Below are 71,578 nucleotides of genomic sequence, written 5' to 3'. Positions count from 1 at the left end.
TCACACAAACTAGAAAATGGCAACCTGTCACACCTTTGAGTAAATGACAGCATGGCTGAGATCAGGAAAGATGCTTTTACAGCTCTTCCTACCACTGGAGCATTACATGCACAGAAGGTTAAGGACAACATTGTTGCTTACTACATACTAGTGGGATTTGGATGCACCTCACCTTAGTTGGAATGCCTAGACACAATGAGCCAGATTCTTTGCTCCTGTAAATTAGCACAGTTCCAGTTAAGTCAACGGAGTTATGCCAGTTCACACTAGCTGAGGATCTGAACCCATGTGCCTTGCTCTGGCACATACTTGGGCAGGGCCGCCCACAGGATTCAGGGGGTCTGGGGTCTTCAGTGGTGGGGGGCCCCCACCGCCAAATTGCTGCCAAAGACCTGGCACTTCGGTGGCAGGTCCTGGAGCGGAAGGCCCTCCCGCCGCCCAATTGCCGCCAAAGACCCAGAGCGGAAAAAGCTCCGGGGGCCTGGGCGCCGTGAGAGTTTTCCAGGGCCCCTGGAGCGAGAGAAGGACCCCACTCCAGGGGCCACGAAAAACTTTTGTGGGGACCCCTGTGGGGTCTGGGGCAAATTGCCCCACTTGCCCCCTTTTTGGGTGGCCCTGTACTTGGGGAACACAGGCCAGAGCAGTCAGTGCCGCATCTTTTGGAATGGTATAATAGGAGCTCCTCCCATGTTGACATAGTTTGGGTGACCTGAGCAAAGGAAGAGTGCTAACCTCACACAGCCCTTGTTGCCATTATCCTCGGTTTGACTGGGCATGTTACATTATCAGCACAGGGCTTGTCTGCATACAAAAGTCGTACTACGTCAATTATGCAGGTGTAGTGGCAGTAAGCACTCCACACACCCAGTGTAGACAAAGCTACACCGTATAAAGGTGCTCAAACCAGTATAGCTTATTCTTGGAAAGGAAAGGGAAATATATACCATTTTAAGCATTTTTATGCCAGTAAAACTGTGCCCAGGCTAGCGGTTGTATTGATTGTAGAAAATTACACCCCTAACCCATTTACTTAAATCAGTATAAGAACTCTGGATAGTTTAGGCCTCAGATTTCCGCTAGAGGAGGGTGCACTCTTATAGCACCCAGAGATGTTAGAATGCCTGGCATGGTTTTGATAGTGGCTTGTTTTTATGTGAATTTTCCACACCCCAAAAACATGTATGTGAGAGGTCATGTTATTGTCGTGTGATTCACACTACTATATGAACATGGTTAGAAAAGAGAATATTATTCTAGATCCTGTTCCAGTGAACCTCCACCAGCTCTTCCCTGTAACTTTTGTACTGAAGATTTGTCCCAAATTGTTACTCAAGTGTGAATAGTTGGATCATGTCTCTTCAGAAATAAATTTCTGCTATCTATTCTGGTGCAAGCGGATACTATGGACTTCACTCTGAGGATTTACTTTTTTAAATTACTATAATTATGCTTTGATGGGATGTCTGAAGAGAGATGTGTGACTAATTTGTTTTCTGATTTTTATGGTAATTTTAGAGTGGAAAAAAGTGAATCCATGCCTTTAAAATTAGATAGAACTTTAATTAGATATTCATTACTAATGTTAAAACTGTAAAGTACAGAAGACTTCTTTCTACTTTATTTAGTCCATGCTATTGTACTTTTAATAAGGCTTAACTTAGGGTTTAAAGATAAATACCCTTTTAAAAAGCTTTTGAAATTTGGACTTCTGACCAGAGTGTATTATCTTGTTACACAAGAGGCAATCTTTGTTATATATTTACAATCTGTTCTCATGACCAAAGACTGTTACTAGTCAATAGAAAGGCAGACTTAGGTTTTTGGATTAAGAAATAGTCTATTATTTGTCATGTTCAGCTATAGCCAACAGAAGTTCTTTTAACTTAAAATGTTCACATATCCATTACAATGTTCACATTTCCACATATCCAAAGATGTGATTTACTCTAGTATAATTTACTGTGTTAAGAACTCATTAAAATGGAATAAATTGTTAAGAGCACTGAAATACTTTTGTACCAAACCATAATTTTCAGACAGGGTCCCTACATTCAATATGTTCCTAATTATTAAAATGGAAAATTACAGTATATTTTCCTTTCCATGTATACTCTCAACTCTCATTAAACAGCAATGAAAGTTACATGTGCACATCAAGGGGGAAAATAAACCACTTTGAGCCTTAAACTAACCATTTTTTCAAAACATACCACAAAGCCTAATGTCCGTCTCTGTGTAAAACAAATTAGGCACAAATTACGATAAAGAATTAGAATGTCTCTAAACTGCTTTAACTGGTCACATATCTCACCTGTTTTTAGACACTACAGTCCCAATTTGTTTCCCTAGATATCTATTGTAGGTATTTCTAGCATGCCCATCATCTTAGAGACCAATCCTTTAAACACTTGCATGCATTAAGTGTTTGTAGTGTCAGCACCATAATATATTCATTAGGTCCCTGGAATAGTGGACACACAGAACACCTGCCAGGGGGAATTGCAGGGACTGTCTGAAAAGGAGGGGGATGGGAGGGTGGCACACAGAGAGTTTGTGGGAGAAAAGAGAGGAATGGAAGGAGCTCCTGGTGTGTGCAGTAAGCTCAGCCTACCCAGGGACAAAGTGTGTGACCCCCTAGTTATATGTATTGTATATCACTCTTTAACAAAACAATCATTGCCAGAGTTAAAGTTAGCTATCCCTCCTAGGGGGGAAGGGATTGTTCAGTGGTTTGAGCATTGGCCTGTTAAACCTAGGGTTGTGCATTCAATCCTTGAGCAGGCCACTTAGGAATCTGGGGCAAAAATTAGTACTTGGTCCTGCTAGTGAAGGCAGGGGGCTGGACTCAATGACCTTTCAAGGTCCCTTCCAGTTCTAGGAGATTGGTATATCTCCAATTTTTTTTAAATATCTTAAACAAGAAGCTCATTAGAATATTGTAGTTAAAATGAACAAAAATTTGTTTGTAAATCAAGAAATTCAAAGTTAGTTTCCACCAACCACCATAACTCTGACTTCATTTACCTACCTGCCCTTTATCCACCTAGAGCACTGGTTATCAACTTGGTGGTCTGCAGAACACTGGAGGTCCATAGATTACATCTAAGGGGTCCGCAAAAGGTTGTTGTTACCATAGGACAGTGGTCTTCGACATGCGGTCCATGAACCTCTGGGGTTCTGCAGACTATGTCTAAGATTTCCAAAGGAGTCCACATCTCCATTCAAAATATTTTAGGGGTCCACAAATGAAAAAAAAGGTTGAAAACAACTGTTCTAGAGGGACTGTAAATGGGTTTTTTTCTGACTCAGTGCAGTACTAGCAGCCCAAAGCATTCAATAATCATGAGTCAGGCTTTACAAAATCATAAGATGGATTTAAAAACCATGAGATTGAAAAAAAATGAACACGTTGTACCTTTCCTCTCTTAATGTTGCTGTTATAGTTGTGTTTAAAAAAGGATTTGAAGAAAGATTTTATTAATTTTCATAGATCTATTTAAAAAAGATAGCAGGAGCAGCGGGGCTACACATCATTCCACAGCAAATACATAGGTAGCATTTACCTGGTCTGGGATAAGAAAAAGCTTCCCCGTGATAGCCCTGTTTGTTAAAGATTAAGGCTACATCTATACTGCACACTTCTTGCAGTGGTGTGTAGAGTGTGTGTAGCTACACACTGTAGTGAAAAGCAAGTTGTGTCCACATTGCGCTGTGTAGCTACCTCTGTCGGTGAAATGCTCTGGCAGTTGGGAACGCAGCAGGGAAAGGCTCAGCACTGGGGAGAGCCTGCCAGCATATTCCACTATCTTTCCTCGAGGCCAGCCTGTTGCATCCCACCATTGGAGCCTTTCCCCCTGACAGACTCTTTTCCTGCAGCAGGGAAAGGCTCCTGCAGCAGGGCACTAGACTGCTAAAAGTAGCAGTTTAAAAGGAGGATACACTGCTTGGGTGAGTAGAAAGTGTGTAGATACCTGGGTACGTATGCCCTTCAGGCATGTCTTTTCTCACTTCAGCCATGCCTCACTGTTTACACTGCTATTGAGGGCCGGTGCAAGGATGTTTCATGCCATAGGTGAAACTTCCACTTTGTGCCCTCCCCCGTCCCCTAGCCCCCCCTCGAGTCCCCCCCCCCCCGCAGCAGCTCCCCCTCTCCACCCTGAGGCGCCCCCTCTGCGGCAGCTCCCCACCCCCCACCATCTGCCCTGAGGCACCCCCCTCAGCCCCAGCTTACCCCTCCTCCACCTCCACCCCGAGCATGCCATGGCTGCTTCACTTCTCCCACCTACCAGGCTTGCAGCGCCAATTAGCTTAGGCCCTGCAAGCCTGGGAGGCGGGAGAAGTGAAGCAGCCATGGCGTGCTCGGGGAGTAGGTAGGGCAGGGGTGAGCTGGGGCAGGGAGTTCCCCTGCGTGCCACCCCCCCCTTACTTGCTGCAGGCAGCCCTCCCCGCGCTGCCCTGCCCAAGCTTCCTCCGCCTAAATGCCGGTGACGACCAGGGCGACTGAAGGTCTGGCTGCCACGGTCGCTGCTGAAGAAAATGCCGGCCCCCCAAATCCTTGCACTCTAGGCGACCGCCTAGGTTGCCTAAACGGTTGCACTGGCCCTGCTGCTATTTAAATCCATGCTAGGGGGACTACGCAAGTACATACTCTGATCACTGCCAGAAGAAGCATGACGTACCTCGTAACCACCTCATGTTAGTCCATCGCTTGTTGTTTCTAACTTTTCTTTGCTCCTCCCCCACCTCCCTTTTGTCTCAAGCCCTTTATTTTTTTCATCCCCCTTCTTTTTTACTCCCCCACCCCAGAACATCAGGTTGTCCAAAGGGCACCTCTAGGCTTCATTTAGGCTCCTGGTGCTGTGTTTGGGAAGGGACTGTCTGCCTGCTGCAGCTTACATTCAGTGTATGTGCACAGCAACTCACACCTGCCCTTAGGCCTTGCATGCCTGTCCCCTCCAGCCCTGTTCTGAAGAAGACCCCTGCTCACGAGCTGCCATTTGATAATTCCCCCAATATATTGATCAAAGAACTTAACAGTGCCACGGTTCACAGCAGCATTTCTAAGTTACATGAGCAGGAGCTATCTGACTTGTGGAACTTACACTGGTTATATCTGAGTGCTTGAAAATTCCTTGAACCATAGCTATTGGCGTGATTTATACTGTCCAGACTCTGCTGTACACTCTGATGTTCTCTTACTGTTAATAGCTTTGAGCATGTAAACGAATGCGAGGCGGCACACCTCAAAACACATGAAAACACCATCCCCTGCCCTCAGGAGTATACATGGTAAACACGGACAAGAGTCAACAGTAAAAACCAAAAAAGAATAAGGGCAGAGACAGTCTCTTCCTATGTGTTCAGAAGGAGAGAGACAGGAGAAAGGTTTCAATAAGATTCTGTTGTTATCCAATAGCCACATAATAAGCATATATTGATGGTTCCATGTATGTGTTTTAATTAAGAAGTCACCAAGCCACTTTCTGTTCCTAATTCAAATCCCTCCTAAAACCTCACTCTTGCCAGGCCTCCTATGAGAAGTGAATTAGGTTTTCAGTGTCTATTCCATGCACAAGGACTAACATTGAAGAAGGGATGGAGGCAGCAATGGTTGAAGGAAACTAAGACACAATCCGACAATGAACTGTGTAGACAGCCCTCTCCATCCATGTGCAGTCCCATTAAAGTCAGTGGTATCCATATAGGATTAATAAGCAGAGTTCATTAGAAGACCAGGGCCTAAGAGCACAATGAGACGGGTCTAAATGCCCGATGAGAGAGTGGTGGGTGGGAAGTCCAGGTTGGAGCAGTAGGTGGAGGCTGGGTGACATAAGATCTGGAACATGAGAATAAACTGCTTGAACTTGATACCCAACTCAATGGAGAGCCAGTGGAGATTGTTACTAGAGCCCTGCAAATCTATGGATAGCTGCATCTGCGGCTATCCACAGATCATGTTTGGGGATCGGATGCAGATACAAATTTTGTATCCGCACAGGGCTCTCATTGTTACTGCTAATGTAAGAAAATAACTCCTTCTGGCAACATTTGTTTGTGCTTATTACTGAAAGGAATAACTAAAATTAAAATCAAACATATGTTGAAGAAAGATATAATGAGGAGCAATTAACACTGTTTGGTGAAGTAATTTCCTCCTCCACCTCTTCTTTGCAAATGAGACTTCAGCACAGTTGGAACTTGGAACAGTGAAGGCAGCATTTTGCCAGAACATTTGTCCACAGAATTTATCCTTTTTAAATTTCTTCCACTCTTATTTATCATTTAAACTGCAGTAGCACCAATAGGCCCTGTCTAAAACAGGGCTCCGTTGTATTAAGTGCTGCATAAACATGATCTCTGTCCCAAACAGCTTATAGTCTAACAAAAAAAACAATATAAGGAAGGGGAAAAGGAATAGAACATATAAGGGAATGGCGAGCAAGGTGGTTTCTGGGAAAAGTCTAACTGCATGTTGTTTGTGTTATTATGGAGCAGACTATTCTTATTTCATGGGTCCTAAGGGGTGGTGGTGACAGTGCGGGGTAGACACAGCACAAGCCGCTGCTAATGGACACTCTTGAAGGCTGGTCTCCTCTCCTTTACATGGAGGCTTTTTCTTCCCACTAGTACTAGGAAAGAGGGTGAAAGGATGCAGTGCAGCACAGAGAAGGGACAGCGAGGTTGGCATCAGGGGGATTTGGGGAGTGGGTGATAGGAGGAAGTTGAAGCAAAAAAATCAATTGGCAGACAAAAAAAAAAAATCTAGTCCAAGTTGTAGCATACAGTCTGTTGACACCCAGGGGTTCTGAAGGGATGCAGGAGGCTCCAGGTAGAGGAGTGGACATATTTGAAACTTGGTGTCCCCTCCAGCTCATCTATGGACACAGGAACTGGCAGTCTAGACTAGAGCTCGCTGTGACATTCCTCAGAGTACAATCAGGACTGTTAAATAGTTGTGTCCCCTTAATTCTCCAGTTTGGGGTGCCTTTTACACTGCTTTGCTGTTTCCATTTCCCTTATCCGAAATAAGCAAACAGACAACAACTGTAACTCTTTTTTAAAACTGTTTCCAGCCACTACACTCGAGACTCACTTAAAATCACTACACCAGTGCTTAAAGCATATCCTAACCTTCATTCAAAACAACTAGCTCCGCATATAACCTGCTCACTGCACCACTGGGACATTCTCCAGGGTACAATCTGGACTATAGAACAGCTGTGTCCCTTCAATTCTCCAACCTAGGGTGCTTTTTACACTGCTTTGCTGTGTGAGCAGCTACATCTGGCCTGTTCAAGAGCCTGCAAAATCACTCCCAGCTGAATGATGAGTGCTCTAGCCAGCCTCTCCTGAATTATATTGCAGAGTGACACCAGCAATTTCTCAGTCCAATTTGTCCCCAGAAATGTGCATCTTTCCTTCTGTGCAGTACAAGCTCATAGAAAGTCTGTCATTTCATGACTAGAAAATGATATGCACAAACCCTGTTATCTCAAATAGAGGTCTCCCACCACTTCAATGCAAACATACACTGGTTTAGATAAAACAAGTTTATTAAACTACAGAAAGATAGATAAGTGATTACAAGTAATCGGGCATAAAAGAATTGGTTACAAAGAAATATAAAGATAAAATGCAAACTAATGTAGTAAGTGAAGGCCCTGATAAAGGCCCAGTATGAGGCCTGAGGCCTGAACTAAAATAATGGCCAAGACTTTGCTAACTTATCAACCTATGTGAATGCAAAGCAAAGATTTCTCTGATCACGTGCTTACAGAAGTCTGGCTGGATCTTTCAGCAAGGACCACTTCCCAATTCAATAATGCCCATTTTGTCTTTCAAACATTGTTGAAGCTGTAAGTAAAGATGAGGGGAGAGAGGTGATTTGTGTCTTCTGTTCTTCCTTTTTATAGCATTTCTTTATTCTGAGAATCATCTCCAGCTGGGGTTCAGGTGACAGCAAGTCTGTCTGCAAAGATGTAAATTTTTCACACACGCCCTTCTTCCTGCCAAATAACGGCCGCTTAACCAGGTTCATTTGATTATGCCAACACCTGGATGCGGTGCTGACTAGCCTTATGTCCCTGAGGAACTGGTTTGGGCTGCTTGCCCAGATGTGGAATGTGTCTTATTAAAATCATACAGTAGAATCTTATAAACTTAAAATGTGTGGCAATGTTGTATGTATCAGGACAATAATGATCAGTGAATTATGAGTTTTCAAATGATACTTCACAAGGTATACTTTGTAAAAAAATTATTGTAGTTTTGTAAAAGTGCAGAAGATAAGGGTATAGTCTGTCACACTCACCTCTTGCCCCACTCCTAGGAACAGACTCTTGATTTCAGGGCTGATGCTATCATAGGCACTCCTGCTTTCCCTCCCTCAGCCCATATTGTATTCAGATGGGAGCATTTTTAAGTGATGTATTTAATTTTGACCATAGCTGTTTCAGAATAAACAAGTTAGTGAGATGGCTGTGGTGGATACATGAGGAAGTGGCTGGCTGACTGCTTTAACCACAGAAAGGAAATCAATGCTGAGTCACAATAGTCTGGGGAGCAAGGAGAATTTTCACTATGCCCCAAAGTGCTAGCAAAGTAATGTTAAAACAACCCCCTGTAAATGCACTCACAATTCTCTCTACCCCTAGCCAGTACACTCTTTTCTTCAAATGGTATTTAAGAAATGTGCTGTGTAAAGGCCCAGTCCTGTACGGTGCCATTGACTTCACTGGGAGCTGATGGCACTCAGCACTTTGTAGGATCCCACCTTTAGTGAATAAGTTGATGGCTACATAGTGCTTTTAGCACACAGCCGGATGGAAGGAGTAGTATGTAGACTCACTGCCACAGGGGAGTACCAAGAGGCATTGGGCTTCCGAGAAGTTGCATAGGATGGAGAAGGGAATGCTTTGTGATGCTGCTGTATAGGGTACAGCATGCTGCTACTTGCAGCGCCAGTCAGCTCCATTCAGCCATGCATGGGCGGGGTGGAGGGGGAGGAGCAATGGCTCCATCTACTCCCCACCTATTTGTCACTCAGTCGCTGCTGAAGGAAGCATCTGGAGCTCAGATTCTATGCTCTCCTGGGAGCTGCATTTCAATCCAAACAGTCTTTCCACCAAATCCTCTGATGGAAAAGGTATGAGGGGGACTCCTCGCTCTAGGTGGCTGCAAAAGACCAGGACATAATCTAGCCCTAAATGCTAGAAAGGGGGGAAATGGTGAGAAAGATGATGGGAAGGCACCGCTACTACAAAGCTAGTTACCTGCCAGTGTAGAAATGGAAAGTTTATAATATTATAAACCAGAAAGAATTATTATTGTAGAAGATGCTTTTGAGCCAATTTCATATGTGGCTATTAAAGCTGCTATGAAAGGTTTATGCTAACACCATGGTATTTAATAATACTGCAGGTTACCTGTAGGTCAAAGCCATTTTACCCTCTTCCTTCTCCTTGTTAAAGGCAACAAGATGGGGGTTAGTACAGTGCAGGAAGTAATAAAATGGCAAATTGAACTACAGTTGTGCTCAGTATAATTAACATACAGGATACAGCATAGCCAATAGTGCAGATCCTTTGTAGCTCTGACTGACTGACCAACCGACTGATGGAAGAGTACCTCATCTATAAAACATGAGTATAAAGAAAATGGAAACGATTCATTTTAGAATGTACCTGTGTTTTTTGGAGAGGAGGGAGATGTTGTGAAGCTTAGAGACAAAAGTATCTTACTGTAGTGCAGTTTCTAGGGTAACAATTTCATAAAATCAAATGAGAGAGAAAATTAAACTGCTAATTTTCAGTGCAACATATTACTGCCTCAAAGCTACAGGAAACAATTAGCAGCACACCTGCCATTCACAGTAATAGGAATTTCACCTTATCCTGCATTTGCATCATGCCAAGATGTTCTCCCTAATTATCATGCAAACAGCTGGCCCCCTTCTCAAAGTAACTCCTAATTTTCCCTTCTTTCTTCAGGATCCAAGCGCTATTTAAAAAGGAAACAAAGGTTTAATGGCACATCAGAAATGCCATAGGCCCACCCGTGTATAATTTTTTCCCCATGATTAGGTTAATGATTTAGGTGGAGGTTTACTGTTAATCTTTAAAAGGAAGGTAGCACTGATAAGTATCTACTGCCACCTTGTGAGGAAAATGTCCTAAACCTATTCCTTTCTCTTTCAAGTCAACTTATGTTTAATGTAACTGTTCCTTTCCTCTAATTTAATTTTTGCACAGGTAAGCAACCCTGCTGATGGACTCTGCATCTTTGGATATTTAAAACAAAGAATGTGAAAATAAGCTGTCTTCCAAGTAGGTCAGTTAGAGACTTGTGAAAGAGTTTGATTTCACATCTTTATATTGAAGCCAGCCTAGGGGCTTAATTTTACATAGCTACCTAGGAAGCCAGTGATTTAGTGTTTTGTTCTCTCCACTGCAAGTTATCCTAATACAAAATAAACTGTGTGTTAACTGCAGATATTTCTGACATAATAAAATGAACATTTTTAAAGGTTTATTATTTTTAAACTAACAGCTGAAAGTCTGTGCTGTTGCACAGGTGTAACAGTTGGCCAAGTAATCCACCCTCTTTGCAGTTGCCCTCATACAACCAATAAAATTGTTGCATGCAAATTATCTGTAGCATAAAGGTGGTGGTGAGTGGTTGAGTTGCCTCTGATGTCACAAAGATCTAGGACTTTTGGCATGGCATTGACACATGCCTTACTGTACCTGTACAGGTGTAATTTATATATAAAAAAGGCAGAGAACTTCAAAATTGAATGGTAAACGACTGCCAATATCAGTGATGATTGAACCTGCTGATATTCTAAACAAAAAGAGCTCTCAGTCATGAATATAGCTGGTTCCATCACTTTGTACTGACTACACAGACATTCTAGTCAACAGAGAGACAATCCTAGACTCTTATTGTTTAGATAAATAGCTCTTCTGTGGCTGGACTTTAAACAATAGTATAAAATAGAGTTGTATTAAAAACACACTATTGCCAAAAGGTTTATGCTATAAATCCAGCAAGCTGCCAGGCTGCAGCGATTACAGGATAAGTGCCCTCTCTCCACTTTTCCCTACTAATATTTTGTTCAATATTTTCATTAATGATCTGGAGGATGGTGTGGACTGCACTCTCAGCAAGTTTGCAGATGACACTAAATTGGGAGGAGTGGTAGATACCCTGGAGGGTAGGGATAGGATACAGAAGGACCTAGACAAATTGGAGGATTGAGCCAAAAGGAATCTGATGAGATTCAACAAGGACAAGTGCAGAGTCCTGCACTTAGAACAGAAGAATCTCATGCGCTGCTACAGACTAGGGACTGAGTGGCGAGGCAGCAGTTCTGCAGAAAAGGATGTAGGGGTTACAGTGGACGAGAAGCTGGATATGAGTCAACAGTGTGCCCTTGTTGCCAAGAGGGCTAACGGCATTTTGGGCTGTATATGTAAGAGCAATGCCAGCAGATCGAGGGATATGATCATTCCCCTCTATTCAGCATTGGTGAGGCCTCATCCGGAGTACTATGTACAGTTTTGGTTCCCACACTACAAGAAGGATGTGGAAAAACTGGAAAGAGTCCAGCGGAGGGCAACGAAAATGATCAGGGGGCTGGAACACATGACTTATGAGGAGAGGCTGAGGGAACTGGGATTGTTTAGTCTGCAGAAGAGAATGAGGCAAGATTTGATAGCTGCTTTCAACTACCTGAAATGGGGTTTCAAAGAGGATGGATCTAGACTGTTCTCAGTGGTGCCAAATGACAGAACAAGCAGTGGGGGAGGTTTAGGTTGGATATTAGGAAAAACGTTTTTTACTAGGTGGGTGGTGAAGCACTGGAATGGGTTATCTAGGAAGGTGGTGGAATCTCCTTCCTTAGAGGTTTTTAAGGTCAGGCTTGACAAAGCCCTGGCTGGGATGATTTAGTTAGGCAGTGGTCCTGCTCTGAGCAGGGGGTTGGACTAGATGACCTCCTGAGGTGTCTTCCAACCCTGATATTCTCTGATTCTATGAATGCTGTGAGGATCAGAGTCACTGAGCTGCAATGATGGGTGGGACTGGGCTTGGGAGCAGATCAGGGTTACCAGTCATCATATTTGGTACATTTCTTCAAGCCCCAGCTTCTGGAGTCATGTGATTTTGAGAATCTTGGCTTTCATTTAAAGAAAAACATTTTTAGCACTCATGGTTATAGGGAAAAGCTTATAAACTCCAAGGGCTCAAAATCCAGAATACAAATAACCCCCCCCTCCCCAAAATGTATTATTTTTTAAAACTACATGATTTGGAGGGGTCTGATTCACTAGTTTGAATGATTGGGGTTGGTGACATGAGCAGTGCCTCCTGTCCCTTCATCCCCAATCTCTGAGGATCAGCAAAGGGGGATATGTCAGAACTGCCATAGCAATGAGCCAATTCATATTTCAATGTACTGTATACTGGTAACCAAAGCTGATGCTTGAGCCTTGCGTAAAAGCTACAAGCTGGAGGCTGACTTTGCTCCCAGTTAAGTCAAGTGAAATATTACCATTCACTTCAACAGAGGCAGTAGCAATTTCAGGAAAAAGATTACATCACTTCATAAATAACCATGTAGCTCTCACATAGCAGTTTTCATCCATAGATCTCAATGCACTTTGCAAAGGAAGCCAGTAGCACAATCCCCATTTTATAAACAGACAACTGAGGCACAGAGGGATTAAATGACTTGACCAAAGTCATCCATTAGGCCAGTGGCAGAGGTGGGGCTAGAACCCTGGTCTCTTGCATCTTACTGGTAACAAATGTATTAGCCAGATTTCTTCTTCACCAGTGCTTCCTTTTCACCGTAGCAGAGAACATGTTCTGTGACAAGAGGAAGTTCCTTTTGATTAAGGCACTGGATAGGAACTCAGATCAGGATTTGAGTGCCACTACTGCTACCAACCATTTGAGAATTAGGGCGAGTTATTTAATTTGTGCCTCAGTTCCCCATCTGTAAAATGGGGATAATATTACTTTCCCCCCCCCCCACCCTTTATCAGTCTTTTGCATTTAAAAACTGTAAGAGCTTTATGCGAGATACTGTCTTGCACATGTGTTTGTACAGCACATAAAACAAGGGAGCCCCGCTTGGCTGGGGTCTCTAGGTACCACCATAATAAATATGAAAGTAAAGGAAGGGTTTTTTTCAAGATCATCTTTGGAAGATGCTATCCTTATAGTTGAGGGGTTTAATCCCCTTTTACCTCAGTTCCAGAAACTTCATCAGTAGCACCATAGTCTCTCAGATTTTTATATCGCTGCCCATCACCATAGTATGGGTACCTTCCACATAAAACCAATAGCAAGAACAAAGTCCTTGGTTGATTTCATGGAGGCTCTGGCACTCCTCCATTTTTAGGATAAAAAAAAATTGATTTGGGATAGGAGTTTTGATTTTTTTTTTCTTTTAGATGGTGGGGGTCTAGGGCTCAAAGTGTGTCAAGGTTGTGAGTGCTCTTCTTAGACTGGAAAGGCCTTTTTGATGAGGAAGGTTTTGCAGCATTTCCTAAAGACAATCACTCCAGATCCACCTAATCTCTGCTGGAAGTTTCTGCCAAAAATGGGATCCCCTGAATCAGGAGTGCTTTGTCCTCAGCTCTCAAATGCTTCATCCTGGTCCACCTCATCCAGTGATCTTCATTGTCCCAGAGGAGTGCAACTGTCAAAGTGGTTCATAGATCAAAATTCGGTCTTTAATGTAGCTGGGTGGGGGAGGGGGCTTGATCCATTAATTGCTTTGAAGATTAGGACAAAGCCTTAAACTGGTATTAGAAGCTAAGTGGGAGCCAGGGGAGGGATGTGAAAGCATCAGGTCCATGTTCATAATGGCCTAGACCGGGGTCAGCAACCTTCAGCGTGCGACCTATCAAAGTAAACCGCTGGCGGGTCGCAAGACATTTTGTTTACATTTGACCATCCATAGGTATGGCCCCCCGCAGCTCCCAGTGGCTGTGGTTCGCCATTACCAGTCAATGGGAGCTGCGGGAAGTGGTGGCCAGCAGATCCTGGGCCACTTCCCGCAGCTTCCATTAGCTGGGAACTACGAACCACAGCCACCGGGAACTGTGGAGGGCCGTGCCTATGGATGGTCAATATAAACAAAATGTCTTGCGGCCCACCAGCGGATTACCTTGATAGGGCACATGCTGAAGGCAGCCGACCCCTTGGCCTAGACTGTTGAAGGAGGTGAGCAGTTGTATTTTGTGGAGATCTTCAGATTCATCTTCAAACAAAGTGAATTACAATAATCCAGCCTTGACATGACACATGCCTGGATCACTGTAGAGAGGGCATTGTCCAGGAGGAAGAGATGTATCATCCTAGAAAGCTGGGGATGAAAGCAGGAATTTTTTGGATACTGATGCTACCCAGTCATCCAAGCTTAGTGAATAGTCAGACAGGACCCCAAGGCTTTGCACCACTCTGACAAATGAGGACTATATTTCTAGACAATGTCTCAGCTGGTTCTTGAAAGCATTTCCCCTTTCTGACCAGCATCATTTCACTACTAAAGGAATTAACAGGTTTATTTGTTGTATTGGTGCAGAGAGGAACCAAGTTTTTATTTTAAAGCTTTACATTATTTATTTTCTTCTGAACAGTTTTTACATTGTAGGCTTTGTGCAGCAGCTACAAATCTGGCGAAGTGAAAAAGAATCAAGCTCCCACTAAATGTGACATCATAATACATCTTCAGATTAAATTATCATTTTCCCAGACAACAGCTTGAAGTTAAGATTTCAGTAAAAACCCTCAGAAGTCACCGTTTTTTGGACTTCAGTTGCACTACAATCCCATATATACACGTGGCATCACAGCCCTTTTATAGAGCCTGGAACACCAGCAGCTTTTCTTTCCATCCAAATAGGATACACAAATTGAAGTCAAGAGGCTGGCTATAAGAAAAAAAAAATTCTGCATGCACTGGGACTTGGGACACTCGGCAGACTGTGGTTCAATACCTCTAATCCTTCGACCAATCCATGAACATCCCTAAGAGATTAAGCTGCAGAGAGCATGAACATCATCATTCACCAGACTCCTCTAAGGACCTGGCCAAGTGAGCAAACTCTACTTCTGCCAACCCCAGCCACCTTTGTTATTGTGAATTACACCTCTTTTAATGAGATAAGTACTGTCTCCCAAGGACAGTAGCTCTTCACCAAACAGACTCCCTCTGGCATCCAGGTCATCTTCTCAGATCACTCCTCTTGGCGGCCAATTTTTAATTAAGACTGATCATCTCTGTTGCAAAGGCTGTGTTGGAGTGCTTGCTCACTACACCCCTGCAGAAGCAGAGAGCTCATGTCTCTCAGAAGCAGGGGTATTTTCTACTATTTTGAAAAGCTACATCATAGATAGGGTGGGGCCAAATACATGGAGATGTTTATCTTTGTGGGCTATTACAGACTAATATTGCGCAGCCACCTCCTAAGTGCCTCTTCATGGACACAGGTCACTCTGGAATGCCCTGCTCTGTTTCTCCCACTCTTTAGGGCCCTTTAAGAGGTCATAAGTCATTCAAACAAGCCCTACAAAGAATCACATTTCTTTAGTCCCCTTTTACAAACTGTCATTCTAGGCCCCCTAACTCTAATTCAGTGTCTCTCTCCAGATGAATCAAAAAAAAACCCCACAAAGCACAAACTCACAGAGTCTTCATCTCAGCTGGTCTCTACAATCTCTCCCAGGACTTCCTGCCTGGAGAGCTTTCTCCTGGCACTTCTGTTTTTGCCCTGCTGAATCAGGTCCCTACAGGAGCCTTCTTGCTCCCTACAGCATCTACAAACATAGTTACAGTATCCCAGGCTGCCCCCCTTTACTTCAACTTCCTGCTTTTCTTAGCCTGAAAGCACCTGATTCAATCCAGGTGTGACTCATCCTGTAAGGGGCTATTTTAGCTCCAGGCTCACCAGCCCATGTTGCACAGACCTATTCAATCCTTTCATGAGAACCATATCAGGCTGACCATTTACCATACAGCATGTAATGGGTGTACTGACAATTGAAAGTTAGTGCACAAATGAATACCAAATAATGGATAGATCCATAAATGAAAGACACAGGTATTACATTTGCCACTTCACTGATGCTATTAAAAACACTAACAATTTATACAAATATAACACCAGAAAGTCTACGTAAGTTGAAACTATTATGCGGTCTTCCAATCTGTTTTAAATGCAACTAAGAAAACACGTTTTGCTAAAAGCCACTGACGAGGCTAGTTACTTTATCTTTGCAAAATACAGTCTCTGTGCCTCTGTACAACCCAGACTCATTGCTGGCCTTTGTTCTAATAAATGTGCTAACAGTAGAAATGGAGAGAGCCAACATGTACTTACACTTTGAATCAACTGCACCTCTGGGAGGCCAAGATCTTTTTGCAGAATGCATAACTGTGAAGTCATTGCACTAAAGTGCTTGAAATTGCTCACAATTTTTCTTCCTAATAACAAGCATAATCAGACAACTCATTTGCTGGAAAATCCATTGTGTATGCATAGCAGCACTGAATGAAGGAAAACCAGTCAACAATGGAAAATTCTGCTTTCCAAAATGTCTTGTACATATTAGAAGCGGTATCACAGGCCATCATTTGCAATTTAAATGGTACAATTATCTGTGTCTGCAGCATTTTTTAAGGCAGTCTTGTTTTGGAATCTACATGGCTTCCTTCAGAAAATTCACTACCCAGAAAAACAATTCATTTTAGTTGCATGTTATCCAGTGTCCAGTAAGAACAGTATTTTCTGAAGTAGACAGATCTGTGGTAAATTATTTTTTTTTCTGAAGACTTACTCTCAGTATTTATTTTCTTGCAAGCTTTCAGATACACATCAGGAATAACTCTTCCAGTAAAATACTTCCTTCATGACATCTTATAGCTCCAATACGTTCAAATGCATGAACTTAATATTCCAAACAACAGAAAAAGGTTGTCAGGTCTAATCACTTCTCTGATTTCATGGTGAACAGCATGTGCAGATTGGCTATTGTGAGACCAAGCCTGCATCTTTTCCCACACATTGGCATATGGTTTACTGACATTTATAGATGTATAAGTTGAGTTAATTACATTTTCAGGCCAATATTCATAGCTTTTATGTTGTCTCCGTTCAAGCTGTGCATATTCAGTAGGGGGTTGAGCAGAGTGATAATTACTTAACACCAAAGTACCTCTGTGTTTGCAGAACCACAGGACACCACAAGGGAACCCAATCTATAAACAGACTTTTAGTTACCAAGGTTAACACAAAGCCATTATGGGCCTGTTTTCTCCTTCGAATGCCTGGTTATTTTTCTAATTGTTTTCTGTTTTAAATTTTGCTTGAAACAGATCTAGCTAGGAGCACCTCACTGGATAAGTTTAAGCAAGCTAGATCAAGCAAGCCCATTGAGATTAATGGGGACAGGAAGGAAGTCATCTCCCCATAATCAGGTCAACAAAATAGCAGTCCTGCTTGATTGACAAAAACTGGAGTAGCAAGATGAATAACACATGATCATTAAAAGTGCTGCATAGCAATTTCTCAGCATGATAGGTGAGGAGGATACCATGGATATATATTTTAAAATCCTGTTACACACCTTACCCTCATTCCTCCCCCTCCCGCCCCCTCCCCACCCCGACAATTCTTGAGATAAGATAGGATTCTAGGGCTACAAAATCCTCAGCAGCCAGAGGGTTGTGCGCAAGCTGTAGTTAAGGTAGGTTAATTTTATTATAATTTATTTATGAAGACTTCTAATGGTTCGGAGTTCAGAGAAGTATACAGAATTCTAGATGCTGGTCCAGAAGTATGGAGCCCATGAGCAAGGCCCTGTGATCATCCATTTCAAATAATCTCCAACAAAACGGGATCTCTACCTACATGTATCTTCTAGGGGGAGAGGAAGGCAGTGGTTTACTACCCACACCCATTGTCTTTAACAGGAAAGCATGCTTATTCCCACCTTCAGCACATGCAGGGGGCATTTCCACTTCCCTCCTTTGTGCAGAGTTGAACTCCTCCCCTCCTTCTTTTTCCCATTCATCACCCAGATGGGGTTGGAGGGACCTCAAGGTTTCTTCCTGCTGTCTGTTCTCTGTAGGTGGGAAGGGTTAGGCTTCTTCCACTGTATCCTACTCCACCCTCCTGGTGTGCTCCAATCTCCACTGCAAGCCTGGTCACCATGAAAGAGTTAGCAGGCATTTCTCCTCTCCTCCCTAATTACACACAAGGTAGATGAACCATGCTACAGCAAGCAAGGGATACAGCAGGTAAATATCTCCTCCCTCTGGGACAAACAGAACCACAATGCTAATTGCATTCAGAGCTGAGCCAAGAGCACCATCTTCTTTTTCCCCCCTCTTCTCTTCTCCCAAAACAACCCTATGGAGAACAAACCCAGCCTGATTTTGGGATGTGGTATGGGCTAGGACCAGCTTCTCCTTCCCTTCAACCATCTGGAGAACAAGTGCTTCACAGGTGCCATGCTGCTTCACCCAGGAAGCAGAGCATTGAATAGATACCTCAAACAATAGTAAATTTCAGAGCGTGTGAATCAGGCATTGGTTACAGTCTTGTGTAAACCTCAGGGAAAGGAGATTATCCTCTTGCAACATGGATTGTCTACACAGGGTACCACTCAGAGGACTTTGTAACCTTCTGCATTAAATAACCACTAGTCATCCCACTGAGCAAGATATCAACTCCTTGGCTTTCTCTGCTAGCAGTGATTGAATTCTGGGGTGGTGGAGGGTCAATATCTTTTTCAACACTGCTCAGAGAAGAGACTCCAGATTCCCTTTCCAGACTCAGAGAAGCCCTGTGACATTCAAAACGCCCTTTTAAAGCAACTGAGGCATATGATTCTTGGCTCTTCAACTCACGAAGATTAGGCCAGGGTGTGTGAAGGGAAAAGCACCGAGGTCTCTCCCCCGCTTCATTCTTCTTGGCCATTCCCTAACATTATGTAATGGGCAGGTGCTTGTCTGCAAAAAGCATCCACTGTTAACAGGACAGCGTTAGCCTCAGCCTCTCTGAAAGGGGGAAAAGGGGTTGGGGGGTTGTCATATAATTGAAACATTTTGAGAAATGAACATAAATGCTCACGCTGTACTCATGCCAAAGAAGCACTGATAGCCTCACTACTAACAGCCCCACCAGGCCATCAGCTGATGGGGCCCTGAGGTTCAATTGCTTTGTTAGTGGGTCAGGTCTACAGCTTAACTAATTTTTGGAGTGGAACAGGAAAGAAACAGACACTTGTAAAAGAAATGGACATAAATTAAAAGAAATGTTTCTTCCTGCTATTTCTAACCTGTCATTATAAGATGTAGCAAAACAAACAAGGCAACGTTCCGCATCAGGTCACATGCTTTACGGAGGCAATGGTTTTGTGTTTGCAGGGCTGTTGTCCCCCCTTAAGTTCCAAAAAGTCTCTCTTTGTTGGTAGAAAGTGGAAGAATGTATGAAAACAGTGATCATGCTTTATATTAAGATTCCATTCAGAAATAGCTCATAAATGATTAATAGATGTCTTAAGAAACAGTTCATCAAATTGCTACAGATGATTGTTTTCATAACAAAAACAGTATTTTGGCTAACCTTTCACTCATGGAGTGTGTTTTCTTAACACCAGATATAAATTAGGTGCAGACGCTCTATATGCACTGAAAAGAAAATAAACTCCTGTAACTTTTAATAGGCCTTATTATAAAAATGAATATCAGACAAAAAGTGTCCATTAGCAGAAATATAAAATAGTTTTAATATGAAAGAGATGGGACACAACACTAATCCATTCTTGCAACTAGTGGAAACAGTGGTTTAGAATTAACACTTAGCCTGCTTATGCTCAACAACATACTTTCCTTAATGAAAATTACAATCCTATACAAAATCCTTGGAGAATTATTTAAAAACAAATTATCTTATTTAAACCATTTTTATATTAAAATCACACAAGAGCCTCTAATAGTGGTGCACAGAATTTACTTTAAAAAGGGGAAATTTAGTCACTCAAAGAGATTGCTTGTATATATGTATATCTTAAAATTGTATTCTAATAGTCACTCTTGTCTTCTTTACCCAAGGATCAAAAAGGGTTCTGGAAAACATGATTCTGTCATTCTGGTTTAGCAGACTCCAGGATAGTACAGCCAAGGAAAAACTTGATACTAGATTTCCCCCCCTCACCGCCCCATTTAAACAAGCATTTCTGTGGCTCATTAGCAAATACTCATGCTTCACTTAGAGGCTTTCGAAATTTGCTCTGAAGAAAAACCCTTGGAACACGCAGGCCTTCTTTCCTATTCACAGTTTCTCGTAGCACATACTCATTGACCACTTGCTCATATCCTACAGCCATAAAGAGATGAGACAAGAATTCTACAAGGGAAAAAGATGGTGTTATTAAAAGTTAGTTTAAACTGTTTTTAAGTACTAATGCGCATTTATACAAGCATTTGTTTTTAACTACTTAATTACATCCACTTTCCATGAAAATCATGAAGGTTTCAAACTTGCAAGCTGCTCTGTGCAGACGGACACCGACCCTTGCACTGAGCTTCACTGAAGTCAATGCGGCTCTGCTTTCACGCAGAGCAGCTCACAGGACTAGGGCTTAAAAAAGGTAACACAATCCTGTTTCCCGAATTGTGTACATTTATCACTTTAAATTGAAAGTTTTCCATTCCCTCTTGTGAATGACTCTAAAATTATTTTCACGTTGTGTAGTGGGCCAGCACAAAGCCAAGGCACCATCTTAAGTCCCTCTTCAACCCCATTTTGAAGATTTCCGTGGTGGATTGGCCTCAGGCTTGCTCTCTACGGAGGGGCAAATAGGCCAAGTTTCCACATTGTAGTTAAACAGAAACACACAGAAGAAACCTTAGTGAAGTACTTTCCCTAGAGGAGCGAGTGAGGCTTAGCAGACAGGACACTAGACTGGAACTCGGAAGACCTGGCTCTGCTGCTGACCTGCTGTGTTATCTTGGGCGAGTCATTTCTCCTCTGTTTACCCTCCCTCACACTTTTCTTTATCTGTTCTATCTAATTAGATTGTAAACTCTCCATAGCAGAAATTGTTGCTCACTGTTTGTACAGTGCGAGAAATACAGGCTACTGAAATATAAATAATAGATACTGCAACCATCGGACAACTTCACTGTAATGAAATCAGGCTATGAGCAAGATCTACATACTCACTCCTCTACTAATTAAAAATAATTTGGGGGAGTGAAAAAATCAGTTCTCTGAGAAGGTGAGAGAGACTGATAGTCCTGTCTGAGCCAGGCATATATCCCTTTCTAAACAAGAACAATCACTGTCTGTATTTGCTCCTCCTTTCACTTCTCTCTTTCATCTGTTTTATTTCTCTCAGCTGAAAATAAGGAGAGCTAGCATCTCCTGACTGGCAGCTCTTCCATGAACCGCCACCAAGTGGTCACAAAGCACATTTTGCTGCACTAGACAATATGTTTTGCCTATCAAACTCTTGGAAAAACAAACTTGTTAGATCACAAACTCAACAGGCCATTTTAGAAAGAACTGACACTGGTGAATGATATTTTAGAGTTATTTGCTACTGTAGCACAATATACAGGTTGTTTTCATATCACCACAAGAAAATGAGACAGCAGGGAATAGCAGAATCTTCAAAATTCAAGGGAAAAAAACTCACTAAGAATTTTCCATCCAAACACTCAACTGTGATATCTCATTCTCCAAATGCCTAGCAAGGGAGTGGATTCAAATGTCCATTTCTAGGCTGTCTCCCCCAGTCCCTCTCTCCAACAGCAGAGCTCAGTTTGGTAAAATTACCAATATAAGTGGAACTACACAAGTTACACCTCTACCTTGATATAACGCGATCTGATATAACACGAATTTGGATATAACGCGGTAAAGCAGTGCTCCGGTGGGGTGGGGCTGCGCACTCCGGCGGATCAAAGCAAGTTCAATATAATGCAGTTTCACCTAAAACGTGGTAAGATTTTTTGGCTCCCGAGGACAGCGTTATATAGGGGTACAGGTGTATTTGATGAACAAAAATGACCCTAGGAATTCTTAGGTGAAGTTGCATAGCTGCTTGCATTATTTATCTTAAATTTAATCAATACCCTTTAAAGAACAGAAACATCTCAAAAACGATCAATGGAATTAGTTTTATTTTTACATATGAGCAGCAACTAGGTAATCGACTATGTCATAAAATATCAAAATTATTTACTTGGCTCCAGATTGGTCTCCAAGAGACTTTCAGTGCTTGATTTTGCTTTAAAGAAGAAAAAAGTCTTTTTTCTTTCACATAGCTCCATAATTAATACAGGGAAGTGTTTGTTCTCTAGTGTTCAGTGAGTGAAACTGGGAGTCAAGAGACCAGAGTTACAATCCCAGTTTTGTACAAGACTTAATTTCTTCATGCTTCAGTTTTCCTATCCATAAAGTTGGGACAATTATCTTCTTTTGTAAAGCATGTTGAGATCCCTCAATGAAAGAGTCCTGTGGCACCTTATAGACTAACAGACGTACTGGAGTCTGACGAAGTGGATATTCACCCACGAAAGCTTATGCTCCAGTACGTCTGTTAGTCTATAAAGGTACCACAGGATTTTTTTCAGATCCAGACTAACACGGCTACCCCTCTGAAACGTGACTCAGTGAAAGACTACATACAGTGGAACCTCAGAATTATGAACACCAGAATTATGAGCTGACCAGTCAACCACACACCTCATTTGGAACTGTAAGTATACAATCAGGCAGCAGCAGAGACCAAAAAAAGAAAATACAGTACAGTACTGTGTTAAACATAAACCACTAAAAAAAAAAGAGGAGGAGCAGTATTTTTCTTCTGCTTAATAAAGTTTCAAAGCTGTATTAAGTCAATGTTCAGTTGCAAACTTTTGAAAGAACCATAACGTTCTGTTCAGAGTTAAGAACAACCTCCACTGCCGAGGCGTTTCTAACTCTGAGGTGCTACTGTAAGTATTGTTAATGTCCTAAGATAAGGATAATGAAATGCTATTTAAGAGTTCTCTTTACTAAAACGTAGAGCTGGTTGAACTTGGAAATAATCTATCAGAAGAGACAGCAGTCACAACTAGTCAAATTATTAGCACAGTGTTACCTCAATGAAAGCTTTCTTTCATTCCAGTCATACTTCTGCTTCAAAGCCCACTGGCTTCAATGGGTTTTGAAGCAGGCTTCATATATGTAAGAACATTGCAAAAAGACTATTATGGGATAATTGCACCCCGTAGTTGCTTAGTGTTGTATGAGACCAAATCTTTCCCTAAGCATTTTTCTCTTTCTTTCAGAGTATTGATCTGAATGAAGTCCCTGCAGCTAACAAGTTCTAAACCTATACTGCCATGGCCTATCCTAATGGTACATATAGGTAGTTCAGTCAACAGATCAAATGGCTCCTTCAGTCCTGCCACTTTTATAAAATAACCATATACAGCTGGAAAACAAATAACACTGAAGGTTTCATAGTTCATATATGTATCAACCAACCCTTAAAGGCATAGCAACAATTTACTGAAGCAAGTTTAAACAACAAACTTGCAGAGAAAAACGTTTCTATTATATCTTACCATCAGTAAAGAAATATGATCTTGTCCCATCTTGTCTAACATAAAAGTTTTCTCCAAGTTTGCTGCCAGATTTAAACCTAAGCATTGCATGATCATAGAGCCCGTAGTCTCTAAATAAGACACATTTGCCTGGTTTTAATACCTATCAGATAAAATACAGATATATCAGTAAAGCGGACATAACAAAATTTGTACATTTCTGCAGAAGCGAACAAATGGATTAAATGAGCTAACCCATCTTCACTAAGAAAATAGTAATTAGCCTCTGTCCTATTTGAGTTAAAAAATAAATCTCTATTTTAGAAAACAAACTCTGAAGTATATCAAAACCTAACCTTTATTATTCAGACTATAGCTGATGTGATACAACAGATATCCTATAATATAAAAATCCAAATACAGTACAAACTGCAAATTAAAAAAATGTTTGTTGGAAACAGAATGAGAAATCAAAATGTGAACCTTTCTTCCCAATTAGTAGCCAATATTTTTGGACAACTGTTATCTCAAAATAGTTGTGCATTTATCAGTTCTTCCTTTTAGGGCCTGCTCCTACAGGATGCTGAGTACCCTCAATCAGAGTTGAAAAATCTCAGCACTTCACAGGAGGAGACGCTAATGCTCCTATACTTCCTGTTTGAAGCCTAAGACAGTCCCAGTCCCACACAGACTTCTGTACATGCTTAAATCTGTATACTGTGTGTAGTCCCACTGATTTCAATGGGACTACTCACTGTGTGTAAAGTTAAGCACATATGTTAGTGTTATCAGGATGAGGGCCTGAATCATTATTAACATAACACCGTACCATAGAACCTTTAAATCCAGATAAAGGAAAAATAATGGTACTTAGTTCCCAACAAAATGCACTGTTGTGACAGTTGCTTTTATGTTAGTGTGTTAAGATGCTTGGTATAGATAAAAATGGTAACCTAAAAAACAGGAGAAAATAATGCTGGTGAACCTAGAGAAAGCAACGTTCATTTCTGATCTGACTTTCAGCCAATTAATCAGCTGATTTCCTTTTTATAAAAACGAGTCATTAGTGGATTTTCTTAACAGTATTCCTTACAAAGGCAAAAAGTGATGCTGTAAAAATGGCATCATGTGATTCCATGTGCTGCATCTCAAGGACCATACAGCAAGTCTGCTTAAGTTACTTGCAAAATAGATTTTTCTTCTAAAACAGCCAGTCCTACAGCAATTTAGATGTCATATTATCAACATGAACATTTTTTTAACATTAATTTAGTTATGTTGATGATACACAAGCCAGAGGAGAATCCAGTTCACTCACTCAGAACTAACACCAGAAAAATGTAGTCAAAACTTATTTTAGTCCCAATAGTAAGCAAAAGCAAATGTGACTGAATTCATCCAGGGAGTAAAGTACTAAGGAGGTGCCTTTTTCACACAGTTTCTTTTCAGAGATGAATAGTATTCTTGAGTCAAAAAAGACTTTAAAAAAAACCCCAAAACTATTAGGTCATACTTACACATTTACCTTATAAATATTTTGCAAAGCAAGGTGCATCTTGTCAGGGTGAATGGCAGAAAGCACAAATATTAATGTGGCAACATCCACAGAATCTGCTGGTATATTTTCCAGAAGGTCATCTTTGGTCAGATCACATTGGAATACTTTACATCTCTCAATATTATATAAAGCGTTCTTCTATGGAGTGAAAAGATGTTGCTTTAGTTGAAAAGTAACAGCATTCACTATAGAATTATAAAAGACAAAATTGTATTTTGTGATTTTTTTTTAAACAGGGAGAGCAACAAACGGAAACAGAACTACAAAGAGCATTCACTCCAAGCTTTCTGTTTACACTACGAAATTATGTTGGTATAACTTCCTCGCTCAGGAATGTGGAACATCCACACCCCTGAGTGATGGGAGTTATATCAGCCTAACCCCTGGTTTAGACAGTGCTATGTTGACAGGAAGGCTTCTCCCATCAACATATCTACCAATTCTCAGGAAGGTGGAGTACCCATGCTGATGGGAGAAGCTCTCCTGTTGCCATAGGTAGCATCTTCACTAAGCACTACAGTAGAGCTGCTGCACTGGTGCATCTGTGCCACTGGAGTGCTATGTCACTATTCCTGGGGGAACTCTGTCCCAAAAAATTAAAAATTCTGCCCACACTTTAAAATTCTGAAAATTCTGCATATTTTGTCAAAATAACACAATATAATTACACCAGCGGCCCCAGGGCTGGTGGTAGGATCCAGGGACTGGGTTCACTATAGCCAAAAGTTTGTTGGGCATTCTAGAGAGGGTGTACTGTACTGTATAAAAATGAATTGAGTATAAACATGCTGTTTATAATAGGTCTTCAAATATTCTTGAAAAGAGCCTCTAAGTTTTTGTTTTCAAGATCACTCTGGTTGTTCCTCTTCCCTCCTCACAAAGATGTCACAGCTGAGTTTATGTCTCAAATCAAATTTTGGTTGTACTGTGTAATTTACCAGGACATGGATATGGGGGGGGGGGCACTTAATTGCTGAATCATAGAATCATAGACTATCAGAGTTGGAAGGGACCTCAGGAGGTCATCTAGTCCAACCCCTTGCTCAAAGCAGGACCAATCTCCAGACAGATTGTTGTAGTAAAAGTGGAAAAAACATTGTGAAAATTAGTTAGCAGTTGCACAACACTATGTATACAAGAAGTATTAATAGCACTGAGATTCTCTAATGCAAGTGGTCATAAGTTGCATAAAAGCCTCACAGTTCTCAAGAATACACTCATTTTAAAGAGAAAATTTATACACCACGACATACGACTATCTGCAGGATAGTGTCTGGGTTTAGAAGTGGCAATAATTTGTCTTCCCTTTGAACAAAAAAGTTAACATTGCCCCTTATAAAAGTAGTGAAAGCAAAGAACTAGCACAAGACATGTATAGGAAACCTAAGGTGGACGCGTGAAGAACAGGCAGATACTTCAATGGTACTGAAGAGTCTCTCATAGTTCACAGATTCACGCACACACTACAGCACTCATCACTGGTAAACAAACATAAGTAGGAGTTAAGTGACGCAACGCGTGTGGAATTTGGTCCTAAAGGGTAGTAGATTCACAGAAACAGGGCGCAGACGGATCTCCACATATACACTACTTACCAGGAAGCAGTCACAGTTCACTTCAGATTTGGGGTCCTTTAACATCACTCAGTCTGTTATTCTCATTGGCCAAACTTTACTTTTAGGAAATATCCAAGTACAACATTCACACTTACTACTACAGTAATATGATTTAATATTAGAAAATCAGGTCCTCGATGATGATTCAATTTCTTGTAAATTAAGCTCCAGTACTGTATATCAGTTTCTCTCCTCTTCCACATAGGACAGTTTACCATACTTATAGAAGAAAACAAAGCTAGATAATCTGTAATCTGATGAACACAAATTTCTCAAGAAGCACTAAAAATACAGATAAATATCACACCAACCTTCACATACTCAACAGCTCTTGGAGAGAAATCACAGGCATAAGCAAAGATATTCAAGTCCTCTTCTAAAAGTGGAAACAAGCAATTTCCAACCCCACAGCCTGCTTCAAGAATGGTCAGTTTCTGATCTTCAAACTATACGGGAGAAAAAGGCCAAGCATACAGCACATCACTTGTGTTGATCCTCATAGTACAAAGATACTGTTTTTCATATTTTAAATGTAGGATCAGTTTAAAATCTGAAGTATCCTTCCACTGGCAATTTGACATTGTGAAGTGTAGGCTTTAATTTATATTACTTTAAGTTTCTCTTTAGAAACTACTAAAATCTCATTAGTGATCTACTCATTTCAGCAACGATCAAATTATGCCATCCTTCTTGCTTGGGCCCTTTTATTAATTAGGGTGAATAAAAAATACATTTTAATGTGTTTCTAAAATGTATATTTTAATGTATTGACTACTCTAGACAGGGGACTTTATAACAGGGTGCTCAAAATTTTTGCAACTTGTGTCTGCAAATTGGAAGACAGAGAGGAACTTAGATCTAATTTAGGACACAGAGCAAATATTCTAAAGCAGTGGTCCCCAAACTGTGGGACATGCCCCCATACAAGGTGCAGAGAAACATGCAGCAAGGCCCGGCCAGTCCCATGGGGATTGGGGAGGGAGCGCCACGCAGCCCTGCTCAGCCCCCAGCTCCTCTCTGACCCGGCCCCAGCCCCAATCCTAGGTCTGCCTGCAACCATGGCCCCATCCCAGACACAGACACAGACACACCCGTGGCCCAGGCTCCACTCCCATCCCAGGCCCATCTCTGTTTGATTCCCTCTCCAACCCCAGGCCAGCTTTGCCTCTAACCGCAGATCTGTCCCCAGGTTTGCCTTCAGCCCAAGCTCCTCTGCTGAACCAAATGTGCAGTAATAAGAGCGGGGGGTGGGTGGGAGGGGGTCATGGACAAATGCCATTACTGGTAAGGGGGAGGTGCGACAGGAAAAGTTTGGGCACCACTGTTCTAGAGAGTGGGTCTGAATGTAAAATATAGGTCAATTATAAACTATTATTCAAAGACTTCATAAGAGATTCCAACTTTTGAAACTTTCAGATGCGTCCTGATGGAGCCTACTCATGGAGATATTGAGGAAAGAATAGGATGAAAAGTCCAATTAAAAAAAATTGAAATTTTTTTTAATCTCAGAAGTCATGGAAGCTATGAACTACACAACACTGCGCATTTGACAGATAACAGTGATCTGTCACTGACATCTTATTTGGTGGATTATTAAATCATTTGAAAATAATTAGCAATATTTGCCCCTTTACTTGTAGAACTATTGTATATGGCTCACCTCTCGGCATGCTTTTAAATCTTCAAACTCTCTAGTTGTCCAATGCCTGTCTTTAAAGAAGTTTGTGCTGTTTCTTTTGTAAAACAGATCCCAGTTCTTCTGTGCATCTTTTTCCAGTTTCAGTTTTTTGAAATCAGACACCAAGGCTTGATCTCTTGCCAGTTTTTCAGCTTCTTCAGGGCTAAGGGTCCTTTTACTGTGCCCTTTCTTTTGGAAAGCATCATCTTCACAAATTAGGGCTACTGAATTCAAGTAATTATCAGATGTGTTTTCTTGGAACATCCTGGATTCATCCATACGAATACAGACAAAGCAGATTTAAAATGTTTTTTCCTCAGGTGTATATTTCCATCTTTGATTTCAGACAAAACAATCAAGACCCTAGAAACATAAGAAATAATGAGAAAAGGATTATAGTTTGCACTTTTTAGGGACTTTTTGTAACTCGCTGTAAGTGCCAGGCTGAGAAAGCAGCAAACCTACTTTTCTGAAACCTCCATGAAAGTCCTCCAGTAAAACTAGGCAAGATCAGACTTGACTTTCCTAAGATTAAAAACAAAAATAATCAACAAGACACATTTCTGTTCCTCTTATAGACCATACAGAAGCCACAAAAACTGACTACCACCTTGTCCCCACACTATGGGCCTGATTCTGCAACCTGATCCACTTGAAAGAAACCCTGCACCCATTCATGTCCCCAATGATTTTAGTGGGATTCCATGATGGTGTAAGCACAGATTGGACTGGAGCCTTTGTGTTCTTTTACAAAAAAATAAAAGTGAGCTACTGACCTCTGAAATTCAAAAACATAAGACAAAGGGAGAAGACAGCATCCCCATTTTTATGTAAAAGCCAACAGTACCTCAACAAAGCAAAAATATTATATTTTATTTATTTAGTGATGTCATGACATTATACATTCACAAACACAAAGTTTAAAGATGCATACGCAATCGAGTTAAAACAAGGTCAAAATTATTTGGTCAGTTATACAGGATGTCAGACTATTTGATCCCTTCTGGTCTTAAAAATCTATGACAAAGTTTTACTAACAAGACTCCCAAACCCTGCAAGAACAAAAACCTCACAACTCAGTCTACAGATTAAAAAAAGTCTGAGTAAACTAACAGGCTTTACAATGTGCTCTGTCAGACAATAAAGAGAAGCAGATCGATTTTTTAACAAGATAGACCAAAAACACCCCAAATTGATCATTTTCATTGGTCATGTTTACACAAGGAAAATATTAACTAATGGTGCTATACATGATTTTGCACTTAGTCTGAACATGGACAATCACATGTAAAGACGTCACCTGGTCTTAAAGTTATTTTGTTTTTAAACCCAATTTATCACCATCTCTGCTAGATACTAAGTTAAGTTTATCATCACATTAGTTAACATGTTTACAAACGTGATGCCTTTTCTTGGTGTAGTCGTGATCAGTGTTAAAGAGAACTTATGGGCCACACAGCTCTTCAGTGTCCACCGGGAACTCGATCCTGCAAGCACAGGGCTGCGCTGTGCCAGACTCCCAGCCTGCCCCCCACCCTAGACAGCGCCTCCCTGTGTCAGTCCCATCCTGCTCTCCCTCCCCCCCTCCCCATGTCAGACACCGCGTCCTGCTTTCCAACACCTCCTTCCTTCCCCCCAGGCACCCCCGTCCTGCCCCGAGACACCCCCTGTCTGCTCCCCGTGTCAGACACTCCCTCCCCTCCCGACCCCCCTCCGCTCCTCGTGTCAGACACCCCCCATCCCCCACAGACCCTCCTCCGCTCCTCGTGTCAGACACCTCCTCCCCTCCCCCGCCGACCCCCCTCTGCTCCCCGTGTCAGACACCCCCCCATCCCCCACAGACCCTCCTCCCCTCCCCGTGTCAGACACTCCCTCCCCTCCCGACCCCCCGTGTCAGACACCCCCTCCCCCGCTCCCCGTCTCAGACACCCCCCATCCCGCGCCCTCCCCGGGGCCTACCCTCGCGGGACGCGCCCCGCAGCCGGACTCCTTTCCCGGTGACACGCTGCCCCGGAAGGGACGGGGCTGGGGATCCGCCGCTGCCGGGTGCTGCTGTGTCCGGGTCCGGCGCGGGCAGGGGCATGAACGGCTCGGCGAACCCGCTGCTGGACAAGGAGGAGCACGGGCTGCAGCTGGGGGAGAGCTTCGAGCGGCGGCCCAAGGCCTCCTTCCACACCATCCGCTGTGAGCCAGCCGCCCCGGCCCCCGCGACCCACCGCCCCCCCCCCGCTCTCCCTGGGACCCACCGCCCTGCCCGGGATCCTACCCCTCCTGGGGACCCCCCGGCTTAGCCCTTTGCTCCTCTACCTCTACTCTAGCCCTTTACTCCTTCCCCCCGGCCCACACCCCCTGCACTGCACCCCCGCCCCAGCCTGGGACGCCCTGTGCTGCACCCCCCACTGTGGAAAGAGCAGGAGTTTTCCAACCCTGTCCGTTTTTCCAGGGACCCTCGTTACGCTCTGTGCGCTGGGATCCCCCATTCCCTTCCCCCTGTATCTTTCTCCTTTCCCTTGCCCGGCTTCCACCCTCTGCCTCTGAGCCCTAGCCCCTAACTCTCCATTTGCCCCTACCATCCCAACTGTTGCACACACCCCTTACCGGCTGCCATCCCCTCTCTACCATTCCTCACCAGCTCCTTCTTCCTAGGCTCTTACCTGGTTATGTGGAGAGCAGCAACTTTCAGTTACAAATTTAGATGGCAGGAGGGAAATTAAAGTGAGGCTAGTTTGAAAGTAACTGTAAAAATTAGGGATCGGTGGGGGAGAGGGAAGTGAGTCTCTTGCTGAGTGTCATATCAATGAGCTTCAGATCAGACATATTTACTTTCCAGGCTAGAATTTTTTTTATAACTTCTGGGCCTGAAAATTTAACCTGGGATCAATTATACTGTTGGTTTTGTTTTTTTTTTCCTTCCTTTCCATACCACTGTAAGACTTTGTAGGCCAAAATTCTGCTCTCCTTTATAACCTGCAAAAACTCATTTTCATCATGTGTTGTTTGTGAGGTTTTATGGTATCCTGGACAATCCATGGAAAATGCTTCCAGGAAAACTTAACTTTGGTAATTAAAATCATAAACTATTTTTCAGGGTCATAAAATTAGTATAACCATTACAAAACTAACCAAGGGTATACACAAACCAGTAAACTTCCCAAGAGAAACCCAAATGTTTGCATGGCGTATCTTCATCTACCACTGACCCTAGGAAAAAAGCCTAGTATTGAAATCCTTTGTCAGTCACCCCAGCTCATACTATTCCTATATGTATATGTAAGAGGGAAGTATGCCAGACTTGTAAATGAGGAGGCTCTAGTAAAGTGTCAGGCTCAAAAGAACAAAAAAAAAAAGTATTTATGATACATGCACACATAGCATTTAATAAGAAATGGGGGTGGGCCAAGAGCCCTGCTCCCTTTTGGCTGCCTCGACCCAGCAAGTCCACAGTGATACATTTGGGGAAACAATAGCTCGTAATTGTTAACTCACAAAGTTACTCGGATGTAAGTGAGGGCACAACTTGGCCCTGCAATTAGAACGATTAACTCTTTTGGTAATGCATGGGAAGAGGTTAAATCTAGTCATACACTCACTTTTTCCGTCTGCTGTGTTGTCTCTGTAATACTAGCAGAGTAAAAATCAGTTACATTTATTTTTATCATTAAGCCCAGCCGGTGACGATGTTAAGAAGGTGCTATTTTTTGCAAACTTGCTTTTCATAGTAGAGCTTCATTTTAAATTTGCTCTAAGAAGTGGATGTTTTAACAATTAATACAATAATTAAGAGAAGTCTTGGCAGTGAATATAACTGGATAGTTTTGTATGCTGCTTCTTAGCGTATGCGCAATGTGCCTCAGGTGGCATGTGGCCAGGATTAATCAGCAAATTTGTTTTGCTGGTTGGATCATTAGCTTTCCCAGGCTGGGTATTGCCGTGGAGTGGAATGTGAAGGTTGATCCATGCCCCACTTTTTTGTATGCTTAGATACTGTAATTGAGTGCCCTCTTATGAAAATGGCATTATCCCCCATACTCATATCTGGTTCATGTTCTGATTTTACTTTTGCAGTTTTGTCTAAATCATGTCTGAACTTCATACATTCTGATCATCTGTTTTTGTCTCCTTTATGGCTCAGTAGTGCGGTAGGATAATTAATAGAAAATATGTAAATGTATTAAGAAAAGTTACTGGAGATATTACTTTACACTTGCTCAGAGACGCAAAGTACATTTTATTCAAAGTAATCCCCTATAAACCAGGACTATCTTTGGGCTTTAAATTGCCTTAGGCATATTCTGAGTGTGTCATGCTCCCACTCTCCATCTGGAATGGCTTTGTCAGGGGACCCCTCTCCCATACAGGTAGGGGCAATAGCATGCAGGCCTTCTCTCTGCTCCCCTCTCCCACCTGGAGACGTAGAGGTAGAAGCTTTGGGGCCCTGATCAGAACTTAGCACAGCAAGGGTGTATCTGCATGGGTAGCTGTGCTGGGATCAGTGTATTCTTCTGCTTCTGTGAGACAGAGAGTTCTGAGGTCATGATGGCAGGTCTCCCCACAGACCGCTCAGTCTTACAGTTAACAATCTGTTGAGATACGTGGAGCAGTTCACCGCTTAGAGTCATAGAGCTTAAGGCCAGAAGGGATCACTAAAAGTCATCTAGTCTGACTCCTGTATATCACAGGCCACCAATGCCTGCTGACTAAACCCAACAACTGAAATTAGACTAAAGTAGTACAGCCCACAGGAGACTAGACTGTTATGTGCCACAGGCAGAGAAAAGGAGGGACCGAGATGCACCAGTGCCCAAGGCCCCTGCAAAGGCAGGGAACGGAGTATGTGAGAATATGCCTGGATAATCCTGGCAAGTGACCCGCACTCACATGATGTGTTGGCTGCTTGTTTCAAACTGTCTTCAGACTCAAATGTCACTGCATTGGTTATACCTGGGTCACATGTTGAAGCTTTTCCTTGACCAGAATGACTAGAAACTTCCTTTTTTTTTAAATTGAAAGATTAAAATCTGAGGTAATCACATGATTTAAGGAGTGGGTATCCACAGAATTAGATCTATTGTGCCTATGCATTAGTCCAGCTCTTCTTTAAATAGTAGCATTGGCCCACATTTTACATTCCTTCTAATCAGAAATAAAGCAGGAGATGAGTTACCTCAGAAGAGAAACCATGGAACTCTCTAGAAACTATTTAGATGAGAAATGTATTTAATACCACTTATTTTGCTCTTCAGATGATTTTAAGCCAGCATCTATAGACACATCTTGTGAGGGGGAGCTCCAGGTTGGTAAAGGAGATGAAGTAACAATTACACTGCCACATATTCCAGTAAGTTTACTTTGTGTTATGATACAGATTTACCTTTTGACTTCATAGCAAATTCTCATCCTGTGGTTTTAGTGTCTGCTAGCCAGGAACATTCTACTGTAAATGGACTTAAATCTATCCTCTTCACCTTTGATCACAATGCTAAAACAAATGAGTCCACTGTTGGAGCAGCTTTTGCACTGTCTTTCTACTAGCATTTCAGTATATCATTCTGGGAGAGGGCTGTAAAATGGAATCGCTATAAAGTATTTCTTTAAACATCCAATCTACTTTGCTTACAATTAATCCTCCTTGGTACTCTTTGAAGTACAAAAAGACTTTTAATCCTGATTGGGTCCCCACCTAATTTCCATCAGTTTTTAGTTCTGCATTTTAAGTATGGGAGTCTGATTATCCTTGACTCAGGTCAAGATCTAATTTCAAAAGACTGAAGTTATGCCTTTGAAACTGCTCTTTCTGTTGCTGAAAGCTATACAAACAACATCCTGCACCCCATGTTTGCAGAAGCTACTCCAGGATTCCTAGTCAGTTGCAATGAGGTTAAATCCAATCCCTCCAGAAATCGTATAGTAAAGATTTATTGTGCAAGGATGATGGACAAGTGACAGTAAAGAATATGGTCAAATGATTGTACGTATTTCTGTTTTGATAATAAAGAATTGAAACAAAACAAAAAATGCACCTGTGTTCTGGAACTGGATTTGTATAGTAGCTAGAGCTGTTGCTAATTACCAAAACAGCATATGTGAATTTATAAACAACATAGATAGGCTTAGTATAGATAGACAACAGTTTTCTGCTGGATTGGAATCCAAATGGCAGATCCTCAGCTGGAAAAATTATGGGTGGAGCTGATAATTTACACTGGGGAGGATCTGCTCCCAAGAAAGTTTTCTAAATAATGTTACCATCTTCACTCTTATATGAAATATTGCCTCAATTTAATCTATATAGTATACTTATCTTGTTGAAGTAATTCTGAGAGCAGAAGCAGTATAATTAATGCCAGTAGTGCTGCCTTTTGAATTGGAATATTCCCTTTTGACTGGGAAGTGTATTGTTCCTATATTTTTGAAGTGGGCGAATAAGATTGTTTGTAGTGCATCCCCTCTCCAGATGTCTGTTCTGATAAGATTATTTTTAATGTAATATTTTATGAGAATGGACAGCTTTCAGCTTGACCTGTCTCTTCTATATTCTAGAGGGTTTTCCAGTTAACCAAACTGAACATAGTCAATATTGATTTGGAGCAACATACGCATAGTGGCTGCTTTCAATCTAGTTAAATGGACAATTCTCTGAAAAGGGATGGGATATGTGATCTCAAAGCTTTCCTTTCTTGAAATGTTGATAAAACGATATAAGAGGGTTCACTGATCTTCTGGATCCTGCCTTATTTCTCACATTCCAACAAACAGTTGCACTAAGTGCCTAACAATTGGATGGGATTCAGGTTCCAATTTGCCATTTGAAATTTTGCTATCTCTGACTGTACCACTGTTTGAAGGAGATTTTTTTGTGTTTCTTCCAGTGTGTGGACAGTTTCAGGGATTACGGTGCTTTGTGGATGTAGTGGTTTAATATTTGATGGTCAAATAGTTGTTGAGGAATTATTTTTGTCTCTTGTTTTAGTTATGGGTTTCATCACAATCCTGTTAAACTTTAGCTCTTTCGCTCAGTGTAGTAACTTTGTAACAGAATAGTCTGTAACGTAGCATTTTAGTTTCTGTTGCTTAGTATTTAAGCACTCCAAACTCTTACATACCTGCTTAATTTTAAGCTTGTGAGAGGGACTGTTGATGTGCTTCACTGGATTTTCAGTTTCTTCTCTTTATTTCTCAGCAAAGATTATGCTCTTCTTTAAATTCCAGGCTTTCCACAAAATAGGGAATGGTGGGATATAAGCTTATCATAATTTCCATTATATTTGTGCTTTATATGTTTGTCTAACTTCTCTTTATCTGTCAAGGATGACCAGGACTTAACTTCCAGCTTATTTTATATTCTCTTCAATCCTTTTTTACTTTTCAATTTCTTAATGTAGTAATATTGTAAATATCTGTGAAGGCATGACTATGTGAGAATATGATCTTATCCAAATTGGAACCTGTCTTACTGTAACGTCTCTGAAGAATCCAGATGTAGGTAGTCTGTATTGTTCCATAACCATTTTAGATTAGTGTGTGTATCCTATTTTGATAGTGCGGAGAGTTTAAAATTTTAGTTTAAGCGAGAAGACATTATATTTTCTTTAGAAGAAGGGTGGGAGTGGAAGCTTGTGCTTTTGCACACTGTCCTCAATTCAGGGTGCTTCCCAAGAACATGTGTAAAGATTGCTTTCTGTTCTCTGAAGCAGGACTCTCTTCTTCACTTGTAAGTAAGTACCATTCACCTTTCTCTGTAACTATACAGCTATTGTATGGATAAAATCTGAGTAGGTTTCACAGTAGAGAGTATACTTTTGTACATTCCTTATACTAAGTGCATCAATTTTTTGATTCACCCAATGTTAATTAGTATCATAGAGAACCCCCCAGATTGCTCCAGAATGTAGGTCTTCACGCAATAGTTTTGCCAAGCAAACAAGCTGTTTGTTTTTTTTAAATCAGTTGTTGCTAATGTATGGCATGTGATATTTGCTTCATAACATAGAAGAGAGGTATTGTTTTTTATTTACTGGATTAAATATAAAGGCAGTTTAAATGATATATTGGGTACACATACATTTCATCGGGTCACAATTCCACTGAATGCGTAATTAGATTTATATTCAGTATTCAAACCCAGGATTTTCAGAGCTGGTAGAAGTATCAGGGAGGTTTCTGATATTTATCAGGGCAAACTAATAAAATTTAGTTGTTACCATGAGGGAAAGTAGAACTGTAAATGATAGTAACCAAAGGGTAGATGCGTTTCACTGCAAAGCCGCATAAAATGATTAAAAGCATAATAATGAGTGAGGAAGAATCTGATGTAATACATATAAATGTATTCATCCCTTCTTGAAATGAACAAACACTTTCAATCCAAAGTAAATGATAATTTCTTGATATTAGGACAGAAGCATGCATATAGACTTATTGTGTATAAATGGCTTGTATAGTCTGGGTATAAGCAAATGAATGTGTGCTTTTTCTTCGACACCAGGGCTCAACTCCTCCAATGACTGTGTTCAAAGGAAATAAAAGACCATATCAGAAGGACTGCGTGCTTATTATCAATCATGACACTGGGGAATATGTGCTGGAAAAACTTAGTAGCAGTATTCAAGTCAAGAAAACAAGGTAAAACTGGGGCACACACAGTTAATAAGAAGAATTCTTGCTAGAGAGTCATGTTAATAGTGTCACCTTTAGCTATGGCTATGAGTTTTGTGAATTAGCAGTATTGTTTAATTACTGATTTTCCTGGACTTTATGAGGACAATTATCATGCCTAAATATGGAAATCTCCATTATGTGTATGTAGCAGAGTGTAAAGAATTAGTAGATTCTCTATTATTGAAAGGTGATAATTGTAACTCATGACTGAACGGTATTGGTGGTATAAGAGTTTAGAAGCTGTTCAAAAGATTAGATGGCTTTCAATGATTGCTTTCTGAAGAAGATGAAAGTGGTAACCTGTCAAGTGGACGGTGAAGTTGCAAGTAATGGACCTAGAAGTCTAATTATATATAACAATTAGAGTGGGGGAACATGGTTGCATCAAGAAGATAAACAGAGCAAAAATCCAAACTCTTCATGGGCAAAGATTCTGAAAAAATGAATGCTGCAGAAATAAATAGTATTGTGGATAATTGCCTAAAAGCTGCTGAGATCAGAACTTCTGTCTAATCTGATCGCCGTACCTCAGTACACAAATGGCACTCTAGAAAGTATTCAGATAAAATATCTTTCAGAGTAGTGCCAACTGTAAGTACCTCAAGTCTCTGAATCAAGTTCTTTTAGCAGTGGGGAAAGCATATTAGATAAGTTCTATAGAGCATGCCATTATTAAATATTTTTTTAAAACATGACACATTTAAAATAACCTGTATTACTGCAGCTGTAAAAACTTTGACTGAGAGCTCACTAAAACTTTATAGTGATGCAGGCTGGGACCATGCTTGGCAGCTAGATCAGAGATCTCCAAAGAACAAATCCAGGCTGTTGGACATGAGGGTACTGATTCAACAGTTGCCACACTTTCCTCTGAGACAACGCCCTACAAGTGCATGAGCATGATGTTCCGAGGCACTGTGCTATTAGAGGTCATGTCATTCAGATGAAATGTCAAGCTGTTGTCATGGTCACTTTGGTCTTTAATGATCCCTTGGCACACTTGGCAAGAGAAGGGGTTTTAGTCTAAAATTCAAAGTGGAGTAATTACATTCTTCCCATATAAACTCCTTCTGTAGTTTCAAGAGCATAAATCAATATTGGTAACAATTCTCTGCTCTTATATAGTAACTTTCATCTGATGATGTACTGCATGTAATCAAAGAGGATACTTCTTGTTGTAAAATGCTGGGTAGTCTTTTTGTGCATCTTCTAATAGTTAGCTCCATTTCAATCATGGATGAAGTGATCCCTTTGTATTTCATGTCTAAATGTTTGTGAAGAGTTTTGGGATCATTCAGGATGAAAGGTGCTATGTAAATGTATTTTACTATAGTTGCTGATTGTATTAAGAAGATGTTCTTTGCTAAATGAAAAACCTTTACCGCTATTTGAACAGAGAACAAGATATTGCTAAACCTTACATGGATCTGGAGCACAGTTAGTAAGGACCTTACTCTACAGTCACTTTACAGCATGCTTCCCCTGGAAGTCAGTGGTGATGCTGATTCCCAAAGCAGTGTAGGTTTTTTAGCAGTATTGTATTTAAAATCCATAATTCACTGTATAGCTCTACAGGATGCAAAGTAAATTTGTATTCAGTCTGAACTCATTAAATATATATTAATACAGATCTTACTGGAACAAATGAACACAGCTTTATGGCACCACTGACTGTTTTTTTATGTTGTTTCAGGGCTGAGGGCAGCAGTAAGATCCAGGCACGAATAGAGCAGCAGGCTGCTCGAGCCTCCCAGCCTTCCTCACAGTTCAAAGCCCCATCCAAGCCAGCAGCTGGGCCCAAAACCTCCCCTTTGAAAGACAACCCTTCACCTGAACCTCAGCTGGATGACATTAAGAGAGGTAAAGAAGGGTGGGGTTTTTTTTAATCTACTGTTTTGTAATTGTTCATTTACGAAGATACATAAGAACTTCAAAGCATTAAAGGCTGGTACATGACTGCTGGTTTATAGTCTATGTATCTTATTTTAAGAATTCTTAGAGAATTGTTTATTTTCTTACGTCAACGTAGTCATCTAAACTGTCCCCATCTCTCTGCATGTGAGCATCCCTTTTTTGCTGATAATTTAATCTCTTTCAGACTCTTTCTCCATAAAAATAACATTAACTCACAAGATGTACATCATCACAGTTGGATGGAACAGGAGTTGGCTGGCTGTCTCATCCAACAGAAAGGCTTTGGGTCTGAGATCCATCAAATAATTGGATAGGGATCAAATTTGCACAATATGGACCACACTGCCATGTAGTTGCTATATTTATTATGCAGGTATCTTGGGAGGCAAAGAAGGACTGAGTGCCTAAATTAAATAAATCTCCTACTTAAGCAGCAGCAGGCTCCTAATCTCAGTGTTTCTGTATCTGTGTCCAAAAGCTAGGCCTATCGGGGATTGATGCACAGAATCTCTGCCCAAATCCCTTCCACCCGGGTGGTGCACTGCATGGGTATATTGTGGACAATGCAGTTGAAGCGAGGAACTTTCTTTTTTTGTTTAGTTTATATTTTACTGAAAAGTCAGGTACTTTCTAGGCATATGTTGTATATTAAGACCATATTGTTCCTTTCTCCACTTCTGGTGTTTCCTTTGCTTTGTCTTTTCCCTCTGGTCCATACAGCTAGTTTTCTTATGGGCTCAGCCTATGTTATTTATCCTATATTATTCAGCAAGATTTTCTTCGACTTATACTAGTCACTTTATGACATTTTTACTTTTCAAAAATCTGAATGTTGGTTGTAGGAGCAGATTATATTAACTCCTGCACAGTTTCTAATCTAGTGAACACCAGGATGTTGATCGAAAGACCATGCTGAAGTCTGAGGGTTTGTTAGTTGCTATTTCTGTCCTTTCTCACTGTGTTTATCTAATTTTTTTATTTTGAAAATTCTTCAAATACATAAAACCAACCAAACAAGCAGACTACAGGGAAATACATTAAGTTAGTAAACAAATTATCTGGTATGGTTCTTATTATACAGTTTAGAAAACAAATATTAGTTAAACTAGGTATGTACTACAGAGTTCTGCTGGCATAGTTGTGAGGAGGTGTGATTCTTGACTGACATAGTTGTGCTGGTAGAAGCCCCTACTGTAGACAGTGACACCAGCCAAATGGCACTTTTACCAGTATAGCTTGTTTTCACTCCGTGAGGGTGCAGGGTTTGGGGGTGTGAAAGATTTTATTATTCTGGTACAAGCTGCAGCTTTCCAGTATAGCTGCACCCACTCTAGGAGTGCTTTGCCAGTATAGTATACCAATAGTCTTATACCAGTAAAGTGCTCCTAGTGTAAACATAGCCTTAAATAATCATCGGAAACCTTTCCAAAAAGGTATACAGCAGTGACTAAAGGTTGTATTGTTGCAGTAAAAATTACATATTTGCCTGGTGTGACGGTTACGAGAGAGGGAGTCTTTCCTCATATTCTAAAAACAGAAGACCTGTTGTACAAAAGTGTGAATATCCTGGTTGTCTGATAACTTCTCCAGCATCTGAATGTCCCGTATTGTAGAGAACTTCACAGTACCATCTGGGAGATCAGTTGTATTTCACAGAGAGTATCTACCCTTTGCGTGTTCTAATAAGAGAGAGTATGGCTTCATCAACAGTTTGTTCTTGGCCACAGAATAATTGTGCTTCTGTAGCTTTTCTAAACATTCCTCTGTTCTTTCTTTACATAAGCTTCTAACAATGGAGAACTCAAGTACCAACAGTTGGACACGTCTTATAATTCTGAGAATCTGTGTAGGGAAAGCACAATTAAAAGCCATTTTGACACAACGAAGATGAACGATACAAGTCAGCTAGATCCAGGAAACAGTCTTCAGTCCTTGGGACTCCTGTATTTCTTCTTTACTCCTACAGAGTTTTTAAGTTAAAGGATTTTTTTGCTCTTGTTTCCTGCCATCTCCTTCTTGGTGGTTGAAAGACATACTTTGTACAGAAGAAAAGTAAAGCATACTGGGTGAGGTTCTGTGCTGTGCCTCTAACAGGTGCAGCACAGAACTCTCAAATCGTAGGGGGCTGGATCTAAAGTGGCTTTAAGCCATCTTTGCACCCTCCTGATCCTAAGATGCCCCAGGGGCTGGGATGCCTCTGGTGTTACTAACACAGCTCTGAGATCCTCTCTAAGTTCCAGCAACCACTGCAGGCTGCCCTGTGAGCTGCTGTGCTGCCCAGCATTTTCACAGCATACTCTGACCCCACACTTGACATGCCTGTCCCTCTGAGGCATGTGTTGAGGGTCTGGGAGGCACCTTTAGAGCTGACTTTGCAGTGCTAGCAGCAGGAGAATCCTTTACCTATTAGTTATGGGGAGGTTTGGCCCTCTTTATGCCTCTGCATCCCTTTTACACAGCATCAAGGGGCCAGAGTGCAGATGAGGATCTCATGCATTATGAATACTTATCTGCACCTTATCACATGTCACTGTTCAATGAAAATGAATGATCATATTGTGGTATTTGCAGGAAAAAAATTGTTGACATTTATATAGCATACTTAATCGCAACAGATGCATTTTTAATAATGTTGTCATAATGTATATAGTATCTGGAAAAAGTACAAGTTTTCCAGTGTTGCTGGAAAACTATGAATTTCATGCTTAAAATGTGCTCTAAAGTGCAGTTTTACTTTGAAAAATAACTCTAAAGATGACATAATATAATTGCATATTTGTTGTCTCTTGTGGACTTGTAAATCAAATTTGCTGAATTTCAGTGTAAAACATTTTTTTTCTATCTGCTTTCTCTGTAAATTCAACCTGTCAAAATCAAGTAGTTTACTTCTGTCTAATGTGCTGTGGGACTTATGGCCTCATAACGCCAAATGCTGAGCACCTACAACTCCCATTGGCTTTAGTCAGAGTTCTAGATGCTCAGTCGGTCTCAGGGCCAGGAACTTCTAGCTAAGAATTTTGTTGAAGGTGCATGAAACAGAATAAAACCCAGTGCATCTACTGACAGCAGAGAAAAGGAGGAAAAAGCCCTGTTCTTAGTTAATGAAGTAACTAAGTAGATTTGATTTATTAGTAGTATTTATTATTGTAGCACCTAGGAGAAAAAAGAATATTTTTGTTTCACTTATTCTTTTAAGTAAATTGCTAAAGTTGAGAAATCAAATACACAAAACTCAAAAGTTATGGTTCCCTCAACAATATCAACTTTGCCAGATATAGTGCATTCATTAAGGTATGTATTTAACACATGGTACATAGAGAGGTTTTTTTAATATTAACTTTTGCATTTCCTGGCTCTTGTGACTTTTTCAACTTCAATATTGCATTAACATGGTTTGTTTGTTTGATCTTAAGGAACGAAAGGTATGCTGAATAAGCATTTGACTTTTCACAGTTAAAGGCAGCATATAGACTATGCCATGTAATCATCACACATTTAAACAAAAAAGTAAAGGCACCAGAACATTAAGTCATCCATACTAATAACTGCACTAAAGAATGCCTTGATAAAGCAACAGAGCAGACAAGCAGGAAGATACAAATTGTGACATAAATAAAGCAGATTTGTTTTTCCTTTTGGACCTCGTCTTGTGGTTGACTCAGCCACCATCTTTGACAGGCTGAAGCAACTGGGGATTCAGTAGGGCTTCCTAAAAGTCATGTGGAAGCTCTGCATGATACATTTTTAATGATATAAGAGCAGTTGTGACATCAGCAAAAACAAGGTTTTCTTGTCTGCGCAGAAGAACAATTTAAAATATTGGTTGCGTGGAGCTGAGAGAGGAGACTAGAGATATCTGAAAGGGAATGGCAAGCCCAAGAGGCAGCAATTGATTAGAAAAAAAGCCCCAACTGAGCCACTTATCTCCCTTCCTAAGTGCTCTCTGTTGCTACTGATAACACCTCCAACTTCCCAGCCCTGTCCCCAAGGCTCACAATCTTGATGTCATTTTCTTGCTCTTCTTCACCACACACATCAAGGATGGCAACAAATCTTGCCACTTTTCTCCAAGACATCTTTCTTTCTGCTCCTGGTGGCTAAATCGCATCTCCATGCTCTCATCATTCTCTGTCTTGTCTAATGTCCTCCTCACTCACCTGCCAGGCACCCATATTGCTCCCCTTCATTCCATCCTAAACACAACAGCCAAAACTATCTTCCTTGACAATCAGATCATGTCACTTCTCTCTCTGAATTATTCAATTGGCTCTCCCTTGCCCATCATATCCAGTTCAAACTTCCCATCCGACCTCCTATTCAGCCTTCATCTTGAATACTGTCTCACTGTATATCTTCTATCCTCTTCCTTCCACCAGTGTTGCCAACCTCTACTCTTTCATTACCAGCTTCCTCTCCCTTCTGTCGTCTTCACACCATCTTCCATGCTGCCTCCTTCTGACCCTAAGAGCCCCTTTATGCCACCCACCATGCTGTTGTCAGAATATGTAGCCAAATGATATCTTGTAAGATATATGTAAAAACTCTTGACATGGTGGTCGTTAATATTATTGCATGATGTATGTATGGTTAGTGTATAAAGAATTATGTATGTGCTGGAAATATGTTCCTAAAATATGTTCAGACCAAGCAACCTGAGTAGAGCAAATAAACAAAGTTTTTTATAGACAAAGGAATGTTGTTTTGCCAGTTTGCCTGAGTCTCCGATGTAAATTGAGCCAAGTGAGGCCAGAGTACATTTACATCTATGGTAAACAAACTGATTAAGTCAATCAAAAAAACAAATTGATTAGAGGATATGGAAGATAGCATGGCATCTACACACCAGCAGAGGACAGGAACTGTGTCTGGGCTTAATTTTCAAATAATACATTTCAAAGGCTTACTGGACTAGAAAAAGAAGGGGAGAGAACCCCTTTTTTATCCATATCTTAGGGAACAAAGTGGACAACAAGCTCTGATTCTGTGAACATTGGAGCTCCTGCCAGGAAGGACTGGAGATGCTGTAAGTGAGAAAGCTGTTTAGGCAAAGGCTTAACTAGCTAGAATTAAATGTTAGGTACTAGAAAGCATGTTTATTTGTTTGTTTTCTGTTTTCTATTTTCTGTTATCTCTGCTTAGTATCACTTAAGTGTCTGTTCTTCATAAACGTCTTCCTGGTTTTACTGTAAACCATCTCAGTGCTGTTTTGTTGAAGTATAGAGTGAGTCCTCAGCTAACCTAACAAGCTGGTGTGCATACTGTCTCTTCTGAGATAGCACACTTAACAATTTCTGAAAGTATCCAGTCAGAGGGACTGGACACTACAGAGATACGTCTCTAGAGAACTCAGGAACTGGGGTTCACTGATTTGTTTCCTGCAAGAAAGGTTAAGACTGGCAGAATCTCAAGGAATTTACTTGCGAAGTGGACAGACTGGTGTGTTAGGGAGATCACACGTAGTCTGATCTCCAGCAAAGCTCTCCCTTGCTAAGGCAGAGGGTAACGGTGGCTTATGGTTCTGTGTTGCCCTGAGAAGAAGCACCACACTCCTATGTTGGAGGGACCTCCCAGTCTCAGTCTGCCAGGTCATCCCAACTTCTCATTCATATCTTCCACATATGAATCGCTTCTTCCATAGGGCTTATAAACAAGTAAATGGGTGGAAGCCCCTTCCTCTAGTTCTCCCAGTACATCTTTTCTGTCCATTAGATTCTCGACTCTTTGAGGCATAGACTGTGAATATTTGCACTATGTACATTTTTAGTGCTCAGTGAGTACTTATAATTATCAACTTCCTTGATCCAAAGTATCAGTTGAGGCATGCAGAAAATTTACCGAATCAAGATAGGGCAAAAGATATTCACATCTGTGGGATTTCCATTTTCCATTGTGCTTAGTTTCCCCAACTTGCTTAGTTTAGACATTGAGAGATCCTCTAAGCCTGAAAGTTGTTATGGGATTCTAGAAATCCGCAGTTTGGGAATAAATTGAGAACCCACACTTGGGAGTGCTCCTTGTCCAGTTCTCAGACTCTAGCATGAAATAAAATTCTAAAAACTGCAAGACTAAGTGAGGAGGAGAATAAGAGAGAGAGAAATCACTTTTGAAAGATATATTACTCTCTGCCATTGACTCACTCATGTAAATCCAACAGAAACAGATGACAGATTTTTTTAAATCTAAAAGATTGAACCGAAATTGCTGTCTTGCAAACAGATGAACGGTAGGTAACATAACAAGTATGTTTTGCTTCAGCAGCCAAATTGCAAAAACAACCTCATTTCCTCAAGTACAACTTGATTTAGACAGTCTATTGCTCCATTGTATAAGTATAATATTGTTTTCCTTAATTCCAGTTGAATGTAGCTGATTTAGAAATTGAAAGGTAGCAAATTTAAAATTGAAAAAGGAAACTTTAAGCCAGTGCATAATTACCCAATTATACAGTGGAGGCTGAGAGCTTAGCAGGGTTTTTTAGTCTTATTTCCTGATCCTGTAGCTGTTGTATCATCGGACATCTGGAACCCTCTCCTTTCCAGTCAGATACAGTATTTAGCCTTAATCCTGAAATGTTCACGATCATGAATTTTAACGTCATGGCATTTTTATGTATAGAAAAAATCTGTTCAAGGTCATTTTGGAGATACTTTACACAGAAAGGATGGTCTTGTGATTCAAACACTAGAGTAGGACTTTGGAAATTTGGGTTCAGACTCTGTTTCTGCTACTGTATTCCTATGTAACCCTGGGCAAGACACTTACATTTTTCTGTGCCTTAGGTCCCCATCTGTAAAATGGAGATAATACCTGATTTCTCCCACTCTTTCTATTAGACTGTAAGTTCTTTAAGATAGGAACTCATTTCTTAGCTTGTGTATGTACAACGTCCAGCACAATGAGGCTTGAACTCTGACGATTTTGGGTGCTTTCATAATATAGCTAATGCTAGCTTTATTATTTCTCTCCCTCTGATCCCTATACCTTTGGACTTACGGTAACTAAATGCTTAATGTTATTGGTGGAGGGATACAAGTTGTAGTCCCCACAAAATGTTCAAAAAATCCTTCAAATAGTTTTTGAGTAACATGGAATATTCAAATATACAACAATGGTGTGATTTGGGATGACTTATCTAAATCCTTGGTAAGTAATATGACTATTCCAAACTCTTGCTGATATAACTTTCATATTGCCATTGGAACCACCAAGAAGGGTGCATGGCAAATCTAAAGAACTTCATGACTTTATTGTTGTAATCCCCTTCTCTCTTCAGTGTTACTGTCACTTGTTGCATCTGATACCATTTTCAAATGAGCCTAAATCCCACAGGTTTTTCTATGGAACTTAGGCTCCTAAGTCACTGGGTACTTTTGAAATTTGTACCCGTTGTGTCAACTGTTATATACTCTGACCCCCAAATCATTTACATTTAATGCCTGGTTTGTCTGTAAAGTGCCTGGCACATTGAGCACTCAGTAAATGAATAATACAGTAAGGAATGGTTTCAAAAATAGAAAACATATAAAGTGGTAGTGAAAGAAATGAAGTTTAGAGAAGCAGTGATTATTACCTCTTCTCTAGATTCAGCTGCAGCACTTAGGCACAGTTGTATATATCTTTCTTTTGTTTTCCGCCCCCAATTCTCTCCTTTGGATTTTATTTTAGACTTGTTCATTGTGCTTGGTAAATTATACTTGACATAACTGTTGCATTTTAACATTCCTTTCCTGAAATTCACAGAGGCCTGTAAATGTTTTGACCCAACAAATGTCATCCTATTCCAGAGCTAAGAGCAGAGGTTGAAATTATTGAACAGATGAGCAGCAGCAGTGGTAGCAGCTCATCAGACTCTGAGAGCTCTTCTGGAAGTGATGATGAAAGCTCTAGCAGTGACGGGGAAGAGGCTGCACGCATTTCCCCCTCTCAGCCACCACACCAGCAGTACAACAACAGAAATGCTGTTGCTAATGGTACCAGCAGGCCACAAGGAAGCAATCAGCTAATGAATACTCTCAGTAAGTAAAGTTTTGTGTGTTGTTGCTGTGGGAACCTGTGTGATGCCACCAAAAGGCATAGATTTTCTAAGCAGGTTTAGATATCACTGTAGAATATAGTTTACCAAATGGTTATCCCAAGCAGTTGCCTGCATGCAGGTTGAAATATGTGAAAGGGAGACCTTATAACAAAAAGCTCTTATTTATGTGAAGATATAGAGCAAGGCTGGGCAAACTATGGCCCGTGGGCCAGATCCGGCCTGTCAGGGCTTTGGATCTGGCCTGCGGGATTGCCATCCCTGTGGCGCCACAGGCCCCGCGCCACTCCCGGAAGCGGCCAGAACCATGTTCCTGTGGCCTCTAGGGGAAGGGGGTGAGGCAGAGGTCTCCACACGCTGCCCTCATATGCAGGCACCACTCCCTGCAGGTCCCATTGGCTGGGAACGGGAAACCATGGCCAATGGAGCTTCAGGGGAAGTACCCACAGGCAAAGGCAGTGCGCGGAGCCCTCTGCCCTCCTGCCTCCAGGGGCTGCAGGATGTGGTGCCAGCCGCTTCCGAGAGTGGCACAGTGTGGGGCCAGGGCAAGCAGAGAGCCTGCCTAAGCCTTGCTGAGTGCCACTGCTGGGCCGGAGCCCGCATTCCAAACCCCTCCTGCATCCTGCACCCCAAACCCCTGCCCTGAGCCCCCTGCCGCACCTCGCACCCCTCCTGCACCCCAGCCACACACCCTCCCACACCCCAACCCCTTGTCCCAGCTATACATTCATGGCCCTGCATGCAATTTCCCCACCCAGATGTGGCCTTTGGGCCAAAAAGTTTGCCCACCCCTAGTATAGAGGCTGCTTAGGCATCAAGGGCTTGAGCCAAAACCCAAAAGACTCCCATTGGCTTCAGTGGGTTTTAGAGCTGGCGCTCAGTGTGACTCGGTGGCAAAGCTCCATCAGGGAGGAGTAGGATACAGACGCTCCCCAACTTATGCAATCATTCTATTCCAGAAAGCCTTGCATAACCTGAATTTTACGAAAGTCGCAAACATATATTGTGCAAGCATAAAAAACAAACAATTACAATATTTTCTTCTCTAAATCAATCATCTTTTGCTTACGAACTGGTCCTGCACTCTTGCTGTCACTTGGTCACTTTCCAGGCATAATTTGAATGAAATAATAGGGTGAAATAACAAAATACAGTATCACTGAAATAACATGAGACTGAGAGAGTGCAAAGCCTTCCCTTGTAGAAGATGCTACTGCTGTATTCCTCCACACACCACACCACACTACAGTACAGTACTTTGTGTTTTGGTACTGTACACAATATTTTCCACAACTCGAAAATTTTATTTATGCCTTATGGAACTTTTTGCGTAAGGTCGAATTTCGTAAGTCAGGTCTTGCATAACCCTGGGAGTGTCTACACTTTGGGGAGGGAAAGCATTGTTTTTTAAATTTAAAAAAAAACAACAGCTTTTGAAATGTGGGATTGGCTGCATATATAGTAAACCCCTTAGTGAAGTTGCTCTGTGTGTGTGTGTGTGTGTGTGTGTGTGTGGTGTGTGTGTGTGTGTGTGTGTGTGTGTGTGAGAGAGAGAGAGTTAGAAGTTGATACAGACATATAAAGGACGTGGAACTAACTTGTAATAACTGATGAATACTGCATGTGACCTGGTTATTGAAATAATTACTGCATGGCTATATTGGGTTATTGGGATGCTGACTATCCCTAGGTTAGGTTAATTTAATAACAGGGCTGTTAAACAAGCAGGAAGGTGTCACAGTACCTAGTTTCAGAGTAGCAGCCGTGTTAGTCTGTATCCGCAAAAAGAACAGGAGTACTCGTGGCACCTTAAGACTAACAAATTTATTTCAGCATAAGCTTTCGTGGGCAACAGCTCACTTCTTTGGTTGCAGCCAAAGAAGTGAGCTGTAGCCCACGAAAGCTTATGCTGAAATAAATTTGTTAGTCTCTAAGGTGCCACAAGTACTCCTGTTCTTTTTACAGTACCTAGTGAGCACCCTCTTGTGACCAGTCGCTGGGACTGCTGTGAGGGGAATTCAACCTTCTGTGTCCCTGGATGTTTTAAGCTTCTAGAGCAGGGGCAGGCAAACTTTTTGGCCTGAGAGCCACATCTGGTTTCCAAAGTTGTATGGATGGCCGGTTAGGGGAGGATGTGTCTCCTCAAACAGCCAGGCGTGGCCCGGCTACCGCTCCGTATCTGACCCATCCCACACCCCCACTTCTTGCCCCCTGATGTGACCCCCCAGGACTCTACCCCTGCTCCCTGTCCCCTGACGGCCTGCCCCATCCTACCCTCCTGTTCCCTGTCCCCTGACAGCCCCTGGACCCCCTGCCACCCCATCCAACCCCCCTTCTCCTTCCTGACTGCCCCCCCCCGGGACCCTTTTCCCCATTCAACCCCCCTGTTTCCCGCCCACTAACCGCCCCAACCCCTATCCACACCCCCGCCCCCGACCACCATCCCGAACTCCCCTGCCCTCTATCCAACCCCGCTGCTCCCTGCCCCTTTACCTCACTGCCTGGAGCACTGGTGGCTGGCGGCGCTACAGCTGTGTCACCCAGAGCAGTAGGACAGGTAGCCGTGCCACCCGGCTGGAGCCAGCCACAACAATGCACCACACAGAGCACCGGGTCAGGGCCTGGCTCTGCAGCTGTGCTGCCCCAGGAGCTCACCGCCCAGAGCATTGCGCTGGTGGCGGGGCGAGCTGAGGCTGTGGGGCAGAGGGATTAACAGGGTAGGGGCCAGGGGCGAGCCTCCCACAGCAGGAGCTCAAGGGCCGGGCAGGAAGGTCCCGCGGGCTGTAGTTTGCCCACCTCTGTTCTAAAGCCTCAGCAGGCTACAGCACTGTTTTCTCCCTGGGCCTCTCAGGCACATTTCCTGGGCACTGACTCTGTCTTCTGCCCCTTCTCCAAAATGGAGCTCCTCTGCCCTTCTGTTCTATGCCCCAGGCCCAGCACTGATCCCCGAGATAACCCAGTTGTTCCAACATACCCCTCTCTCAGATCTCCATCCAAGAGGTGTGAAGCTTCTGGTTACAGTTTAACTCTGTCAGGGGCATGCGGCAGTTGTGAAGCCTGTAACACCCACATTTTACACAGAGCGTTGTGCTCTTTTACTTAATCATACACCACATAGGAGAATACAGATCATACAAAACAACAAACATCTTACACCAGTGTCCCTTGCTAGCTCACTGTTCCCTTGTGAGCCCTTGGGGACCATCGGTGTGGAGGGAGACAGGCAGGCAGAATGTCCCCTGCCTCATGCAGGCTGTTACCTGCTGGCTGGTCTCTATATCCTGAGACCAAGTCTAAGGGTGGGACAATCACGGGATTCCACCCTGAGAGAGTTGACGGTACGAGGCCAGCATCTATGGAGGATGCATTCAGAGAGGTCAGAGAAACGGTCAGAGGTGCAGCTAAATTATGCATCACACCCTTTCAAACATTTTCCCCTCCTGTGCTACTGTGTCCAGCCATCCTCATCACTATCCCACCCATCTTTCACTGCCAGTTTAAAAGCATAAAGAATGTGAGGACGTGGAGGAACTGTAGAGAGACCTGCTCCTGTCCACCATGGGAGATAGGCAAGGGTGAGGAGATTATGGCTAGTCAAATTACTATATCCTCTCTGTGGTTCCGCTATATGCTCCGTGATGAACTGGACCTGAAATGTGTGCTGTGTGCTAAGTGCCCATGGTTTCTGTAGCAGATTCAGGTAAATTCAAACATGGAGGGTTTTGGTGAATTAAATATCAAAATGAATCTGGTGCATCTAATCCTCCTTGATTAGTCCAGAACTTAGAGAGAAATGTGAGTTTTGCTAATTAGTATTTAGACCTTCACTCAAGGCCCTATCCAAAGCCCACTGAAGTCAGTAGAGTCTATTCACTGACTTAGTGGGCCTTGGATAGGCCCTTATTTAGGAGGTCAGATTTGCCATGCTTGGAATGTGCTTGAATTTCAAAGTCTTGATCCAACATGTGTCCGTGGATAAACCATTGATATTTCTGTAACATGAAGAACACACCTCTACAGGGGAACGCTTGCCATAGCATGGAAGCCCTCCAAAAATGTTAAAAAGGAAAAGAAACAGCCACTGTCTTATTTTTTTCAGTAGCTCTATTGCAGTGGACCTGCATTCGAGGGCAGGAATGTGGAAGATGATAGGGCACATGTTACAGGCCAGCTTAAAAGCAAGCATTGTCAAAGTTAGACTCAGGACTCTCAGTTTGTCAGACCACTCTGTTTTATTAGCACAGCGCTCTGCTAATAACATCCAGATAACGTGAGCACCGTGCAAGACACAAACTATCTTATTTATACAGATAAAAGAGCAGGAATTAGACAAAGGGACAAAGAGAGCAAAACAGTAAAATTCACCTGGGGCACAGCATGCATATCCTACTTCCTTACTAACTCTTATCGATCTAAGGCCATGTCTACATCTAAAATTTTGCAGCGCTGGTTGTTACAGCTGTATTAGTACAGCTGTATAGGGCCAGCGCTGCAGAGTGGCCACACTTACAGCAACCAGCGCTGCAAGTGGTGTTAGATGTGGCCACACTGCAGCGCTGTTGGGCGGCTTCAAGGGGGGTTCGGGGAACGCGAGAGCAAACCGGGAAAGGAGACCAGCTTCGCCGCGGTTTGCTCTCGCGTTCCCCGAACCCCCCTGCAAACCGCAGGGAAGGAGACCTGCTTGCTCGGGGGTTCGGGGAACGAGAGAGCAAACCGGGAAAGGAGACCAGCTTTGCCGCGGTTTGCTATCGCGTTCCCGGAACCACCCAGCAAACCTCAGGGAAGGAGACCTGCTTCCTCGGGGGTTCGGGGAACGAGAGAGCAAACCAGGAAAGGAGACCAGCTTCGCCGCGGTTTGCTCTCGCGTTCCCGGAACCACCCTGCAAACCGCAGGGAAGGAGACCTGCTTGCTCGGGGGTTCGGGAACGAGAGAGCAAACCGGGAAAGGAGACCAGCTTCGCCGCGGTTTGCTCTCGCGTTCCCCGAACCACCCTGCAAACCGCAGGGAAGGAGACCTGCTTGCTCGGGGGTTCCGGGAACGCGAGAGCAAACTGGGAAAGGAGACCAGCTTCGCCGCGGTTTGCTCTCGCGTTCCCGGAACCACCCTGCAAACCGCAGGGAAGGAGACCTGCTTGCTCGGGGGTTCCGGGAACGCGAGAGCAAACCGGGAAAGGAGACCAGCTTCGCCGCGGTTTGCTCTCGCGTTCCCGGAACCACCCAGCAAACCGCAGGGAAGGAGACCTGCTTGCTCGGGGTTCGGGGAACGAGAGAGCAAACCGGGAAAGGAGAACAGCTTCGCCGCGGTTTGCTCTCGCGTTCCCCGAACTACCCTGCAAACCGCAGGGAAGGAGACCTGCTTGCTCGGGGGTTCGGGAACGAGAGAGCAAACCGGGAAAGGAGACCAGCTTCGCCGCGGTTTGCTCTCGCGTTCCCGGAACCACCCAGCAAACCTCAGGGAAGGAGACCTGCTTGTTCGGGGAACGCGAGAGCAAGCTGGGGAAGGAGACCAGTTTGATTACCAGAGGCTTCCTCGGTGATGCTGGGATACCTGCTTATTCCACGGAGGTCAAGAAAAGCGCTGGTAAGTGTCTATACTTGATTACCAGCGCTGGATCACCAGCGCTGGATCCTCTACACCCGAGACAAAACGGGAGTACGGCCAGCGCTGCAAACAGGGAGTTGCAGCGCTGGTGGTGCCCTGCAGATGTGTACACCTCCTAAGTTGCAGCGCTGTAACTCCCTCACCAGCGCTGCAACTTTCTGATGTAGACAAGCCCTAAGGCTAATACTTCATCAATTGCCCTTAAACGGTGCAATTGTTCTATGTTAATGTCTGTATTCCTGACACCTGGATTGCAGCATTCCAACAATTTTGCTTAAAGGTACAGACGGCATTTCTTTAATCCTTTCTATTTTCACAATATAATTCATTCTACTTTCACAGCATGTACATTACCCAAGAATGAAGAGGACATTTCTCATTCTCATGTTCATCAGAATTCTGCAAGAGAGGTGGCAGACAGTTGCTATGTAGCAGTGGTCCCCAAACTTTTTCCATCACGCCTCCCCCCTTGCCCGTAATGGAACCTTTCTGTGCCCCCCAGGAACCACGTCTGGGAGAGGGGCCAGAGCCGCAGTTGGGATTCATGGCCAGGGGGCCTGGAGCTGTGGTCGAGGCCGGGGTCGCAGTCAGGACTGGAGCTGTGTCAAGGGCCTGGGGGCAGGGCCAGAGCTGTGGCTGTGGGCAGAGCTGGGTGGCACTCCTTCCCCACCCTCCATGGGGGCTGATCCAGGCACTGCTGTGCCCCCTCCAACTTTGCAACTCCCAAGGAGGGTGCACTCCACAGTTTGGGGACCTTTGGTACATACTATGAGGACAGTGTAGGTCTCTGGGCCTCCCTGCTTCTGACTTATCTTTGGGCCTCAGAGCTCTCTGGTTTTCCCCTTCCTCACTGACTTCTGAAGCAGAACTATCAGATAGGCTCAGCCCAATATTCTTGAGCTGCCCACACTTTCCTGATTTATCCACAGGCTAGAAGAGACCACTGTGATCGTGTAGCCTGACCTCCTGTATGACATAGGCCATAGAACTTCCCCATAGAACAGCCCTATTTTCACTACTGAAACTACTATCTTTAAAAAAATGGTTATTTTAATAGTGTAGATGAAGCCAGGGACTTTCCTAGTGTCCTGCCCAAAAGTCATATATGGCACTTTGGCTGGGCGGAGGGTGTGGAATTAATTCCACAGCTGCTGAGAAGGCGAATGCTTCTTTTTGAACAGGGAGTAGTAGCCTTGGTGGTTGTGGAGCCAAGGAGACTCAACTTTGCCTGGATTGGGCCTTAAATAAACTCTGTGCAAATTTTAATGTTCTTGAATATGGAGAATGATTATATTAGACAAACTGCTGAGATGCTGTTCATGTTCATTTCTGTGTAATTCTTATTTAAATCTCCAGTTTAAATTCAATAATTCTTAAATTTGAATATAATCAAAGTATGAATTAACTTCTGGTGTTCTTGTTTTTTTGTCCCCAATAGGAAATGACTTGCAGTTGAGTGAATCTGGAAGTGACAGTGATGACTAGGGCTAAGGTTTCTCTTTTTCTACTGCATATATATGAAGAACTAATTTACTTTTCAATGAGCCCAATGCTGATGAGGGAATTGGCACGGGAATAGCTCCGTGCATGGAATTTTAATAGAAGCAATGTGTAACTCTATGGAATATCAAATGTTATCCTAAACAGAAGCTGAGGAGGATTTTACTTTGTTTATTAAGTGTATATTTTATGTATATTCTTAGTCTTTTAAAGTTTTAAATAGATATGTACAGTAAATAAGCCAGTCTGTGATCCTGACTACTGTTGATCTGTAAAGCATAATGCATATTCTCTTGATGTAATCTAAATGTTTCTTGTTCATGGGAGATGTTCAGTGCCGTAGTACATTAAGGAAAAATGTGTGTTTAGGACAGATGTGAGCCAACAATTAATTAAAAAAACCATGTGGGAGCTGGAGTATAAACTAAACTCATCACTAAACTGTCTTCTTCAGTTTGGGGCTTTTCTAATGCCTTTTTATTGCTATTTTTGGCTAACCGTGATGTGGGAGTGTTTTGAACAGTTGTAAGAGAAGTTATAAAATTGCCTCTTCAATCACTACCTTGTTGCACCAATGCCTTATGGAATAGTTTTAAATAAAACTTCAGCTGCTGCCTTCATTATTAAAGGAAACAATACTAGAAGCTGTTCAAATTACCTTCAGAAACAAACAGTCACACATGTACACACACTGTGTATGTTTAATGATTGGCATTGAAGACAGGTGTTCTCTCAAAGTAATGTTCTTAGGTGTTTTAAGTAACAAAAGTACCTACCTGTGTAAATAAGAACTAGGACAACTTTCTCTAATAGATCACACAGTCTCATTTAATTCTGGTTTTCAGTCTCTAATGAAAATGGTTTAAATATAGACTATCAACCTTATTTAAATTACTCCAAAATACTCCATTTGGAACTGCAGAAAAGATATTTGCAACTGCAGGGCTAGAGCCCATTGCTACAAGACGATTACACCAAACAGATGAATAAACAGTTATAAGATGCAACTGGAAGCAGCCCACCTTCTCCAAGGTTCCCTACATGGAGCTTTCCCCAGGTTGTTCCTTGGCATGGATCTTGTGAGGGACAATGGGTCCTGTCGTTCTTCAGAGCAAGAGACATTTACCCCTGTAAGTGTTTTTTTATTTGTTTGTTTGTTTGTTTCATTTTGTGCATACATGGGACTTAAGTGGTGCATGAGGTCCATGCTGCCCACTCCACACACGGTTCAATTTCAGCTGTTACCCACATGGAATAAGGCAAGTGGCAGTAGGCGTCTAATGTAAGCCAGGAAATACAAAGCTAAATGTTTACTTTCCTGGCTTTTGTCTATCAGTGGTAGTCTGCCATCATTCATGTGGTTTTGTTTCCCTGTTTGTTAGGGTTTTTTTCTCTTTTAAAAAAAAATGCATTGGAGGGCACTAGGGGAATTTTGAAGGAAGGTTATAAAACCCAGATTATTTTCTTGCATTCAATATATATTTAAAGAGGCCTCTTTCTTGTACATATGTTTTTAAAAATATTTGGTTCTAAAAGAATATGATATGTATACATATTTTAACACAATTAAGAAATATAGTTGGTTTATAACCAAAATGATTTGATTTTTCTCTGTGAGCAAAGAGAATACAGGTGCTCTCTACTAGCAAGCTGCAAAAGCTTTGGTCTTAATGATTGGTATAGCAGCTATTTAACCGAATGTGTGTTTGCAACCTAATTAGTAGTAATGTTGCTTCCAAAATATCATCCTGAATTTCCCTTGACTTACATATTAGATAAGCAGTGAAGTAGCTAATTACTGCAACAACGCATTATAAGTTATTCAGTGGCTTCATTGTGCCCTCTAAAATATGGGGTGTTTCATAGGAAGTGTTCTGTTTATTTTTCGAGTGTATGCAGATTAAAAGGGGATAAGACAACATAAAAAGGAATATACCAGACATTACCTATGATCATGTCTAAGATACTAGGCACACTAACAGTACCGAGTCAGCACTCATCAAGCCAGAAGACCTAAAATATACATACCCGAAAGGTCAGCATAGGCCACACTTGTGTCCCACTCCCTCAAAAGGTTTAATGGATTTTTGTGTACCCATGCTGTATGCCTTGATGTTCCAGCGAAACAAATTGGAACATCCCGTGTTCTCAGAAACCAGACTTAACCAGTTGGGTTAAGAGGAAAGGCTGATAGGAAAACGTTCTCACTTGTGTTTTTTTCTCTAGGGTCAGAGAAATGGGTACTCAGGAATAATACAAAATTGAAGTACATATAACTATTTGGAGAATACTGTGCCTAAAGTTTATTTGCATAGTTTACTTTATTATAGGCTAAACATATGCGTGTTTACAGTTATGTAAAAATAATTTGCAGTGTAAAGCCATATCATTTTTTCTCTTTCAAATTCAGTTTATTTAAATACAATATGAAGTTTAGCAATCCAAATGTGTGTGTGTTTTCTTTTAAACGGGGAAACTAATGGGAGTGTCGCTTGGGGTTAATTTGAGTGGAGGATATTTTTATTTACAGCAGCTCTTCATGCTTCATTGTGTGCCTGTTCACTGTGTTAGGTATCTCCCTCTAGTGGCTGATCCACAGAGGACATTAGTTTACTACATCTGCCAGATAATGGAGCTTTTCCTTTAGCTCAAGTGGCAGAGGTTCATCCTATTATCACTGGAGATTCCAGGTTCAATTCTCAATGAGGAATCATGACTTGTTAAAATTGCACGTGGGTAGTATAGTGACAGATGGATTATCAAGGGGAAAATTTGAGGCTAAAAATCAGCAAAATCTTTTTGAGTAAGATGCTGGATTATGGAGTAGTGCCTTAGAGGAGTCGTTGGAAACCCCATTGCTTGGGCATTTTAAATTTAGCACTGCACAATTTAGCACAATTTACAAAGCACTGGAGTGTATATTGTAGGGAACAATCCTCCCATTGGCATAGGTAATCTCTACACTGAAGTGCTACAGCGCAGCTGAGCTTCTGTAGCGTGTTAAGCATAGAGGAGCCCTAGGATTTAAAAGTGTGATGTTAGATTTGTACTAAAGCCAACATTTCTCCTAGTTAACTTGACCAGTTTATCACATTCTAAAGTACAACTGCTTTGTATTGGCTAGAGTTTTAGAAGGTGTTAAATTGACTGAGCTAACTACTCTCGTAGCTTGAGCTAATGTCAAACCTTTAAATCCTGGGCTAGACAAGGCATTCATCGTTGCTGCCACTATCTTGCAGCTCTGGGAAAGGTTCTGTAGAAGGAGATTATTTTTATTTTTTTAAGAGGGATTTGAATGAGAGGGTGGGAGTGGTGTCTGCTGCCCTGGAATAGAGGGATGAGATATAGGTTTTATTTTGTTCCTGTCACTGGCTAAGGGCAGAGGGTGAAAGTGCTTGCAATAGTTTTTCCTCCATCCTACCTGACATTGGTTTGAAAATTTGTTTGATCCAGAAACAGTCTGAAAACGTACTGGCTAGCAAAACCCTAACGAATTGTGAGAGACTGTGGACGGAATCATGAGTTTGACCTCAAGTCCTAGAATTCCACTCAGTTCCACTAGGTGTCCCACAATCCACTGCGATAAACAGCCTATAACACATTGAGCCTAGCAGAACATTGCACCTTGGGATCCCTGCCTAAAATGCTGTGTGCTTATTTTGAAAAAGAGCAGTACTGCCTGGATGCTATGATTCACAGGTGAAGTAGCTGAAGCTGCTTTTGGCAAAGCAATGTAGCTATGCTTTTTTTGTTTTGTTTGATCTGTATAGCGACAGCAACAACAAAAATGTTGAAAACGCTACCGGGTACACAAGGCTTAAGTCTCATTTTCTTTCAGTGAAACCTGTAACTTCCAAAATAAAGTCTAAAAATGAGGTGTAGCCTCCTAAGTCACTGAGATGTTTGAAAATGTTACCAAGTGACAAGCTTCTGACTCTCAATCTCTCCATCTATAAAGTATGAATAACAATATTTTCCTACTAACAGCCTATTATTTAATAGTGCTAAGTAACTGCGAAGTATTAATGGCATTTAGTAGCAACTGTGGGAGTAGAACTCAGGGCTCCCTGCCTCCTAGCCTTAGGCTTCATCTATCATTCCATTGGTAACATTTTCAAAAGCACCTACATGATTTAGGAACCCAAGCCCCATTTTAAAAGTTACTCAGTCATTTAGGAGCCTAAATCCCATTGACTGTCCATGAGACTTAGGCTCTGAGGTCACTGAGTGACTTTTGAAAATTAAACAGGCTCCTAAGTCATTTAGGTGCTTCTGAAAATGCATCTGTTGGAAGGCACCTCTGCTAAAAATTCACACAGGTAGATTGTTTTTGTTTTCACATGTTTTGCTATGATTAATTATCAATTCCCCATAACCTTTGCAAAAATAGACAATTTAGGACAGTGTGAAAAATGCTAAATAATTGGTTGAAAATTTTGCATAGACTTGCATGAAAATTTTTGCTCAAATTATTGCCAGCTCAGCTATATGCTAGACCCCAATGCAAAAAGCCATGGGACAGACATACAGGGCCCTGGTTCTATATAAAAAAAATTATCTATGCAAAGTCTTAGCTCCAATATGCAAACAGGTTTTTAATTTCACAGTACCAGCCACCCCATAAGCTCTTCCACCACTGTACTCTGGTAACCTGGAGGGAAGCCTCTTTCTCCTTAGGTCTGTTACTTCCTTAAATCCTAATTAACATCTTGTTGGCTGCCAGACATTATAATTACTAGCAAAAAATAACTGAGCATCTGTTCAGGAAAACATCTATCAAATATTACATTGAACAACATGATTTTTATTCCCATCTCCAAACAAGCTTTAGATGTTTATGTTCTACCAAGAGTAAGCCCCAGGTTTTGTAAGGCCCTGGGTGAAATAAAACAGTTGGCAGGAAACTATGTAGGTCAGGGGTAGGCAACCTATGGCATGCGAGCTGATTTTCAGTGGCACTCACACTGTCCAGGTCCTGGCCACCAGTCCACGGAGCTCTGCATTCTAATTTAATTTTAAATGAAGCTTCTTAAACATTTTTAAAACCGTATTTGCTTTACATACAACAATAGTTTAATTATATATTGTAGACTTATAGAAAGAGACCTTCTAAAAACGTTAAAATGTATTACTGGCACAGGAAACCTTAAATCAGAGTGAATAAATGAAGACTCGGCACACCACTTCTGAAAGGTTACCGACCACTGATGTAGGTAGTAATGTAGGGACAGGACAATTTAGTAACTGGGCAAGGGATCTGGGGCTTGTCTGATCGGGGAGGAGAAAGGCAGATGGAAGGGCACTGAGTGCTGTGATGCCCCTTTGTTCCTTTTTCAAAGTGAAATGGTGGATTGCATGGGGAGGCAGGTCAGAAGAGCATGCTGGGAATAAGATGCTGACAGATTATGAGTCCTAAAATGAAGGATTCTCTGTGACTTCGCAACTGTCCCACACTGAAAGCCAACCTTGCAGTTGACCCATCTTGTTACAAAATAGTCTGTGCAGCCTTTTGCAAGTGAGCAAAAATACATTATCACCAGCTAAAGATTCTTCTCCCATGCTAGTGTATATAGTAAGAGTAAATCCACTTGTAACCCATGTGCCTAATAGGAAGGTATCTCTCTGAGAGACCCATCGGGGGGAGGTAAGAGTGAGTTGTATCTGCATCATTGTTGCTAGGCTGAATCTTCCAGAAGCTTTCTGGAATTGGGTGTGGTAGTTTGGGATATGCTCCAATAGGTTCTTCTGTTGCTGGGGGTCAGACTTCATGAGGGTAAGCAGTCAGGGCAGGGGCAGCTGGGAGAAGCTGAGGCCAGGAGCAGAAAGCAGGCTGTTTTCTCTAACGCTGAAGCATTTTGCAGCAGGTTAGTGACATTGTTACTGGGCAATGTTAATTGCAGCAAGGGGAAATTGGGAGGGAAAAATAATTTATTCTATTTTAATTGTATGCTTTGAATGTTGTTTTGATTTTAGCCAAATTGTTTTAATTGTCTCAACTAGTGTGATTCACCAACTTTTCTTTAAATGTAGTAATAGGGAAAGAGTCATTTATATTTTACTATTCATCAGTTTTGTATTTTCTTGTAACTGGGTGGTTTGTTTTTTTTTAAATCTATACACTTAAAAGAGTGATTGGTTAATCAGTTAGCTGACTGGCAAACAGTGATTTCAGCAGAGGAAGAATCTGCATGGATTACAACTGAAGATTGCTATAAGCAAGTGGAGGGAAGATGTTATTTTGGACTTAGCAGACTGTATAGATTTGGTGATCAAAGACTCTAACTGAGACTTAGGGGAAGTCAACCTAAGCTTTTGGGAATTCTGTTTCTTCTCATTGTGTTTCTGTGGGAACTGAACTGTTGAGATTTTAAATTTTCTTGATGTTTATGTTTAACTGTGTAGATAATGTCTGTGGATTATAAACTAGCCATGTTATGCAGTAAAAATTAGATTTGTTTATTGTAAGATTTTATAAAGTTGTTTAATTTCTTTAGTTCTTTTTGAGACTTGAATGTGGGGAGGTTGACCCTGTGCAATCCTTGCTGAAAATCCTTAGAGACTCAACTCTGGGTCTCCAGTTACTTTTCTATGGGAGTTGCAGGGTTTTTTAGACACTGGAAAAGGGAAATGAAGTAATCTTTAGCCCACCCAAAGGTTACACACTGACAAAGAGAATTAATATCAGTGTAAACAAGAGGAGGATCAGTCCCATAATGTATCACTCAGCCAAGATATCATGTTTGGTGGACAGTTAATCTAATGACTCAACATCTGCTTCCCAGTTACCAGAACCAGAGTTCAAAGTATGACTGGTATGTTATGTGGAATGGCCCATAACTATACAAATAATGTACATATTCTAGGATTATTAAGAAAAGTTATTTACTCTATCAGAAACATTAATATTAAACCTTGATGCTGCAGTCTTTTTGTGGTATTTATGCTTAACAGTAACACACAGGAAAATAGTTGACATTTCTACATCTTCCAGTAGAGAATTTCATAGATGTTATTGATTTTAGCAAGCATCCCTGTGAAGTAGGCAAAGGCAGGTTAAGTGACTTGGCCAGGTCACAGAGAAAGTCAGCAGAGCCAGGAATAGGTCACCTGATTTAGTCCTGTAATAGACCTTAAGGCCCCACACCACCCTCAATAAATGTAGGGATTGTCACCTACACAAGAAGCTATACTGGTATTCTTAAATCACTAGAGTTATAGTGGTATACATGGATGCTTTTATTATGGCATAAGAGTGGTTTTCTCCAGTTTCGCTTAAACCACTTCCAAACCAACATAAGCTAAACCAGAAAAAGGCACTCTGATTCCACATGAGGAGTTATAGCCGTATAACTATAGCAATTTAACTATACCAGTGTAACTTCTTGTATTGCCACACACACAATCGTTTGTCTAGTGCTTCTCTCAGCCATGGTAAGGAAAACAAAGCAGTGCATTTAAAATTGCCAGTACTGGAAACCCAGATTTGTGCACATAAAACTAAGCATCAGGGCTTGTCTGTATCTCAAGAAGGAAAAGTGGCATCTTTTTCAATAAATTTACATATCTAAAGAGATGATGGGTGATGAGTCAATGTACATATTTTTGAAATAGTAAGTCATTAAAAATTCTGGCACTCCAACCAATCAGCTGATTTGGAATTATTTTGAAAATACCTTTTTATACTAGTGGAACTATTCATCTGAGAAATAGGAATAGACAGTGTCAGCGAGCCTGTGTTCTTATTTTAATATAATAAAATGATAGAAAATTGCCCTATTTGGTGGTCTGTGGAGATCATGGTGCTTCATGACTGTGATGTTAGGTTGAACCCAAGATTTAATGCAAATCTAGGGGAAACTACTTCCCTAATGACATCAACTCCTAATAATCTAGGTAAAGTTCACAACTTGTCATTCCTATGATCAGGAGGTCCAACTTATAGCTATGGTGAAGGTAGGACCAGAAATGTTCTATTTTCAAATGGATACTAAATACTAAACAATTCTTACATCATCCCGACTTCCAAATGTTCCAGGAAAAATCAAATTGACTACTCGACTGTTTTAAAATTATTCACTAGTGCGCTGTGTTTTTCATCTTCATGAGGTAGGATGCAAACTGCAGGGATGGGCTTTGAGAGAAAAGTTAGAGAGGGGGTAAATGGAAGGATCCTCAGAGCTTCAGCTGAATAAAAATGGACTGAGTTATATTCGTACCTGGCGTAACTCCACTGAAGCCAATATGCCTTCTAACTTTGCTGCATGGTCAAACATCACCATTGTATTTCAACATCCTACTCACAAACACTAGCATATTGTCAGCAATTAAATACATAATACATAATATCATCCACTATTTGAATGCAGTTTGGAGTGGCATGTGCTGCTATTTAACAGTACCCAGAAACATGACCTAATACTCCAGGCCAGGAGGCAAAGAAGGATACTGCTGCTGCTGTTGAGTAAAGCTATGAGCAGCAACAGAGGCACTGGAACTGCCTGTCTGCAGAGCCAGGAAGATAACACTGCATCAAGTTACACTCCAGTCACATTTAGCAGGTGATCTTCACAACCAAAATGAAAGGTTAAATTCTGCAGAAAATGATTCTCACCAGGGAAGAGGATTTGTCATACCCTGATTAAATTATCTTCACTTCAGTGTGTGCGTGATCCTTCACCACGAAAATCAATCTGCATCACTGGAGGTTTTAAGAACTGGTCACACAAACACTTGTTAGGGATGATCTAGGTATACTTAATCCTGCCTCAGTTTGGGGGGTGGATGAGAGAACCTTTCAAGGTCCCTTCCAGCCTTAAATTTCTATGATTCTTCAACTCAGTGGGATTTTTGCCATTGACTTCAAAGATAGGAGCAGCAGCAGTAAATTTATTGTGTTTAGATTTTAATCTAGGGGGAAAAAAGAAAAAAGCCTAGATCTAAAAATAGAGCTGAGGAAAAAAAAATGTTTCTAAGCCATGTTCCCTCCCCTCCTCTTCCTCCCAACAATGTCTTCCTCTCAGCTGGCATCATTTTGCAGCTTCCTTGCTCTTGCAACTTCTCCATCTGCCTTGACAACTGGTAGAAAAATAACAGACTCCGTATTAAAAAGGATCCACTACAACTCACTTTCTATACATTCTGAGAAATCGAGTTTTCTAAGGAGTCAAGTGATAAGCACTTAAAAGGATACTAATGACCTAGACTTGGACCTTAGACAGTCATGTTTCCAAACAGGATGGTTTGTCCAAAGTGTTTGTTGAAGGTATGCCAGTGAGCCAGGGATTTTTCAGCTCTCAGCTGATAGGTGTGACTTGTTGTCTATCATTTGATGACCCGCAGGTTGAGATTTGCTGTGCTAGACTAGAGGATACTCGTTTTGAGTACCTTGAAGGCTCAGTATGCTTTATCAGAATATTAGGGTGTCTGAACATTTCCTATGATTGCTATCACTAGATCATCTGCACCAGTGTTAGCAACACTGGGAGTCCTAGTGCAGCTAAAGGTCCCACAGCTGCAGCTGTTTTTAATGCCATGCCTATTGCACCACTCCAGAGCAAGTTTAATAGACATGGTGCTGAAAATGACACCAGTGGCAGGACCCTTCCCTACACTAGAGCTCCCAAAGCTGCTCACCAATGGAAATATCTCTAATAATGCACTGAAATTCATGCTAATGTCCTTTCTGTATTTAGACCTGAAGAAAGTGTGCATAATAGGGACAATTTTGTTCTGACAGCTGGTCAAGCAAATTAGTGTGAATTACTTGGCAATTAATCAAACAGACCAAAGAGGGCTCTTAAAACAAAAACAAACAGCAACAACAGAACAAAACAAACCCTGAAGGCAGCATGCTCCTGAACTGGATTTGTCAAATATTAAGTCCTCTGGACAATATAGCAGAAAACATTAGCTCAGTATTCAAAAGAGCACTACTACAGCAGGCAAACTGTCTCCTGTTCTTTTCCAGCAATTTGACTGTATTCCAAGAGTCTTTCAGATATTCTACCTCACTCTGGTGTTCTGCACCCTTTTATCATTCCACCATGCTCCAGGATTGCAGTGCAGACAGCACTTGCGTGACACATATTGAGTCAACTAAGATCTCCAGGACAGCATAGTAATTGTGGGATGTATTTACACAGGAGCACTCATTGTGCTGTTTTTCCCTCCCCTCAGCAGAAGACTAGAACAGTCTCTGGTTCCTACGATGACTAAATAGCAAGTGTGAAAAATTGGGACAGGGGGTGCAGGGTTAATAGGCACCTGCATAAGACAAATCCCAAAATATCAGGACTCTCCCTATAAAATCGGGACATCTGGTCACCCTACTGGTTCCCAAACTAGCTTTCTAGGTTTTGAGACTGCATTCGTCACCACAGTATCTGAGTACTTTTTCAGCAAAGCAATGCAAATGCTAGTAAATTGGCTTATCTGCCAGAAGGTGCATGTGGTTGGTATTTCTTCCCATGTGTGGCCCTTTATATCTGGGATGATGGAAAACCTGTACAATAGCAGTAGTCACCTTTACAATATTGATAATTACCTTTTTATATAATGTTATGGTCATACCATAGTAATACCCAGGGTAAATGTCACCTTTTTATTGTCAATCACTGTAGATACCATTTATCTCTTAAAAATTATTTGGCAAATTTAGCCAGAATACATTGGAAAGGCAGCTGTCACAGTCTGAATGATAAAAGGCATTTATGTCATTGTGTCCCACTGATGGATTGAAAAATAAATGTATCCCCATGAGGGACCCGGATTGTATCTTCCCCTTTGTATCCTTCACTTGGTGTAGCAGACAAGGTCGGCTTTTTCTTCATTCCTTCACCTACTTCCCAGAGACAATTCCTCTTCCTCAAATTCAGCCTTCACTGTTTGGAGCTTTCAAAGTATGCCATTAACAAAATCATCAGTGATTTACACAATATGTTGAAAAGGTTTAGACAGAGTTCATCTCCACTGACCATCTACTTGTCTACTCAAACAAGCGTTAATTGTTTCTTCCTCAGAACTGTCTCTTTTCTGTTTGTTTTCTGAAAAGCAAAAATCCAAACTCTGCTGCCCAGATTTTTCAATGGCATCCTATCCATCTCAGAATGTTGCAGTCCTTTGATCCTGAGAAGTCTGGCTGTGCCACAAACACATTAGTGAAAATAATTTCTGTGAGCGACTGAGACCAACCAAGTCTTGCTCATTTGGAGTGATGGACTTCTTCATTTTGGAGTGCTATTTGGCAGTTTTGAAAGTATTCATGTATAAAGGACAAAGATTCCTCAGAAAATTTACAGTCTGATTTTAAATGGCTACTAATGCAGGATGCGATAAGGTTTTGACTGCATATGCTGCAATAAGACTTTTAAATATCTCATTCAAAACCTGTCTCAGATTCCCTACCTATTAAATGAAGATAACAATATATGTTTCAGAGGGGGCTGTAAGGATTCATTATCAGTTCTCACAGTGCTCTGAAATTATACATAAATCGTAAGTGTTAAGCTGCTTGCTTGAATTCTCATTTATTTTAAACTGCCACAGCCTGAGACTCAGCCTTGACTGCTTGGTGTTGCCAGGAACCAGAGCCCAGTCAGTCATTAGCACCTAGCAATCCACCTGCAGGCACAACAAACACACACAAGACAGAGCTAGCCTTTATTGGTGATCCAGGAGAGGGTGTGCCAAGCCCAGCAGCTTTCATTGTGACTGACCTCAGCAGGGTAAGAGTGCTGCATGCACCAGAATGGCTGCTCACTCAGCCACATCTTCACTAAATGCTATTAAGTTTACCTCTCTGGTAGGGATAAAGAAAAGGTCGGATCTTAGATGTGGTGAGAAGGAAGAAATGGTAGGATGTGGACATAGCTTGGATGTTGTCCCTTATGCTTGGAATGCCCATCCTATGTTAATCTGCAAAGCTTCTCCTCATCCCTCATTCCAGTCCTCCCTGAAGTCTCTTCTCTGCCATGCTGCCAATGTGTAACTTGCTAACTGACTATGTCAGGGTGAAGGAGGAAATTCTGTATCATTTTATCTTATTTTTGTACTAATTATATAAAAAAGCTGCATTAAAAGACTGTTCAGATTGCAAAGTCAAGCCCTCCAAAGATAGAAAATGCCAGAATTAAAGCTGACTGTGCAACCTTAATTTAGCTCCTCTTGCGAATATTCATTATGATAAAATCTTTAATTACACAAAGGAAGGATGGTCCAGTGGTTAGGTCCTAGCCCAGGATTTGGGAGACATGGCTTCAAGTCCCTGTTCTGCCACAAATTTCTTATGAGACATTGGGCACGTCACTTAGCCTTTCTGTGCACCTCAATTCCCCATTTGTCAAATGAGGTGTAACATAGTCCTTGGTGGTTCCTCCCTCAGGGGTGGGTGAACCTGACCATTCCCAGTTATCTACACTGGAGTGGTCATAACACCAGCCCTTCTTCCCTAATATTCATGGCATGGGTAGGTGGGTTCTGCCCCTTTGTTGGGCTCCTTAAAATTCTCTCCGGTTGGGGGATCAAAATGGAAGTCACAAACCGCTCACACCTTTGGGATACTCTCGCCCTGAGATCCCAGGAGAAAGGAGGGGTGACTTTACAGTGCTGCCAACAATCTAGTGCCAAGATAATGGGTTTGGGAAAATGGCGCCCCTCAAATCCCAGTGCCCTAGGTAACTAGTGGTTGCCTAGGGCACTGGGATTTGGGGGGTGCCATTTTGTTCGGCAGCAACCACGGCGGCTGGATCTTCGACCGCCCCGGTTGCCGCCAGCATTTAGGTGGAGGGAGCTGGGGCAGGGGAGCACGGGGAGGGCTGTCTGCAGCAAGTAAGGGGGGGAGCAGCATGCAGAGGAACTCCCTGCCCCAGCTCACCCCTGCCCCACCTCCTCCCCGAGCACACTGTGGCTGCTTCACTTCTCCCGCCTCCCAGGCTTGCAGCGCCAATCAGCTTAGGTGCCGCAAGCCTGGGAGGGGGGAGAAGTGAAGCAGTGATGGCATGCTCGGGGTGCTCGTGCTCGGAGCAGGGGTGAGGTGGGTGCCTCAGGGCAGAGGCGGGGAGCTGCTGTGTGTGGGGGGGAACCTCAGGGCAGGGGCACAGGATGGGGAGGTGCAAGGTGGAAGTTTTGCTTAGGGCACAAAATATCTTTGCACCAGCCCTGGGCTGGGTCTCTGTGACAGGCTCAGCCTGTCTGCATTGCCCTGGGAGTCTGCTGTATGCTCCTCAGGGTTGGGGTGACAGTCTCCTGCCTAGGAATTCACTCTGGAGCATCCAGGAGTCACTCCTGCAGTCTGGTGCCTTGCTTCCTCCAGTTCCTTCCCTTTTAAAGCCCTTCTCCATGTCAATGCATGATTGACAGGATGGAGAGGTGGAGCAAGCCCTGCCGCTGGGGCCTCTCTGGCCCCTTCCTATTCTTGTGATAGGGCATATAGCCCCCACATGGGGATAACGGCACTGCCTCATAGGGCTGTTGTAGGGATCAATACATTAAAGATGGTGAAGCACTTTGGGATCTACTGATGGAAAGCGCTTTGTAAGACCAGATATGAGTATTATTAATATGTTTATGTAATGTTTTTCTACAGGCCCCCTGCCTCATTCCATGAATGGGTAGCTATTCAATATTTCTTTTTATTCTCCATAATCAGTGTGTCACCCAGGCCTTATTTACCTCACACCTGCACTGAATACAAAATTATTAATTTCCTCCCAGGCATTTCTGTCATGAGGGGCCCCTGCAACCTTCCAGCCCCTGCAATCCTCCCCCAGCTTCCTTCATCCCCACAGGGCCAGAGACCTGATCCCCATCCTTCCCCTGGCATCCTGCATCCCCTGGGTCTGGGGACTTACTCCCCATCCAGCCTCCCTGCCACCTTCTCCTCTCAGCCTTCTCAACCCCCTGGGGCTGAGGCCTTGTTCCTTCTCCTCAGAGCCCCTGTGGAGGGGGCAGGAGCGCTTCCCCAGCAGCTGGGCAGGGAGCCACTTCCTGCTCCTTAGAGCCCTGACTGCCAATAGATAGACTGTGGCATAACTACTATAGCACCTGTTGCACCCCAAAAATGAGGAACATATAGATTATGGCAAACTGCGAAACCTTTGGTGTAGGTGACTTGCCTGGCATCACTCAGGAACTCTGTGGCAGACGCAGGAACAGAATCAGTTTCTCCAGGGTAGCATTCAACTGCCTTACCCATGAGACCAGTTTTCTCTTCCTGCAATGCCCTGATTCATTCACTACACACCTTCCAAATCCTGCAACACATGAGGCAGGGGTCCTACAGACAAAAAGCCTCCTTCACAGCATAACCCTGATTCATTTTCACAGCACCATCTATTCCATGCATTGAATGGGCCAGAGGTCCTGTGGACAAAAGAGTCTATGATCATGTAATTGTATCATCATGTATATACATACATTGGAGATAATTAAAGTTGCACAGGCAATCTTAATTCTGGCATTTCCTAACATTACCAGTGCTTGACTTGGCAACCTTCCTGATATTTTAATGGATTTTTTCTTGTAATATACATGTAGAGTAGTAAATTATAAATAGATGTTACACCTTTCTTCCTGTCCTCTGTGGTGTACATTGCAAAAGCTCCAAACACGATAACAATATGTTTCCAGTGGATCCCTATATTTCACTCCACAACAATTGCTTCCTTGCTCATACCTCCTCAACCTTCACGTTCTTCTGCTCAGGATTTTATCAGTTACATTGGCAGCAAAGGCATGATTACATGTTAGCCAATTAATACTTTTGATTTGAAGATCATAATGTACTGAATACGTTATTTCAACAGTGCATACAGGACTCTTTTCCAGATCACCAACAGCTGAGGCTTTGTGTGAACCTGAAGCTTTTAACCAAACTTAACATGTTCAGCCACAAAAAATACCAATTAGCTGACATTGTCTAAAAACTGATTTTTCATTTGACTGTACCAACCAACAGATTGTAGCCACAGTGAAACAGCAGACACGGGAACATTCATGATAGGGATCAAAATTATATAAGCCAGTATTTGAAAGCTTAGTTTCTGGGATTTGTAACAACCTTTTCACTTCTTTTCACTAGTTGATCAGCTAAACTACATATAATCTGAACCTAACAGCCCAATTATATTCTGGTACATCAGTCCCATTCATTGCCTATACAGATAGTAGAATTACAGTGTTATTGGTGGAAATCTGTCTGTATTTAGAAAGATGGCACACCTGGATTATTGTGGTTTCACTGAAACAATACAATGGATACAGATTTTTTTTTTTTTTTAGTGTAAAAGCGTCACTACATTTGTTTTCTGTACAGAAGGTGAAACTCTGGAAATCTAACTGAAGAAATGGGCTAGATCTTGCTGGATACAGATTCGTATTTGGATTTTTCAGGTGCTTATGTGTCAGGGTCCAGTTAGTGGAATTTATATCTCTTTAGCAGGATCTGGAAGGATTCTAATACATATTTTTGCAGTGCTGTTGCAACTAAGATATAGCAGGATTCAGAGGTTTTGGGTAGAAAAGGAGTGCCTACTCTTATTCTGTTTAGATGGTAGAAGCTGTTGGTTTAGGTCAAATATTAGTGGGATCCTGCAGGTTTTGGGTTTAGGTTATATGTTGTACAAGGATGTATCAAAGTCCAGATTAGTCTGGCAGTTAGAGCAGCAGCATGGTTCTGAGTTAAGTTTATTCAGAATTTATGAGTTCAGGGCCAAAATCTGGTCAAGGCATTGGTTCTGGGGTTATGTGTTTTGCACAGGGTGTGTCTGGGTCTGGAATTTTTAGGTGCAGTAGGAACATCCACATATGTTCTCTACTTAGACATTGGAATTTGGGAGAGGGGCTAAAAATACAACTTGGGCCAAGTGGGTAGAGAGACGTTTTTGTGGCAGAATACTTAATATTTTTGCTTTTACTGGTATGGCAATATGTGCTGATTCTTCTGACAGTAGACCTTGGGATCCTGGGTTCAAAATCTGGCAGGATCCAATAGGCTCTATATGTTGGATCCAAGTGCTTGCAATACTATGGAGCTAGCATGCATGAAGGTTCAAGCTTTACTACAGTATTAGGAGTAGTAACATTGTTCTCTGTTTAGACAATGGAGTTTGTGGTTTGAGGGCCTAAACTTGGCAGGAGCCAACACAGAACATATGATGAGTCTCAGTGCCTGCAGCATCATTGCACAACGAAATTTTGGTTTCTAGATTTTTTTCTTTGTGGGGCAAATGCAGTTAGATGTGGTCTCTGTTTAGACAGTGGAATTTGGAGAGTTGGTAGCAAAAATTGGCTGGATCCAGCAAGATTCAGATGCTGAATCCAGCCTTTTGTGGCACTGCTATGCATCTGGGTCTGGAGTTTTTAGGTGGAATCAGCGCATCTGGTCTCTATTTATGCAGTGGAATTTGGGAGTGTGGTTCAAAAACTGGTAGGATCCAGCAGCCAAATACGGTTTTTCGCAGCCAGGATGCTCTGGTGTCTGGAATTTTTTTGATGCCCTGGAGAAATTGATCTTTCTCGTTCTTTACAGTCAGTGGCATTAGGGGCGCTTGGGTCCAAAAATTGCCTGGCTGTGGCCGAATCCAGGAGCAGCCGGCCACATCCAGCTTTTACCCACGCCCGCAAATGACCTGCACACAAGCCACACAACGCAGCCGCGCTTAGCCAATGTCAGGCTGCACAGGGAGCAGCAGGAGGAAGAGGAGGAGGGCGCCTTGTACGCACGGCATGTAAACAATACATGTAAGTTAGCAAATAATGCTGAGTGGGAGCCGCAGCCCGAGCTGCTGAAGTGGATCGGGAGCTCCCCAGCCTGGACCTCTCCCCACGCCCGTTTTCTAGCGGGAGGGAGGGACGGAGCCAGGCCCGAGGGCGCGTGGCGGCTGCGGGGAGCGAGCGAGGGAGCGAGCATGGCTTTCCAGCAGCTGGCGGACGTGGCGGAGAAGTGGTGCTCCAACACCCCCTTCGAGCTCATCGCCACCGAGGAGACGGAGCGGAGGATGGATTTCTACGCCGACCCCGGCGTCTCCTTCTACGTGCTGTGTCCGGACAGCGGCTGCGGGGACAATTTTGTGAGTAGCTGGGCGGGGGCTGCCCCGTACTGCTGCTCGCTGCTCATCCGCCCTCTCCCCCGGCCTGCCTGGGTGGGACCCCGCGGGGAGCGCCTGGGGCCCCCGGGCAGCCGGCCTGCTTGGGAGGGAGTGACCCACCCCACCCCGCACCGCCAGCGGACGCCGCCTCCCCTCGCTCTATGGGGCTGGGCGCCGCCCGGTTGCCCTGCGGCTGGGGCGCAGTGGGCGGGCTCCGGCTGCGGAGGGCAGAGCGGGCCCCAGCCAGGCCGGGGGCTGAGCTGCAGGCAAAGCCCGGCGAGGGAGCCGGGAGGCGGCGGGGCTGGCAGAGCCCTTGGCT

General features: G+C 42.4%; 3 protein-coding genes across 8 annotated transcripts in view; 2 read left to right on the top strand and 1 right to left on the bottom strand.

The window, feature by feature from the left end:
- Nucleotides 1–19,722: 19,722 nt before the first annotated feature.
- On the bottom strand, nt 19,723–30,479 carry METTL6 (methyltransferase like 6). 5 transcript variants are annotated; one of them, XM_030551068.1, is made up of 7 exons: nt 30,429–30,479; nt 28,935–28,994; nt 28,452–28,832; nt 27,103–27,237; nt 25,143–25,313; nt 23,639–23,780; nt 19,723–20,426 (listed from the first exon to the last, which is right to left on the bottom strand). In XM_030551068.1, exons 3-7 carry the CDS (start codon nt 28,746–28,748, stop codon nt 20,278–20,280), a joined length of 894 nt encoding a protein of 297 aa, XP_030406928.1. In that variant the 5' UTR covers nt 28,749–28,832; nt 28,935–28,994; nt 30,429–30,479; the 3' UTR covers nt 19,723–20,277. The 5 variants fall into 5 exon arrangements, with proteins under 5 accessions (XP_030406928.1, XP_030406929.1, XP_030406927.1 ...); XM_030551069.1 differs by lacking the exon at nt 30,429–30,479 and adding an exon at nt 29,865–30,147; XM_030551067.1 differs by lacking the exon at nt 30,429–30,479 and adding an exon at nt 29,869–30,147.
- Nucleotides 30,480–30,525: 46 nt separating this feature from the next.
- EAF1 (ELL associated factor 1) lies at nt 30,526–56,621 on the top strand. 2 transcript variants are annotated; one of them, XM_030551073.1, is made up of 7 exons: nt 30,637–30,653; nt 31,483–31,529; nt 33,713–33,807; nt 36,955–37,091; nt 38,821–38,987; nt 46,826–47,056; nt 54,114–56,621. In XM_030551073.1, the coding sequence occupies exons 2-7, from the start codon at nt 31,505–31,507 to the stop codon at nt 54,158–54,160; spliced, it is 702 nt and encodes a 233-aa protein (XP_030406933.1). In that variant the 5' UTR covers nt 30,637–30,653; nt 31,483–31,504; the 3' UTR covers nt 54,161–56,621. The 2 variants fall into 2 exon arrangements, with proteins under 2 accessions (XP_030406932.1, XP_030406933.1); XM_030551072.1 differs by lacking the exon at nt 31,483–31,529 and having other exon boundaries at nt 30,526–30,653.
- Nucleotides 56,622–70,780: 14,159 nt separating this feature from the next.
- MTURN (maturin, neural progenitor differentiation regulator homolog) overlaps nt 70,781–71,578 on the top strand; it is an 18,038-nt gene continuing 17,240 nt past the window's right edge. Inside the window, exon 1 of the mRNA XM_030551066.1 lies at nt 70,781–71,241. Coding sequence (XP_030406926.1) covers nt 71,080–71,241 — 162 coding nt within the window. The 5' untranslated portion in view covers nt 70,781–71,079. The remainder of the gene's footprint in view (nt 71,242–71,578) is intronic.

This window comes from Gopherus evgoodei, chromosome 2 (genome assembly GCF_007399415.2).
Source record: "Gopherus evgoodei ecotype Sinaloan lineage chromosome 2, rGopEvg1_v1.p, whole genome shotgun sequence".
In the NCBI taxonomy this organism is placed as follows: domain Eukaryota; kingdom Metazoa; phylum Chordata; order Testudines; family Testudinidae; genus Gopherus; species Gopherus evgoodei.
Note: the sequence above shows the minus strand (reverse complement) of the source record. Positions and strands in the feature narration are given on the sequence as shown.

Excerpts from the sequence above, each read along its gene's own strand:
- METTL6 (XM_030551068.1), bottom strand. The coding sequence starts at position 28,748 with ATGGATGAATCCAGGATGTTCCAAGAAAACACATCTGATAATTACTTG. Across the intron at positions 23,781-25,142 it reads CTTTGCAAAATATTTATAAG|GTATTAAAACCAGGCAAATG; the intron begins GTAAATGTGTAA and ends TTTATCTGATAG. Across the intron at positions 20,427-23,638 it reads ATCATATTTCTTTACTGATG|AATTCTTGTCTCATCTCTTT; the intron begins GTAAGATATAAT and ends TTTCCCTTGTAG.
- EAF1 (XM_030551072.1), top strand. The coding sequence starts at position 30,551 with ATGAACGGCTCGGCGAACCCGCTGCTGGACAAGGAGGAGCACGGGCTG. Across the intron at positions 37,092-38,820 it reads ATTCAAGTCAAGAAAACAAG|GGCTGAGGGCAGCAGTAAGA; the intron begins GTAAAACTGGGG and ends ATGTTGTTTCAG. Across the intron at positions 47,057-54,113 it reads TCAGCTAATGAATACTCTCA|GAAATGACTTGCAGTTGAGT; the intron begins GTAAGTAAAGTT and ends TGTCCCCAATAG.